Source organism: Eptesicus fuscus, chromosome 10 (genome assembly GCF_027574615.1).
Source record: "Eptesicus fuscus isolate TK198812 chromosome 10, DD_ASM_mEF_20220401, whole genome shotgun sequence".
NCBI lineage: Eukaryota > Metazoa > Chordata > Mammalia > Chiroptera > Vespertilionidae > Eptesicus > Eptesicus fuscus.
In genome coordinates, this window is record NC_072482.1 from 16,392,755 (window position 1) to 16,464,843 (window position 72,089).

The window sequence follows — 72,089 nt, forward strand, 5'->3', positions numbered from 1 at the left end:
CAGGCGAAGCTTGCAGGCCACAGCGCGTTGTCCTTGGCAGTGCCCAGCTCGTGTTGTCATGGAATCTACAGCTGCCTTGCCTGTGCCCTGTTGGGGGACATGGCTGAGATCTAACAACCAGGAAATCTTATCCACAAAAGCAGTGTGTCCCTTGGCAACACATCACACTGGGGCGCTCCTTGGCTCTGGTTTCAAGCATCAGGTCAGAATTCCAAAGGGGTGTTGCCTCCCATCTGGTTGGCATAAATGTCGCTGTTGGCAATGCTTTATCTGTGATTCCTACCCAGCAAGATAAGGTCTTGCCAAACCTACTTGGGCTGGTACTCTTTGGTGATAAATTTCTCTTCTCCCAGGGTGTTACCTATGAAGAGACACAGAATCGGAGAAAGTCAGGACGGGAAGGATCTCAGAGCTTATCTAACGAATACAGATCTGTGGTTGTACTGATGGGAAACTGGAAAGCATCGGAGGAATGACTGAGGCAAGGTGGAGGCTGGGCCTCCCAAGGATTCCACCCTGGAGAGAACCCGCCACACTAGCCCCACAGGAAGCCATTCAGGCACACTGGGTTAGGATCAAGCCAGGCGAAATGCAGACCAGTTCCTGGAGAATTCGTGGTAACAGTGACCTATGGGACTCTTCATAGGAAGACAAGGGCTGAGCAGCAAATTGCAATCAGCTCTGGTCTTTCCTGACCACCTTGGAGGATCTACTAAATCCCTCCTCTAAATGCAGTCACTGGTCTATGTTGGTGTGTTCTGTTTTGCTCTCTCCATCCTAGAGACCCTGGGGACAAAATGGAATCTCTAGAGTTTGGGTAACTCAGTCATTAAAGTGTGGCTTGTGTCTGACAAAACTATACAATTTGCCAAACTATTTGCTCCCAAAGGAAGAGATGAATAAGAAAGAAAGAAAGAGAGAGAGAGAGAGAGAGAGAGAGAGAGAGAGAGAGAGAGAGAGAAGAAAGAAAGAAAGAAAGAAAGAAAGAAAGAAAGAAAGAAAGAAAGAAAGAAAGAAAGATTCCCAGAATGCTCCCAATCTGTTTTGCACCACGTACTTGAATTAACTGGTTTCCTAGCAGGTGAAAATTCCACACCAGCCATGGCTAATTCCTGCTTTGCTTAGAAACAGCCTTCACTGTTTACCAGTGCCCTTGGGCATAAACCCAGGAAACAGAGGTATTGTTTGCTGTTCTGAAACAGAGCTATTATACTCTAACTCCCTAATTTATTTTACTGTACAAATCACAGCAGGAACACTGTAAATTGTTCCTAATTAGAGAAGTTGGATTAAAATGTGTTTCAAACCCCCAAATTCCAGAGTGGATCGCAGGTGTGTCTACTCTCCTAGAAATTTGTCCAGAATTTATTTCTTGGTCCGAGTTCGCCCCCTGAAGTTTGATAAAGGTAAGTGCAGCAAAGCCCTTCTGCCATCTTAACAAAAGGCAAACAGTCTTTCCAATTAAGAATTGGCCCTGACCGGTTTGGCTCAGTAGATAGGAGTGTCAGCCTGCGGACTGAAAGTTCCCAGGTTCGATTCTGGTCAAGGGCATGTACCTTGGTTGCAGGCACATCCCCAGTGGGAGGTGTGCAGGAGGCAGCCGATCAATGTTTCTAACTCTCTATCCCTCTCCTTTCCCCTCTGTAAAAAAATCAATAAAAATATATTTGGAAAATAAAAATTGTTTAGAAGGAAATAGGTTTGGGGCTTTTAGAGAAATCTGCTTCAGTCTGAAAAACTTTCTAGGTGCCATCGAATGACTATTTGTCGGTCCCTTTATTTGTTCTGGAAGCATGAGAAAACTTGAAATTAATCTTTCTAAAATAGCGAGTTACAGATCTGGAAGAGCTTATCTGATAAAAGGCCAGGAAAAGTCTAAACATGATTCCATTCTATTGTGAAACATCCCAACAGTGAGATTTCTTACTCTAAGTGCCTATTATACTCATATATCCAAGACCTTCACGTTTCAAATTAAGATAGGCAAGTCAGGTGCTTTATCTTCCCATTGCCACCCTGAAATCCTCAAAATGCTCTTCTTAGCTCCTGGGACAGCAGGTTCCCCTGACTTCCTACTTCCTTCACAGGCTGCTCCTTCTTGTTCCCCTGTACTGGGTCCTCCTCCTCTCCCTCCCTCCCTCATGATGATGGGGTGCCTGACCCTCTTACTTCTCTCCCTATATCCGCTGTGTGATATCTAGTCCCATGGCTTTAAGCACCATCTCTTTTCTGGAAGCTCAACTGGGGAAGAACCCACTTACAGCTCATTCAGACTTGTTGACAGAAATCATTTCATTGCAGTTGTGAGATTAAGAACCTTGGATTTTTGCTGGCCTTTGGTGAGAGGCTACCTGAGACCCTCATGGTCACCTACACTTCCCTGTCACATAGGATTCTCCAATATGGCCACTTATGTCATTAAGCCTGCAAGAGGAGTCTCTTACTCCAGCCTGCTTTTAACACAGTGAGTTAATCTATGCAGAGCACTCAGAATAGTGCCTGGCACATAGTGAGTACTCTATAAATGTTGGTTCTTCTTCTTTGACTTCTTACCATCATTGTCATCACCATCATACCACCACCACTACCATCATCATCATCACAATTATTGTTAAAAGAAATCAACTCTTGCCTTCAAAACTACAGTGCAAATCTCTAGGAAACTCTGGAAACAAGGAGGAATCAAAGGCCTTGGTTATTCCGGGGCTGGGACTCAGGTGAGCCAATAGGCATGGAAATATGGAAGAAAATGTCACTTCACACAGTGTCTATTCGCCTGCTGTTCTGTATTTCACATACAAGTGGCACTGGCTATATGTGTAAATAACTTCCAGAAAGTACCTCCAATGTACTATGAAAGAAATCCAGGATGTTTTAAGCCTTAAAATTTAAGGTATCTCCCTGGAAGCTGACAACCAAACTCTCCCACATTTTGCTGCTTACATAGAGAAAATTCTGGGACTAATGAACCACATGTATAACCTCATAAAGCTTTCTTAGGATCGCAGGTAATTTTCAAAGCTATTATGGGACTGTCCAAAAGGACTAGGAAGCAAAAGTCCTAAAAGTCCCCAATGACCTTTCATTGGCTTTACAGCCATTGGCCAGTCATGTCACCTGTCTAAGCTTCCATGTCCTCATCTCTGTACTAGGTCTGCCTGCACACCTCACCTCGCTGGATTAGGGGCCAGATGAAAGTGCCTTGCAAACTGGAAAATACTGCATTAAGTATGAAATGGAAGTTTTCATTTTATTTCTGATTAACTTTCAAAGTTAAGTAACTGAACCTAAAAAGCAAAAATAAGCATAAGATCCAACTGGAAAATGTGGGAGGGAAATGACTTTTTTTCTTAGGAAATTTATACCAACAACTTTTTCATAAGAATGTGAACATGGCCCATCAATGTATCTAAGGCAATTTCATGACATTTTCCTACTCTGATTCAGAGGATTGGAAGTGCTATATGAAAGGTGCTATTTTATGAAAAAGGACAGGCAGCTTGTAGCAGTGAGGGACTGGTACAACTGACACAATTTCTGACAAAACCTACTGTTCTATGTTTATATAGCAATCCCTTTGATTCAAACCACATAAGAATCAATCTTTCCATTTCATTGAAGATAAAGAGGGCAGTGACGAAACTACTGGAACCTCCTTCTTTTAGTCCAGACTTTTCGATCAGAAAATTCCATCTACTATTGAGCTAATTTCTTCACTGACATTTAGCTGGAAATGTCAAGTTGCTCCAAAACTTTAATTCTTGATTTTATGATTTCCAGACTTACTCAGTTGATAAAAACTGAGTTAGCATGATGTCATTTGAGGACTCACCAGTATGAGAAAATACATAAGTGCCTAAGAGAGGAAAAAGATGGTTAAAACTCTGGCTACGAAGTTGGAATCAAACATGAGACCAAAATGAAAAGAAGCCGATACAATTCCTTACAACTCTGGACAGTTTTAGGAAGACAGTAGGGAAAGATCTAGAATACAGCCGGTCAACAGGAACAGCATTTCATTAATGCCACAGAAACTGGGGTTTGTCAGACATCTCTCGTTTGACAAGAGAAGCACCATGCTTTTCAGATAATGCTGGGAAATGAGAAAAAGCAGATTTGAGATCACAGAATGTTATTACTGGGAGGAGCCTTAGCGATCTCTTCATGTGTTTTTTGTTTTGTTTTTCATTTTACTGATGAGGAACAAAATCCAAAAAGTAAAGAAGTTTGTCAAAAGCCCTCAGACTGGCTGGTGGCAATAATATTAGGACCCAAGGCTCCTGAATGAGCACATTAAACATTTTGGGAGAGAAGTATCTTCAAATTCAGACACTTGAACTTCATCTGGAGATTGAATTCAAATAATTTTTATTGGAATCTAAATGAGTTGCCTGTTTCCCTACCTTAATAAGGTACTAATGTAATTTTAACATGAAATGGGACTCTTAAGTATGACTTCAGCTTAACTTGTAACGTGGTGTCTCCCTCAGCCTCGATGCTGCATGCTCCCTTCTCCTCCAGCAATACTGCAACTATTTGCAATGCTTAAATACCAATCTTCTGGGAGCTCAGTGTCATTCACAGCAGCCAATAATTGCAACAGCCAATATCTGAGCATAGAAACAAGGAATGTCATAGACAGAGGGGACAGTGCTCTCTCCCCCAAAGCAGATGGTGGTTCCTCCTTTTCCAGGAACACTCTAGGGAGGAGGATATGTCCAACACTAAGGCATAAGCACCTGGTCCATGCCCACTGCTCAGCAGCTGGCACAGAATGAGAGACTCTCTGGTAAGGACACAATTGATGTTAGTTTAACCACACGTCATGGCCTCAGTGATCAATGTCACAGATTTATATACTATCTAATTGAGAAGATACTAGTATTTTGTGATGAAATTAAACGTGATAGTCACTGATCTCCAGGAGTGTCAAATCCCCAATATTATTGTGTCAACCCTGAACACCATTCAGACAAACTCTGGACACACAGCTGGCTGATACTCTCACACTTCTCACATGAATTTTTAAAATGTTGCCATTGAGCCCGGTTAGCATGGCTCAGTAGTTGAGCGTCAACCCATGAACCAGGGGGTCACAGTTCAATTCCCGATCAGAGCGCATGCCTGGGTTGTGGGCCGGAATTCCCAGTGGGGGGTGTGGAGGAGGCAGCCGATCAATGATTCTTTCTCATTATTTCTGTTTCTATCTCTCTCTTCCTTCCTCTCTGAAATCAATTTTATATATATATATATATATATATATATATATATATATATATATATGTTAAAAGTGGCCATTGAGTTTTCTTTATTTGATGTATTCATAGTCTCTTCCTACCTTTTATATCCTTTGGTTTATTGTGACTCACCTTTGTGTTGCACTGGGTTGAAAGACTTTGCAAGTTTGGGTTTGGCAAATAATTCTGATGAGTTTTGCTGCACAAAAGAAAAATGAGTCATTTGGGCATTAATAGTATCCTTTTGGTGACAGTGAACATTTCCTAACTTCTTGATGTCATTAACAATCCTTTATTCTAGCTACATGGTACATTATTATCCTTTTAAGAAATTTGAATTCTTACTTCTTTATTGTCTATTCTGCTTTAATCTATTTGAAAGGCTTAAAACTTATTTCTAAGTGAATTTTTGCTCCTGTATATTCTTGGGATTTCTAACAAACTAAAAAACAGCTCTGAAGGATACATTATCCTTTTTCATGCCCAGGCTTACATTTCATGGTTCACATATTTATCACTAGAAAAACCTATGCTGGAAAAACAATACCTCTAGTAAAAAATGGTCTCCAGTAAAGCTTTGTTTTATTCTGCCTCCTCTTAGTATTCAAATCTCTTTGAGAAAAATTCCTCCTTTGTCATTGAGGCTAAACAGAATTAAAAATTTTTAAACTAAATTATCAAACTCAGGTGAGGCCATGTGTCCCTGGATCCGGGTGAGGCCTCGCGCCCCTGGGTCCGGGTGAGGCCACGTGCCCCTGGGTCTGGGAGAGGCCATGTGTCCCTGGGTCTGGGTGAGGCCACGCACCCCTGGGTCCGGGTGAGGCCGTGTGCCCCTGGATCCGGGTGAGGCCACACGCCCGTGGGTCCAGGTGAGGCCACGCTCCTCTGGCTCCGGGTGAAGCCGGATCCCGGGTCCGGGTGAGGCCGTGTGCCCCTGGATCTGGGAGAGGCTGGGTCCCGGGCCCGGGTGAGGCCGCGCGCCCCTGGGTCTGGGTGAAGCGGGATCCCGGGTCCGGGTGAGGCCGTGTGCCCCTGGATCCGGGTGAGGCTGGGTCCCGGGTTCGGGTGAGGCCGCGCGCACCTAGGTCTGGGTGAAGCTGGATCCTGGGTCCGGGTGAGGCCGTGCGCCCCCTGGGTCTGGGTGAGGCCACACGCCCCTGGGTCTGGTTGAGGCCGTGTGCCCCTGGATCCGGGTGAGGCTGGGTTCCAGGCCCGGGTGAGGCCACGCGCCCCCTGGGTCTGGGTGAGGCCACGTGCCCCTGAGTCCGGGTGAAGCCGTGCCCCTGGGTCCAGCCAAGACCAAACCAGAGGGAGTCGGACCTCCATTACCACCATTTGTCCACCATCCAGAGCTGAGGGGTCAGTGCTGACATGTACACATAAGGAACTGGTGGACATTGAAACTGGGTCTCAAAAGAACTGTTGGTCCAGAAAGAAACTCACTACAGACTGATTCATTTGCCTGTCAACATAACTATTATTGCTCGTCTCACATTCAGTTCTTATAAGTATATCTCTAGGGACACATGATCTCGCTCATCTAGGGGAAATGATGAACAACATAGACTGATGAACAAGAACAGAACCAGAAACAAGGAGGCATCGATCGGACTATCGGGCCTCAGAGGGAGGATAGGGGAGGGTGGGGGGAGGGGGGAGAGATCAACCAAAGGACTTGTGTGCATGCATATGAGCCTATCCAATGGTTAAGTTCAACAGGGGGTTGGGGCATCCGTGGGGAGGGGTGTGGGATGGGAATGGGGGGATGAGGACAAATATGTGACACCTTAATCAATAAAGAAATATAAAAATAATAATAATAATAATAATAATAAAATTGAAAAAAATTATCAAACTGAAATAAAATATTTAAAATAAACAGCATGCACTTACTGGCACAGGTAAAAGTATTAAGACACATTATGTCCTTTACCCACTCGTTAATTTATTCATTAATTTAACATCTCATATTGGTGCTGTTGCTTGAAAGCAGGACCTGAGCCATTGGAAATAGGGATAAATAAACCCCTTCTTTGTGGAGAGGATACCTGTAGAGGTCACTAGAGTCTGACTCTTGGCTCAGAGTTGTAGAATGTGGCTTGGGACAATGGAAGGTCTAAGAAGAGACCCTGAGCCCTCAGCCGGGGGAGGATTTTGAGAGAAACCTCATTGTGAGTCCCCACAGAGTTCTGGTGGCTTGAGGGCTGGTAGTTGCTGAGAACATCATTGGTTTCTGCTTCCATTCCCTTCAGCCAACTATTCAAATGTTCACTGCTTTCAGGATTCTCTACTCACCAACCCTTTGCTCATTGCTCAATGGATGGCCTTGTCTCCTACTTAAAAAACAAAACAAAACCCAGGTCTGAATTGTCCCACATCATGTCCCCAATTTGTACATGTTGCCATGTCTGCACCAGCCTGAAACTTCCTGTGTCAGGGAAGAGCCTGATCCCTCCATCTGCAGTCCAGCCACTCAACCTGACTTCCCAGGAATCTTCTGTCAATTATTCTTCCTCTCTCATTGTTTTCTCTTTGCTGGCTTCTCCCAACATATGGACTTGTTCACATCCTGGCAACTCAGCTCTCCCTGCTCCTCATGGTTCTGTGTCTGCCACCCTCACTCTCTTTTCTCTCCCATGAGAGAATCTTGATAAGAGGATTCATCCCCAGTGTAACTCTTCTACTTCTTCTCATCATTCCTCAACCAGTGTAATCAGAGTTGCTGCGGGTTCATTCAAACTCCCTCAGGAAATTACAAATACTCATCTCTTCTGCTCAATGTACTTTTGTTTTAAAGTGAATAAGTGACATAACCAAAAAACAAAATTCCATTTTATCACTTGGTTTGAAAACACAATTGGAGATAGGGTGCAATCCAGGAGACGAAGACCCCTCACTGACCACTGTGGCCTTCTGAAAAGTGCAACGCTACGTTAGAAACAGGCAGAAAAGACACTGTCAGGCATCTCTGCTTTTGTTTTTGTTTTGTTTTGTTTTGTTTTTTTTGTTTTGTTTTGTATTGGGGTATTTTTCTCTCTTTGCTTTGCAGGATGAAGAGTGTCCTGTCTCACTTTATCAAGGTAAGGTTTCCTGCAATGCAGTTGCATATGCTGTAGCTCCCTCCTTTTCTTAAGAGCAGTGAATTATTTATTAGTTTCACATGTATGGCTCAAGGGATTTCAGTTCTTTAAGACATAAACTCAAAATCACAGAACGTTAGCACTTCTGCTTTGAAGAACTAGTCCAACACTTAGTTTTAACGGTTGAGAAAATAGAAACCAAAAGGTACTAAGTGACTTTCCTAAGATTGTACCACCAGTAACAGAAACACAGGGCACACCATCCCACGTCTAGTCTCCCTCCGTCACCATGTATTTGATCCCCTTGGGTGGTGAGCACACAATGCAATACAAAGATGATGTATTATAGAATTGTACACTTGAAACGTATAAAATGTTAGTAACCACTTATTTTAAATTTAAAAAAATAATAAAAAGAAATAAAAGTTGGGGGAAGAAATACAGTGGAGGTCTGCCGGCCCGTGGGCCCCTGATCCCTAATTTTTAGCAAGGCTCTCCATCTACTACGAAATGCACACTTAGGAAAAATGTTTAATGTCAGAAGCTAATTCACTGTTTGTTATTTCAAAGGTTATTTTGTCCCTTGTAAAAATCTCTAAACATCCACATAGGTTTTCATGCACTTAAGTCAGTAGACTTTTGTCAAACACAGAAATCTCTACTTTAGAAACTTTTCTGAAAGCCCTCAGTGTTTTGCTGAAAGATGAAAGTCAAAATTAACTGCAAAAATACAAAACATGGGTGCAAGTACTTTTGTTTCTAAGTATGCTCTCCTTATGTGAATGGCACCTTTGTGGCGAGCCATGATGTTAGCTTGTAGATGTAAAAGCCAGAAGTGCATGGGACAGTTATACCAGCTTAAGAGAGAAAATTCAGAGACTGCATTTTATATATTAGAAGTTAGTCAAGATTTTTCACCCTTTAGTTTCCTAGAGAGGGGGAAATGGTTTATAGGAAAGCTGAATAGGCAGAGGAAAGGGCCTTACCGACTCTCGCAGTTGGGAGAAAAGTCAGACTAAAGCAAATGACATTGTTCAAAGGTATTTGTTTACAATAGCACCCACAGACCTGGGTCTTTGAATGTCCTGAAGGTTTCCATGCCTTCTCATTCATTCATTCATTCAATTCCTCTCTCACTCAACTCTATAATGAGTATTGACCATGTGCTGGGCACCTGACAGATAACCAGAATATAATGGTGACAGAAACTCAAGGGGTTTACACAAAAGCGGTCTTTCTATGGGGCTGTAGAAAAAGGAAAATGGAAAAGTGGAGCTTCGTGCCTTGAATGCATGGCAGTGTGAGATAATTACCTTTGATGGTTGCTTCAAAGAGCTTAAAGGAGACAACTTGTTGAACAGCAATTGTCGCAGCTGTAAGGGCAACAGAGAAATACTAAGATGCACATATACAACCATACATAGGCAAAGCAAGAACAAAACTGCAGATTGAAACTGTAGTTTAGCAGTAGTATTTCCTGGAAGCTAACAGACTATAAGCATGGGTATCTGATGAAATGATTTATCTTCTTTTACTTCCTCTATTTATTTTATTTATCTGTAAACAAATCTAGAATTAAACAAAGAACAACAGAAGCAAAAGCCATAATAATTCAGATTCTAGACATTAGTAAGTGGAAATAATTGCTAAACTGAAGTTTACCTTTGAAGTTGAAGAGTTTGCTAACCATGTGATTTGTACAATGAGAGAATTATTTAGGCCAATCAAGAACAGCAAATTGCTTTTTTTGTAATTAGCAGTTTTGTGCATGTGCTAATTATAAAATATTATTTAGTTCTTATTAAAACAAAGCCTGTATCTATTAGCTTATTGCCTTTATGGCTCTCAAAAGAATTGCTCAATGCCTGGGAAAAATAATAAAATGAGATTATTGAGTTTTTTCTATTATCTTTTACTTACATTGGTCATCCTTTCTAGGTTATTTAATTTTAAAAGCTATTTACTATTTAAAACTCTGGAAATATAGAAGTAGATATGTCTTTCAGTATATTCTAAGTAAATGGATAAATTAAAGGAAGAAAAGGGAATTTCCCCCTAAGGAAAGTACTTTTGCTCTTTAATGATTGCCAAACCATAATGTAAGTTACAAAAATTTAAAGTAAAAATACTTTTCTTTCTTTCTATAATGTCACATTATAGGTTGTGATTAGTTCCATATAGCTTATCATCAGCAGTGAGTGTTTAGTTCCTTTGTTGCCTGACTGAGCCCACCTTTTGTAAAATTACAGAATTTTATTACAAAACTACCCATAATCTAGCCTCAGTTACAGTATATGAATAAGGGCCTCAGAACTGAAGAGGAAAGGTTAGCTGTCTCAGTTAGGAGATAAAGAGAGAAATTAATACACATACCTTACTATCCAAGAGCATTCCAAAGCATAAGATGAAAAAACCCTAAAAAAAAAATCACATATTTTATTTTTTCCAGAAAAGAAAGCATATGTAATACTATATTCTATTCTATCACCCAACATTGGAGTTGTCTGCCCACTAGACTGAGGGCTCCTCGAAGGCAAAGATACCCTGTGACCTCCACAATGCCTAGCATGCCACAAAGTACTCAAAAAATTTTAATCAAATGTATAAATAAATAAATTGCGTGAAAAAAAAACGTTTTAAATGCATGCAGAGCTTCATTTTCCCCTTTGTGTCATCCTAAACCCAAATCAAATAAATTCCGTTTGCTTCTATATCTTAGCCTTTCTTTAGGGCAGGCATTAAGTGAACATTTGCTGAGCATCTCTGATGGCAGAGGCACTGTGGTCCAACCCTAAGGACAAATGGAGGGAGTTGACCTCTATCAGCACCCTTTCCATCAAGTCCAGCCCTTGGGGAACCCTTGGCAGAGGCTTTCTTGGACTTTGAAAGTTCCTCCTCCCAGTCAGAGCACCCTCCGTGCAGGCACTGCATCACTAAGGTTCTGAGTCATTGTGCAGAGGTGGCCCAGCAAACCATCATTGAACCAGGACTGAAGGCTCTCTTCCAGATTCATCAAAACCTAGGAATTACTCTGTCCACCTACTCCCCAAACACTCTCTGACTGGGTATGTAAAACCCATTCTTTGCAACAGGGGTTGGCAAACGTTTTCTGTAAAGAGCCAGATAGTAAATATTTAGGTTTTAAAGGTCACACAGTCTCTGTTACAACTGCTGAACTCTGCTGGCATAAGGAAAGCAGCCACAGATCATATGTAAACAAAGAGGTGTGGCTCTGTTCCAATAAAACTTTACTTACAAAAACAGCACTAGCTGCAGTTTGCCAGCTTCTGCTCTATCTCACTCGGGGGACTACCTTTGCACCGTTCAGAGTCAACAAGGGCTCTTGATTTAGTTCCCTCTCCCTCTGTGCTTTCACACAGGTCGCCCTAGGGAAAGAGGACTGAGTCAGCAGCAAGAGAGATTAACGTTAGCTCGTGAAGCCTTGCAGATTTAAAGCGCTGGAATGGGCTACTGAAGAAGTTTAATATTCTGCTTCAGTAAAAGAGTAACTGTTGGGAAAATGGAACTTTTTTTTTAATTCACTGTTGCCAGGCAGTTTTGGTTACAGTTCTGCTGGAGGCAGGGAGATAAGATAGCTTCAAGAGTTGTCCTGCCAACCTCAGTTCTCTACAACTATTCCAGTTACCTGATGGCATGATAGGTTATTCTCACCTGGAAGGCATTGAGCAATGCAAAAATAACATGCCACGCCAGATTCTGGCTGTCCACCATTATTCCTATGCCAAAGCCCCAGGTGAGCCCCAGCAGAGGGGTCAGAATGAGGATGCTCTTCCCCATGCGGACGATAGTGGCCTTGTTGTCCTGACTCAGCCTCTCTCCAACCGCGGGCCTCCAGAGCTTCGTAAGAACTAAGAACACCACCACCAGATTCACAGCCACAATAGTCAGCACGGGAACAGCGAGGGCCAAGAGGGGTTTGCTTCTACTGGACCAGTTCAGCCAACACACGTCTTTCCTTTCGTAGCCATTGCTAGGTTGTGTGACCGCAATGGTGATGACAGATATAATGAGAGGACACCCGTAGCCGAGGCAGAACCCGACAGCCAGCATTGAAGGCATGGCCAGGTGATGGAACACGAGGACGATCCGATAAGCCAGCAGGAGGCCGAGCAGGAGCATCCAAAAGAACAAAGAGAGGTAGAAAAAGTGTGTAAAGAACACTGCAGCTACGCAGACCCCAGAAGGGTTGACCGTGGTATCCACAGTGGCAGCAACAATAAACCAAACATCAGCAATCAGGAGGCATAGGGATATGTTGACCATGCAGATATGACGTGTATGCGAGGTTTGGTTTTTCTTGACCTGCTTCCAATACAGGGCCTCGATGATCAGGCATAAGATGAGACTTCCAATGGAGACACCCAGCCCCACAAAGGTGATCCATTTCACAACCGGAATGATGGCAGGGGGGACAAAGGGTGACATCAGCATGGAGAACGAGGTCAGGTGAGTACACCGGCACATCACTGTGTCTGGAGTTTCATTCACTAGGTGGCAGCCTGCCTCATTCCACTGCAAATGACTAAAATCCCAAAACACACAATGAGGCTGGCTCAGGTTTGACTCTATCTTGGAAAAAACCAGGAAGACTTCATTTATGGAATAGTTTTGGATAACAGTGGATATCACAGGCCCGTTGACCTGAGCATTTCCAATTTGGGTAATGGGTAGAATGGTCCCCAAGGTCAATGAGGCCATGCTGATAATAGTTTCTGGAAGGATCCCCTGGAATTGGTCTGACCCAATTAACACACGGCCTCTGATGGGAATGGAGGTATTTGGGGGGAACATTTCAGTCTGATAGTTGTAACCTGTCTTATGTTGGCTTTCAGACACTGGAATCCCTTTCCAGTTAATGAATTCCCGAGAAAAATTCAGAGGCAGAGCTGTTGGAGGTACCAGAACGCTGATGTTTTCCAATGTCTCTAGTAACTGGGAGCTGGCATGCTTTTCTTCCTGCAGTAATACTGTCCAGTTGGTTACTGATGTTGAATTAAGGATGTGGTCAGCTATACTGATGACATCCTGAAATGCAAGAAAGCGAGTCAGTTTGTATTTTGAATAAAAGGGCAAGGGGACTAACAGTAGATAGTCATTAGTACTAAATAAAGGAAAATTGCCCTGAGAATTGGCTCGGTTGATGATCACATTAAAACTCATCAGTGAAATTCAGCTCATTTGTTCTGCAAGTGGAAGGTTTGGGTTAAAAAACGTGGGTCAACAGGATCATGTCAGCTGCAGGGTGATTGCCCCAGGGCACTCATGGGCATGCCAAGGTTTCGGCATGGATGAGAACGAATCCTGCCATTGGGCTGCAGTGGTGTGCTCTTCCTTCCCCTGAGGCGGCAAACATGACTGCATTGCTCCTCAGCTCAAAGAGTGTGACATGACTGTTAACTGCTTCCCATGCTATGCTTGTTTTGCTAACATCAGAAGTTCTAAATTCATGTCATGGATGTTCAAGTTTTAATTCATGTGTATTAATTATTTTTGTTTAATAGAAGAGAGAAATATAAAGTAAAAATCCATAAAAACTGGAGGCAAGCACAAGGAAATATTGAATTGCCGTCGGTTTTAATGGTCAGTCTTAGTTTGAGAAATACCTTTTCCAAATCAGTGCTTGACAATGGCCACTTTGTCCCTCATCATCCTCTGTCTTTCTTAGAACTCTAGTTCCCAGTGTCTATCACTCTGGGCCAGAATTTACCCTAACCGAGCCCTCTGTGGCTTCTGGCCCAGGATCCCATAGCTCGTTTCTTCTGCTGCCTCCAGGATCCTCTGCCTTTGTTTGCCTGCTCTATTTTCCCCTTTAATTAATTTTTATCCTTTTTATGTCATTTAGTTTTAGTTTGTCTCTTGCAAACAACACGTGGTCAAACTTTAAAAATCTGAGCGTCTTTTCTTTGATTCAGGGAGTTTAATTTATTCATATTTAGTGTCATTTCTGACACAATGGTCACCTTATATGAGGTTAAGTATAATTGTGTGATTATGTAACATTATACATTATATAATCCAATTCTACAAAATATTACATACTTAACATAAAATGCATACATCCAAGGATATTTATTTAATAAATATTTATTGAGTACCTGCTACATGTCACTTGTCATTCCTCTAGGATACCTAAAATGTAAGCTGTGTCTATTCTAGTGTGACCAGATTACAGATCTTTTTTTTTTCCTTTTGCTTATTTGAACTTTTTTTAGTGACCAAGTCTTATTTCTGTAATTTTAAGTTAATTTTTATTTATTTTTTTAGAATATATTTTTATTGATTGCAGAAAGGAAGGGAGAGGGAGAGAGAGAGAAACATCAATGATGACAGAGAATCATTGATCGGCTGCCTCCTGCATGCCCCACACTGGGGATCGAGCCCACAACCCAGGCATGTGCCCTTGACCAGAATCAAACCTGAGACTCTTCAGTCCTCAGGCCGACGCTCTCTCCACTGAGCCAAACTGGCTAGGGCTTAAGTTAATTTTTAAAAATCCAAACCAAAGCATGGATTTCCCAGTCAAAAAAAGAGGAAGTTCTTAAAGTATAAATGACTAAAGCCAGAGTTCCTGCCCACAGGAAAGAACGACTGCAGACTGTATTGAAGAGTTGGCACCTGTGTCAACACAGTGGCATCGGGCACAGAGGCTCTTTCCTTTCTCTAAGCCACATGCTGCCTGGACAACCTGCCTAGAGGATGTTCCCTGTTACTTTGAATTCACACAGTTGATCCCATGAGGTCCTTGCACATGGCAGAGGAAGCAGTAAAAATCACACAAAGGCTGTTACATGCTCTTCAGTCTTTTCAACAGTACCCCTCCAACTCAGGCTTTTGTCATCCCTCCTTATGAAGTAGTTTTATTGCAGCATTATTTACTTTAGTGGGCCCTTCAAAACCCTCGTGCATTGTTGGTGGGGTTGCAAATTGGTGCAGCCATTATGGAAAACAGTATGGAGTTTCCTCAAAAACTTAACAACAGAACTACCATATGACCCAGCAATCCCACTTATGGATATATATCTGAAGAAATCCAAAACACTCATTTAAAAGATATATGCATCCCTATGATCACTGCAGCATTATTTACAATAGTCAAGATATGGAAGCAGCCTGTCCAGTGTTGTTTAGTGGTTCAAGTATTGGCACATGGACTGAAGGGTCACAGGTTCTATCCCTCCCCTAGGTCTAGGGGCCTGCAGGAGGCAACCAATCTATGTATCTCTCTCACATTGATGTTTCTCTCTCTGTCTCCCTCTCTCTCTCCTCTTTCTTCCCCCTCTCCAGTCTCTCTAAAACTCAATGGAAAAATATACTTGAGTGAGGATTTTTTTAAATAAATAATTAATAAATAAAAAGATATGAAAGCAACCTAAGTATCCATTGATAGACGGTTGGATACAGAAGATGTGGTACATATAAAATTGAATATTAATTGACCATAAAAAGAATGAAATCTTACCATTTGCAACAACATGGAAGGGCCTAGAGGGTACTATGCTAAGTGAAATAAGTCAGACAGAGAAAGACAAATACCATGTGATTTCCCTTATAGTGCAATCTAAAAAACAAAACAAATGAACAAACACAATAGAAACAAACTCATAGATACAGAGAACAAACTGATGACTGCCACATGGGCGGGGGATAGGGGCTGGGTGAAAAAGGTGAAAGGATTAAGAAGTACAGTTGGCAGTTACAAAATAGTCACAGGAATGTAAAGTACATTATAGGGAATATAGTTAGTAGTCTATAATAATAAAAGGGTAATATGCTAATTAGACCAGACATCTTCCGGACATCATTCCAGACATCTTCCCTGATGAAGCCAGGGCCAGAGGGAAGCCAGCCTGGGTCCAGGTGCTGGAGGGAAGCCGGTGTTGGCAGCCAGGGGAAGGAAGGCCCACTCTTGCCCAAATTTTCGTGCATCGGGCCTCTAGTATTATAATAACTATGTATGGCATTGGGGGTTACTTTGTAAATTATATAAATGTCAAACCACTATGCTGTACACCTGAGAATAATATAATATTGAATATCAACTGTAACTGAATAATTAAAACAAATTTTTAAATAATAATAACCAATAAATTGGCCCTTCAAGCACAGGCAGACCATACCTCCATTGTTGAATTGGACACACTGAAATGGCTCGCCAGTGACAGAGATGAGACATTACCCAGAATTGACACCACTGAAGCCAGATTCCCAGCTGTGGTTGATGGGTTTTGCTGAATGAGGACTGAAAGATTTCGCACCAAGGATGACATGGCTGCCTCAGTGGCATTGCTTGCAATCACACTGAAATTCTAGAAATAAAAATGGTTAAGTTCTACCAAAAAAACAACATTTGCTTGTGTTTCATCAAATTTAAATCAGAATTCTGGGCTACATCACTAACGTGTACGGTGCATTATAATGTAGGATATTATATAACAATGATAACACGATGGCTTTCATTCAGTGCTTTCTGTATTTCAGAGTTGTTACTCTGTGCTAAATGGGATTCGTTGATTTAATTCTTATACCATCCTTTGAGCTAGGTACCATTAAGAACATAGAAACTTGAAGAGATTTATTAAAACGCATTTTCAGATGAATTATTATCCTAATTATACAGACACTGGTGTTCAGTGAGATTCAGTGACTTTCCAAGCTGTACCCAGCTAGGAAGCAGCACTAAATCCTATTAGAATCACTGTACTATACTGAGACATCGTTGTAGGATGGGAAGACAGAGGGACATATAGGGAAATTTGAACACACTTCACCACTGCTTTTGGAATTTTACTTCTTCCTTAAAACTTCCAGATGCTTCCACTACTCTGGGCTAGCTTGGAAGGCAGCCAAGAAGGGATATTCCCTTTCAGTCAAAACAAGTCAATCAAGGAATTCAGATCCTATATGGTTTCCTTTTAGCTCTTTTTGGCTGACAGTGCTGTTCTCTGCCCAAGGTACCTGGGATCTGCCTGCCCTCACCCTCACATCCTCACATAGACATGGTCCATGTCCATATCTGAGGCAAAGAAGGCAAGAGCAAGGATAGATCCCCAGAGGCCATCTGGTCCAATTTTCCTCCCCAGTTTACAGATAAGGAAACTGAGGTCCAAAGAGGGAGAAGTGAACATTCCACAGTCCTTTAAGATATACCTTTCTGAGTTTCCCTACTGCACTAGCAGAATCTCGGGCTAGGACAGAAATTCTGCTCACTATGGAGATCTATCTGCAGAACAGTGTCTGTGAACTAGTCTTGGAGTCCCTCTTTACTGTGACTTGACTTCTAATTCCTCACCATTTGCTTCTATATATCTGCCTTGTCATAAGTACTTGAACTTTCCAAAGACAGCATCATGTGAAGGTCACAGTCTTGGACTGGGAATCAAAGGACCATGTTTATAATTCAACACTATTGCTACCAGAGGGACCAACTGTTAGTCCCTTAGTCTTTCATTTCCTAATCTATAAAAGGAGTTTGATAAACCAGATGACCCTTAGTATCTATTGCAGTTCTATTGCTCTATACGGCTCACCTTTGGCCAATCCCAACTCCTGCCCTGGTTTCTGACATTCTCACTTGTACTAAGTCTATAACTTTGGACTCACACCTTCACTTGGGTCTTTGATTCCCAGGCTTTCTGGACTTCTGAGTCCAGCTTAATTGCTGTTCTGCCATCTATTGCAGACTCCTTCAGCATTTATTCACTCTATTGCAGCACCACTCCACATCAAAACCATCAACTCTGACACTTTCTGACCTTCTCAGCTGCCTCCTAGATTCTGCTACTCATGCCCAAATGCCTTGGGTTTACCAGGGTCTGATGTCACCCTCGTGTTCTGAATATTGACAAATGAAACAATTTGATATATTTTACCCTCCACCTAGCCATGCTCAGTGGTAGGTGCCCACTGTGAAACTCAAAACTAGGGCAAGTCTACAAGGTAGAAACGTTTTACCTTCTTCAGTTCTTCCAGCTGAGAAAGCACACATGTCTCCCTGATGACCTGCCACCCAGAGGGCTGGCACTTGGCTGTGATGTTCCCAGTGTAGCCACTGCTACAGGGAAGAGTATACTCATCATTCTTAAACCCAAATCCAAAGGCAATGCTATTACACTGAACTGGAAGAGAATGGAAACAGAGAGGGAAAATGTCTCTGAATATCCTGGCATTCTCTATGCACCATATAGCTGTGCATTAGAAATCATATTCTTAGAGACAATACCCAGAAATATTCAGGAGTAGGAGAAGCTTGTCTTTGATGCCCAGTTTCAGCCCTATCACCTCCCTTTTCTCCTTCTCCATGCCCTACCCTCTCTGAGTCTGGCCCTTCTCCCTCCAGGTGTCTGACCTTTGCCAACGATCTTACTTTTAGTGGGCTATCAACTAATATGTGTTAGGTGAAAATAAGACAGGGTATGACCATTCCCAGGAAATATTTTTACTCTTTAAGGGAATGCTAGAAAACCAGAAAAATCTTCAAAATGCTATGGAACAAAGCAGTAACAATATGGTTAAAAGATGGGCAGTTGCCATTTTGGGGTGACATATCCTACTTTGTACCCTGTAAAAGCTTCTCACATTGTGACTAGACACTAGTTATTCTTGCAGCTGACCCTTAATAATACAGTCTCCTCGTGATTGGGACTGGGAAAAGGAGACCTTGAATGGATGATCAACAAGAGCTGTGTTTTTGGTTTGTTTTCCCCATTGCTGTGTCCTAAGTGCCTAGACACTTTAAACTCTTAGTAGATATTTATTGAATGAGTGTTGCTGAAGGTGGAACACATTTTGATAGCAGAGATTTAAGATTGAATGTAAAGAAGTAAACGGGGAAAAATATCTGAAGGAAAGAAGTAGTGTGTGTGTGTGTGTGTGTGTGTCTCTGTTTGTTTGTGTGTATGTCTGTGTGAGTGTTAAAGACCTAGATATATTCATTCTTTCCTTGGTTCCTTGAATTATTACTCAGGAATTGCCAACTCCAGAGATATTTCAACATGAATACCAGTAAACTATTGCTGAATCATTCCATCAGAGCCTGCGGTGAAATCAGTCTTCCACAGCATTTACAGTGGAGATCAGATCGTCGATTAGCAAGGATCTGAACTAGTCAGACTGAAATTTTGTTTCAACATAAACAGTTGCCTGTTTCTACTGAAAGTCAGTCTTAGAATAATTCTGTATCAGAAACCTCTCCAATCTACCTCCTAAAGACACGAATGAGCAACTAATTAAAGGACTCACCTAGGCAGAGGGTGGGAATTTAGTGTTACCTTTTCCAAATACTCTCAAAGAGTCATCTTCCAGTGGAAACAGCTTCTGAAGGCCTTCCTCAGCCTTCTCAGCCACCTGTTCAATGGCTGACAGCAGCTCAGAGGTACTGCTGGAGCCAACAACTTCATACCCAGCAAGGATGCTTCCACTTCTTTAATGATTATGTGGGAAAAAAAAATGAGATTAATTTATTCAGTCATTCAGGGCCTAGCATTGGGTCCATGGGAATAAATCAAACAGATTTGGTCCCTGCTTTCATGGAGCTTACATTCTGGCAAAGAAGACAAGACAAATAACCTCTCTATATAAGCATTTATTTAATTTATGTAATATATACTGAGTGGCCAGATTATTATGATCTCTGAATGCATAGTAATCTGGCCACTCAGTATATATATATATATATATATATATTAGAGGCTCGGTGCATGAATTCATGCATGAGTTGGGGGTCCGGCCAGCCTGGCCAGGGGGAGGGGACATGGGCGGTTAGCCGGCCTGCCTGCTGGTCGAACTCCTGGTCGAGGGGAAAATTTGCATATTAGCCTTTTATTGTATAGGATATACACTGAGTGGCCAGATTATTATGCATTCAGAGATCATAATAATTTGGCCACTCAGTGTATATTGTTTTTTGTTAAGTGTTATGTCAGATAGGTACAGTGATAAGAATAGCAGATAGATATGGGGCCCATTTCAATAAGGCTGGTCAGGAAAGCTTTCTCTATGTGGAGGGCCTTTGAAGATAAGGCCTGAATAATGAAAAGAAAAGGCCAGTGATGCAAAGACCACTGGTGTGGTATGCCAGCACATGCAAAGGGCCTGAGACAGGAAAATTTCTATGAGTGTGACAAATTAAAGACTAGGTTTCAGGTCAACAATTGGGAGTGCTTTTCAATGCTTAAAGGTTTCAATGTGGGTTTTAAGAACCTCAAGTGAGAGTAAGTTAAGAGCTGAATAAAATCAATTTAAGTTAGAAGACAAAATAAAAAAAGGAAAGGAAGGAAGAAAGACTAGCATAACTAATGTTCAATGTGTGAGAGGGAGATGAGTAGGAGATGATGTTGGAGAAGTAGCCAGGAACCAGATCATAGAGGTCCTTTGAGTTTGAATGTTATTTTTTATTAGAAGGTTTTATTCTTTATTAAAAGTCAGTGACATGATCAGATATATTGTTTAAGATAATCACTCTGGCTGCTGTAGAAAATAGACAGAAGGGAGGGAAGCAGAAAGGCTGATTAGGAAAGAGGAGATGATAGCAAGAACTAGTTGGGTAGCAGCATGTGAGAGAAGTGGTCAGATTCATGTTGTACTTGAAGACTGAGCCACAGGAATTGCTAATGGAGCAGATTTCAGGTACTGAGAAAGAAACCAGTCAAGCATGATTGCAAGGAATGGACCAATTGTAGTACATGCATACAATGGAGGATTACTGGGCAATAAAAAGAAAGGAAGCACTGATACTCAAAAAAACAAGGATTAATCTCACAGATATTATGCTGAGCAAAAGAAGCCAGGCACACAAATATTACACACTGAGTGATTCCATTTATGTGCAGTTCTAGAATAGGCAAAACTAGCTTTTGCTGATTGAAATACGATCAGTGGTTATTTCTGGTGCGGGTAGAGGTGGGCATGGAGCTTAGTTGGAAGGAGGCACAAGGGAACTTTGAGGGTGATGGAAATGTTTTGTGTTGATAGGTGGTAGCTTGTACAAGCATTTGTCAGAGTTTCTTTTCTTTTCTTTTTTACAGTGACAAATCATTTTATTTTATTTTTTCACATTACCATTTATCCCCCCCATACCCTCATCCACTCCACCATTTGTCAGAGTTTGCTAATCTGTATATTTAAAGTCAGAGCATATCACTGAATGTAAGTTATACCTCAATAAAAAGTTAAAGGATGACTCCAGGGTTTGGGTCTGTCCAACTGGGAAAATGGCATCGCTGTAATTGAGATGGGAGAAGTAGGTTTAAGGTTATGAGGAGCAGAGTTGGAGGACTCCTGTTTTCAACATATTCCGTTTGACATGCCTACTAGAAAATCAAGTGGAGATGGTAATAGGCAATTGGATATTTAGGTCAGACATTTAGGAGAGAGGCCAAAGCTCAAGACACTTAGAAACCATCAACTTACAGATTGTGTTTAAAATTATGAAAACAAGTGAGATTACATGTACTAATTAAGTTAATTCTGCAATAATTTTATGAGGTGAACACTATATTATCATCATTTTGTAATAAGGGAGTTGAGTCCCAAGGAGAATTTGAGTCAGGTAATTATTAATTTATTAATTGATGTATTAGAATCTCTGATATGCCAAATCTCAAATACATTGAATTACCACTCACATGTATAAATAAATCCAAATACCCTTTTATGTAATGTTGGGCATAATATCCTTGCATTGATATGACCCTTTTAATTCTTTACAAAGTGTTTTTCTGCCTATTATTTCATTTGATTTAATTAGGTTAAATCAGTTTCCACAAATATTAACAATCCTGTTCAACAAATAATCAAATGGAGACAGTGAGAAATTAACTCATATAGTAAAGAGAAAAAAATCATTGTATTTTATAGACTTATGGCTATCTTAACTGTGATTTTCTCTACAAATTATTGGAGACAGCTTATAAGATATATATGATGGAATATGTGTTAGAAATATAAAAGGAAAACCAGGACAACAGAAAAGAAAAATATGAATAATGAATATAAAAATTGTTATGATCAGGTTTCAGTTTTGTTTATGAGTTTAATGACAGCAAAGTCAAACAGGAAAATGATTAATTATGTAAACATAGATTTAAGAAAAAAATGGTGTTTTTCCCTAGCATTGGATTATAGAGACATTATAAAGTCATAAGTAACTAAAGGATAATGCCCAGTGCAATATATTTATGGCAAATGAAAATTTCCTCTAGCTATTGTTCAAGTTAACTGTGAAAAAATCATATAAGAAGTCAAGGTTTCTGACCTCTAAGCCACTTCCTCCATTAAGTAGACTACAAATAGCTGGTAATCAATGCACACATGGCTAACTAACCAAATAACTCTGGAATTAAAATATAAACAAAAGAATGATTTACTAAATATCTCTTTGTTTGCTGTAGACAATGACTATGGGGTTTTGAGCTATGGTGTATGCATGATATCTACACAAAAATATACGATTTTACCCAAGGCTCCCTTCTGGCTCCCAATGATACACCATACCCCGCTGAGGTTATAGAAGAAAATCCATCCCTCTACAACCCTCATCCCTACCCCTCACTCCCTCCCATACACACACACAAGATCTTCTGCTTCCTTCTAAATTCTAAATTGGGGTTTCCGATTCTATTCTCTGCTCCATAGCTTTGAGAATACCATCTAATATTTACGTTCCTAAGCTCACTTACATAAGAATATAGGTTTTCTCCTTCAGACTTTGTCCAGATTTTATAAGAATCAGACTATAAAGAGCAGGTCTGACCTATATTCTGTCAAAGACAGTTGGCAAACAGCACTAGGCATTCTTCAGGACTGATGCGTAAATCTAGGGATGGCCTTGATTTGGGCGTTGTGGTACTTACCGAAACTGAGTGACACGAACTGACTCAAAACCTTGAATTCTTTTGTATGCTTCTTTAAGCTTACAAAAAAAATACACAAACAAACAAAGGTAGATATGTTGATTTTTGTCCCCACACAAGGAAAACATTTGAGCAAAACATGGATGCAGACACTAAATAAACTAACAGAAACACTGAGCAAAGGAAAAAGATACAGCAGGAGGTAGTTGCATGTTATAAAAATATAGTTAAAAAGACAATTGAGAATGTACACACATGCACATAATTTATTTTTGACATTGCTCATAAATAATGAAGAATCAACTGCTTAGACTCAAGGATGAATTGGATGCCAGATAATATTATAAATTCAACCAAAATCTATTTTATCCTTCCCCCAAATGAGCCATTTTTATAGATGCTTAAACTGAGCCAAGGATTTGTGCATGTCTTCAGTGAAACCCACACCCGTACCTCATCCTAGCGGAGGCACACTGATCTAGTTTTATGTGACTTCGTTATAAAGTTCAGAATTTTTGCTCAGTAACTCTGTCTAGCCTCTAACAAGAAAGGCTTCTTTATGGAATAAATCCCAGATGCTGACAATTGAGCTTAGATCATAAAAAGTTTCTTTTGACAGATAAAAAAACGGAAAATAACCAAGAAGCTTGGCATAATATTACCCAAGTAAATGAACAAAACTGAACACAAAAGACGTGAAAAGTATTCAATTGCTAAACTCTCCTAAGAAAGAAAATGTTCAAAGTACGTCAGCTGTGGGCAGGCAGAGTGATTAACTACTATGTAATAATCTATTGAAAATGAGTGATTAAGAATAAGTATTAAATAAACATGTTGAATTGGAAACATCTGAACTTACGTTTAGCCAACAATTTCTTATGCCATAAGTAGAAGGTACTTACTTGAATTTCAATTTCAGTGGTATATTTGGAGTATATAGCAGAAGATGAATTCAGAAGGTCTTTTGTAAATCTTTCATTAATTTTGAAAGTGCCCCAAACTTCTATGAGAAACAGAAAAACATATAGATATAAAAATTATTCACTTGATTTTATTATAGCATAGAATTACAGAAGTACAACTTGGAGCCCATTTTTTCAACATTAATCTTTCAATGTATTTTTATGGTGAATGTTCACCTAAAGTAATATAGGAAGCATGCAACCAGAAATTTCAGTCGTGGATTTGGAACATTATGGGGAAAGTACTGATAATCCAGGCAACCTTATAAGTAGGAAAACGCGTGGCCACTCATATGTGATTTAGAAGGCAGTCAGCCCAGCCGGAGGAGGTCCGTTGGTTGAATGTCCTCCTGTGCACCAAAAGGTTGCCGGTTCAATTCTTGGTCAGGGCACATATCTGGGTTGTGGGTTTGATCTCCAGTCAGAGAGCATGTGGAAGGCAACTAACCAATGTTTCCCTCTCACATTGTTTCTCTCTCTCTCTCTCTCTCTCTCTCTCTCTCTCTCTCTCTCTCTCTCTCTCTTTCTTCCCCCTTCCCTCCTCTCTTACCATGTCCTTGGGTGATGATTAAAATAATAATAATAGAGCGGCTGGCGTGTCTCAGTGGCTGAGTGTCAAACTATGAACCAGGAAATCATGGTTTGATTCCCAGTCAGGGCACATTCCTGGGTTGTGGGCTCTATCCCCAGTGGGGGCATGGAGGGTATACAGGAGGCAGCTGATCAATGATTCTCTTTCATCACTGATGTTTCTATCTCTCTCTCCCTCTCCCTTTCTCTCTGAAATCAATAAAAATATATTTTAAGAAAATAATAATGATAAATAAATAGGCAGTCACTTCACACTGAAATATATCCCCATCTAGCTTAAAGATTGCCCTATTAAAATTTTTTTTAAAAAAATCACTATTTGCTAACTCCAACATACCCCTTGCTTATACCTATCTTTTTCTTACCTTGCTTTTCTGCCCTGGGACTGCTTGTTTCCCATCTCTGTCTGGACATAGCTTGTTTATCCTTTGTTCAGGGCCTAGTCAAAGCATCTCCTCTCCAAGGCTTTTTCTGCTCCCCAGATACAGAGTCTTTCCCTCCTCTAAATTCCTACAGGACTTTATCCATAGCTCCCTATACTTCCTGCACCTGCACATATATTTATGAACATGTCTCATGTATGTGTGCCCCCGCTCTACTCTGGGAAGCTTCTTATAAGTGTGATTTCTGTCTGATGATGGATCAGACATGGCCCAAAATGTAGGTTTTCATCAACATTGCTGAAGAAATGACATGGTCTTCCTTGCATCAACATCCTGGCCTCCCCACGTAGCCTGCGAGTTCATTGATCACAAGAGAAATGCTTCATTGTGACCTGCCAGAATTTCCCCCCAATCTGGGCCTAAAGATGGTGCTTAATAAATACATGTCGCCTTAACCTGAATTGCTGCAGTCCTGGGAAAGGGAGCCAGGGATACCCAGGAAACTATTTAATGTCCTCTCTCACTCTTTGCTCAGCTCCACCAAAAGCCAGAGCTTCCGGAAAACTGGACTAGACTTTGGGAAAACTTCTGAAAGTCTTTCAAGCCCCGGAGCCCACATCATTTAGCTCACCTCATCATCCACTGAACATACACCTAAGCCAACAGGAGCTCCCTCAGCTCCCACTGGTTTCCAAAGCTAAATTTTGTTTTGTTTTGGTATTGCATTCAGTACACATATTCATTGGCAATTTCGAGCATTACTTTCAGTAAAATCACTATACATTCCTCCTTGCTCTCATACCTCTAGACTTCGCTTTTCTGAAAATTGATGTTGGCGAAAGAGGTGAAAAGAAGGTAGGGAGAAAAATTGTATTTACTCAAGCAGTTCCCCGACTTGGGATTTCAGTGAATCTTGTTAAATCTCCAAAGAAGCATATATTTGCTGAGCTGAGTTGAGCTGGAGCAAGGTTGAAGTGGTGCCCAAATACCAACTTGCATTCCTGAATTTTCTGCACCAAAGCAGCTCTCTCTGTGTCCAGCCAAACCTAGCGGGGATGTCATCAGTGTCCTTCAATCTCCCTGCAAACACTAGCTCTGCTCGGGGAGACAGAGAAACACGTGGGCAAAGAGCTAGAGTTCCCTCTCTATCACATGCGGGGGTGGGAGAGACCCCGGCCCAGAGCTCCCCCCTGGTATCCTTATGTGCTTACTTGTTCTCTCACAGAAATTGACACTCCTGGTGAGGTTCTTGAGATGACAGTCACAAGTCTGGAGTGGTCCAGTCGTGTGAAGGTAGCATTTCTGGGGATCAAGGCATGCAGGAGGAAACCAGGTATAGCCATCTTCACAGGCACACCGTAGAACCCCATTCTGGTGGCCACAGTCTGCGCACACAAAAACACAGCTTGGTTTCACAGGGCCTGGTTAATGAATCGACTACTGCTGAACTCTGATCCTCGGCTCTGACTTAGAATCTGAAGCAAGTATTTCTCATCAAAAGGCAGAATGATGGAGCCCTGGTGCTGCTGCTACTGCCGGACAGGGCAGCACACTTGGAGAACTCTTGCTTTCAACAAAGCATTTAATTTCTCTGAGACCCACCATTGTGGTCATTAGCGTTGTTTGCCAGATATTGCTTGCTGACTTCCATGATTGCATAACCTGGCCCCTGAGGTTGGGTGGAGGCATGGAACCAGCTCTGACCAATAAGTCATGAACAGAATTAATGTGTGTCATTCCTGAGTTAGAAAATTTAACTGGCAATGCCAAACCCTCTAGTGCTCCTTTTATTTATTTATTTATTTATTTATTTATTTATTTATCAGAATGGTTGTATTTGAGATAGTGTCTGATTCATCAGCCTAGGTCCCCAAGTGACCACCACAGTCTCAGCCCCTTTGCAACCTGCAATGGACATGTAGTATGGAGAAGCAATGACACTTATTCTTGTAAACCACAGATGCTGCAGGGATGATCGTTTCCATAGCATAACCTAACCTATCCCAACTGATATGCCCACCTCCCCCACTTCCAATCTCTGTCCCCAGCGAGCTGGCTTACATGTGGTCGCCTTCGCTCTGATGATCTTCATTGGCCCATGGAGCCATAATGATGGATGCTTCAGAAGCTTCAGCAATTTCTTCAAGTCTCTTTTCTCCTTGGAATCTCTATAGGGCACCTGAAGCAACAGCTCATATTCCTGCACTGGGTGTAAAGACAGGAAGACCGTCAGACCCCTCCCATCTCAGTCTGGGAGGGAAATACTGCAGAAGCAGTGACCAAGGGACTATCAGCAGATTCAGCCTGAAGGTCCTGGATGATGCCACACTGTTTGTCATTGACTTCTGCCCACCCAGACACTGACTAAAAATGAGCATCCAGGACAAGCACACATGTGCCTGACAATGTCCACCCTCCACTTCTGCCAAGCCAGCTGCTCCCGCACTCTCTGACCCACGCCTGCACTGCCCTCCTGACTAGACGCACTTCCTCCAGACACATCCAGAGACAACACATCAAGGCATCAAGACTGAAGGGAGAAGAGGTGAGAAAATCCTAGCCACTCTTCTCTTCACCTCCCCCAGCTCTGGTCTCCTTGAAGTATCTTCTGTATAAAACGACAATCTCACACTTTCTCCTCCAAAGAGCCCTTCCTTCTCCTATAAAAATGTATTTACATCAAATTCAAAAGCAAACCAAACTTTTCTTGAGCCCTTACATATCCTCATTTGTACCTTATCATTTTTTAGGTTTCTTTTCCATTTAAAAAAAGTTTTCAATTAGAGTTGGCATTTAATATTATATTATTTGCAGTTGTGCACTATTGTATGACTTACATAATGACCCCCACCCCAGTAAGTCTTGCACGCAGGTGACACTATATATATAGTTATTACATTGACTATATTTTCTGTTCTGTGCTTTACATCCCCAGACTATTTTATAACTACCAATTTGTACTTCTTAATCCCTTCACCTTTTTCACCCAGCCATTCAACCCCCTTCCCATCAGGCAACCATCAGTTTGTTCTCTGTATCTTTGAGTCTGTTTCTATTTTGTTTGTTCATTCATTTTGTTTTTCAGATTCTACAAAACAGTAAAATCACATGGTATTTGTCTTTCTCTGTTTGACTTATTTCATTCATTATCATACGCTTTAGGTCCACCTTATCATTTCTGAGCAGCACCTTTTGTTTCCATAAGGAGAGACTGGTAAGTGTTTTTGGCTGGGAGAAGAGTCCTATGAGTCTTCTCCGACCAGAAGTGATTTAGGTACAGTCACACGAATTAACACAAAGTACCATGGTATTTCAAGATCCTCCCTGGACCCAAGATTAAGGATGTGGAGGACCTTAGAGAAAGAGAGGCAAAAGGTGAACATCCTTTTATCCTGGTCTCATTTTATTGCCATTGGCAGTAAAATTTCTTAGAAATCTAATAGATTCTCAGGACACCACTGTGCTTTTGCAGGGACAGATGACATGAGGAGCTTTTATGAGACTGTCCCATTTCTTAGGGGGTAGGCAGAAAGGAGATTTATAGTGAAGAAAAGCCGCTGACTCGATTCAAGCTTCTCATAAGGCAATCAAGAGGGTAACAGGAGGCTAGCTGAGGCTGAGGCATATCCCAGGACATTTACAAGAGACCCTTGTCTGCTGAAACTCCCACATCTCACACCATAGAGCCTCAGCTCCATCACTTACTGACCCCATCTCCTTGCAATCCGGAACCTCAGCCCAGGCCTTGGGAGTCACCCCATGTAGGGGGAGCTAGTAGGATTCCATTCCTACAGACCAAGCAGGTAAGAAGTATGGAATGAGAGAGCGGTTGACCTTGGTCACATTGTCAGGGGCTCATTGCACTGGTTCTGGGGCCAGATAGAATGACATAGGGGATCACTATGTAAGTCATACAACTACTATGCCCTACACCTGAAACTCAGGGAATATTAAATGTTAATCTGGAGCCAGATTGACTGGGCCTGAGTCATGACCCCTGCTCCTTAGCACTATACCTTAATTTCACCAAATAAAGATGACCATTGCACCTAATTCAGAAGGTCAGTGTGAGGATTGAAATCATGTAATGCATTTAAAATGATGCCTGGCACATAGTAACAGGTTGATAAATACTAGCTGTATTATTACTGTCAGGGAAAATGTATCCATGGCAGTCCAACTTAAATTTTTATTTCACTTTTTCTAAAGAATCTTAGATTCACATGGTGGTAAGTTCTATGGCACTGTAGCATGTCATTGTTTGGCAAATTTACCAAAGAAAGGCTTGTGAACTGACCCATGAACTTAACAACCATCAGTGTGCATCACTGTTTCCATGAAGAAACACGTTCAGTGCTTAAAACATCAAATTCACAAGTTAAATTTCAGACCACAGACTGAGGGCTGGGCCCATTAATTGCATTGTTGGGATCAAGACAAGGAAGGAAAGGAAGAATATGGAGCAGCAACTTGCCAGCTATGGTGCATGATACTATGCTTCTGTTATACTGTTTAATCCTCACAAATGCTTTGCTAGAAGGGATTACTGTTATTTTCATTTTATAGATTTGGGGTGTTTAATAATGTGCCAATGATCCTACAACCAGTAAGAAACACTTTTGGGATTAGAACCCCATTCTCTTGGCAGCAGTGTCTCACCTGGGTGCTTTTTCTTATTCACTGTGAGTTCTCTTTTTGTTTTGATGCCATCATTTCTCTGTTAAAAAGGAAAAAAAGAAGAATTATGGCAAGGCTTTGTAACATTGTACTTCATAAGGCCTTGTTGGATTTCCCCAATAAACTGAAATCCTGCACCTAAAATCCAAGTCAGGGACAGTGGGGAGATGGCAAGAAAAGATTTCACTGAGGCAAGTATTTAGCACAAACCTGAAGGGCGTAGGGAATTGGAGATCCCTGGAGAAAGAATTTTCCAGGCAGAGGGAACAGCACATGCAAAGGCCCTGAGATAAGAACATGCCCAGCATGTGAAGACAGAGCTAGGAGGCCAGAGTAGCTAAAGGGAGGGGGTGAAGGGAAGAGGGCAGAAAGTGAGGTCAGAGAGCATCTCTGGGGAGGCAGGTTGTATAGATCTTTTTAGGCTATGGCAAGGGCTTAGCTTTTACTTCAGTGAGATCGGAACCCACTGGAGAGTTCTGAACAGAGGAAAGACATGCTCTACTTTATTTTCCAGAAGGCTCAGTCCTGCAGCCATATTGGGAATAGTCAAGCACAGAAGCAAGGAGAGCATTCCAGGAGTTACTCAAATAATACCAGTGAGAGATAGAGAAAGTGTGGATCAACATAGTAGCCAGTGAGGTGGTGAGAAGTGTTTAAATTCTGGATATATTTTAATGATAGAACCAAAACAAACAAAAAAGAGCCAATGGTTTAGATACAGATTATGAGAAGAATCAAGCATAAAAATAAATTTTGTGCCTAAGCAGCTGGAGAGATGGGGATACCACTTGCTGAGATAGAAAATGAGGAATAAGTTTGGTGAGAAAAAAAAAGTCAAGAGTTTAATAGGAGACATTTACGTTGAGGGGCCTATTGGGCACCCAACTGGAGATATCAAGTAGGTAGTATGTATATGAATGTGGAGTTCAAGGGAGAGGCCTGAGATGGAAATATAAATTTGGGAGTCACCAGAGTATAGAGAATGTTAAAACTGTGACCCTAGATAAAAGCATCAGGAAAGTATGTATAGACAGGAATGAGATAGTTCAAGGTTAGCTAATGCCAATCTCTATGCTTGTTCTCTATCAAAGAGGCCATAGGAGTGGATGAGTTGAGCTGGAAGAGATTTCCAATGGTTTAGTCCAAGATCCTCATTCTTCAGTTCAGTCATCTAAGCTCCCAGGCCACACAGCTAATGTTGCTAATGTTGAGACAAGAACCCAGAACTTCTGATTCTGAGTCTATTACATTTCGTGGGTTCAGTTACCTAGAGAGGGATGGATTCTAGAAGTGCCAAAGGAAATAGGGGAGGAGGTAGAGAGGAAAAACAGGACATAAGCCAACTCACCCCAAAGAAGCCATCACTGCCCTCAGTAATTGTGAAGAGGAAGATGAGCCACAAGACCAGGACTCTCATCGTCAGCGGGTCCCTGGTCTGGACATAAACAGCTGGGTCACAGTCTGTGACTAGACAAGGTGTACCAGGCAAGGCTGAGGCACAAAAACAAGTAATTCTAACTAAAAAATTTAATGCACACAATAGTAGACCCTAACTGAATCAATCAAAAGCCCTAAGTGTTTTAATAATTTTTCCACTTCACAGATCCAGCCTGAGATACTGTGATTTCCATTAAAAGGAGTAAATTTCTGTCTTTACAAACTTACGAGAAAATTCCCCGAGAGCTTTCTTCTAGGTGATCAAATTTGACTAAACACGGTTTGGTTTGGTTTTTCTGGGTCAACTTGTATTTTTTCCCTTACAGCAAAAAAATAATTTTGTTGTTTATTGCAAAGTAATACTCAGTGTAAAAAAGAAAAATAGAAAATAAGATAAACAAAAATAAGAATAAAATTCAATTCATAATTCTAAAACCCATAAAAAATACTATTTATGTGTGATACATCTTTACAAATCTGAGATTTCTATAAATATTATTTATAATAATTTTTATTTTATTTTTTGATTATAGTTTGTATTCAACACTTTTCTGTATTAGCTTCAGAGGTACAGCACAGCAGGTAGACATTCATATAGGTTACACTATTTTAAAATCATAACTTCCTTAACTTTACAATTAGGTGTATTTAACATCCAGCCTTTTATATTTCCCTGAGGTTTCCTTTTCATCTCAGTAAAATAAATAAATAAATAAAATCATTAAAATAACCATGGACTCTTAGAACCATTAATAGAAGGATGGAATTTAAGTGTTTAAGGATAAAAAATAATCATGGCCGAAACCGGTTTGGCTCAGTGGATAGAGCGTCAGTCTGCGGACTGGAAGGTCCCAGGTTCGATTCCGGTCAAGGGCATGTACAGTGGTTGCGGGCACATCCCCCGGTTGGGGGGTGTGCAGGAGGCAGCTGGTCAATGTCTCTCTCTCATAGATGTTTCTGGCTCTCTATCCCTCTCCCTTCCTCTCTGTGAAAGATCAATAAAATATATTTTAAAAAAAAGAATTATTATAAAAAATAATCATGAACCAATCTAGTCAATTTCCTTCTTTATAATTAATATAATTTGCAACAAACTGTCAAGTTTATGGTTATTGCACAATAATTTAGACAGAACTTGTCATATAGTCATGGTCACAAAATTAATCACTTATACCCAACTTTATTTCATGTGAATGAAAAAAGTCACAGTAAGTTAGAACTGTTGTGTCCAATATGGTAACCACTAGGCATGTATGGCAATCTAAATTTTAATTTTAATGATAATAAAGTGAAATTAAAAATTCAATTTCTTATTCACACTAGCCACATTTCAAGTGTTCAGTAGCCACATGTGACTAGTGGCTTCCATGTCAGGCAGCATAGACCCAAAACTCTTGCATCATTGCCAAATGTTTTATTAGGCATGAATTATTGTTCAGTTTTTAAAAATTAGGAAGTGCTATCACATGCTGCAACATGGATGAACCTTGAGGACATTCTGTTAAGTAAAATAATCCAATCACAAAAAAGACAAATACTGTTATAATTCCACTCTACAAAGTATCTCAAAAGAGTCAAATTCATAGAAACAGAAAGTAGAATGTTGGTTGCCAGGGCCTTGGAGAAGGGGTAACAGGGAGTTGTGATTCAATGGGTATGAATTTCAGTTTTGACAGATGAAAAAGTTCTAGAAATCTGTTGCACAAAATGTGAATGTACTTAATGCCACTGACCTTACACACTTATAAAATGGTTAAGTTGGTATATTTTATGTGAGTTTTTTAGCATGATTTTTTTTTTAAGTTTTACTGGACATGAAGAATCACTTCCTTGTGGCCTCTCGACATTTCTTTCATATCTCCACAGGAAAAGACAAAAAACTGTGATTGCCAAACTCAATAACCCATCCTTAGAATAAGTGCCTTTTATTGGCAGCACTAAACACAGAGTTGGGCTCTCCCTTCCAGCCCCCATCTTGCTTTCTGGATGCACTTTTTTAAAAATATTTTTTTTATTAATCTCAAAGAGAAAGGGAGAAGGAGAGAGAGATAGAAATATCAATGAGGAGAGAGAATCATTGATTGGCTGCCTCCCGCATGCCCCACACTAGGGATCGGGCCTCCAACCCAGGCATGTATCCTGACTGGTAATTGAGCCGTGACCTCCTGGTTCATAGGTCGACACTCAACTACTGAGCCATGCTGGCCAGCCCTTGGTGCACTTTAAATGTCATACAAACCCTGCCATCCCTGACAGCGCTGCCCCACACCTAGCTCTCTGACCTACAAGAGAAAGACATGAGGGTCATGGTACTGACTTCCAGAGACATGGCCCCATGTCAGCACAGACCTTTTCTGGGGCTTTCTAGGGAAACAGGAGAAGAAGCGGTGGGGCACGTACCATTTTTATATTTACCTTCCCCCTAAGGTGAGCAGCCCTCTCATGCCCCCACCCCTGCTTGCAAGACTCCTCCTAAATCTATTGCTTTAACTACCTTTGGGCAGCAACCTGTGCTCCAGACCTCATTCTTCCAGATCTGCATCCCAAAACCTACCTGCTCTGTGCCCTATTGCCTCTGGCTGTGCTCTCTACTCTCCAAAAGTGGTGGCTATTGGTCTCCAGAGCAGTATTTTTCCAATATTTTTTACCAGGCCCCATAGAAAGAAGTATATATCTATACACACATACATAATAAAATATGTGTGTATATATATATGTACTAGTTGTACCAGTTAATAATGCAGATTTTTTTCAGTAGATGAGTTACACATATGTTGATATATATGTGACTTGATATGTATGCTATTTTGTTGTATTGACAGCAAGCTTCAAAAATTCATATGTCAAATTTTCTGAAAGTGTTAACATCATAGATATTTTTACTCTTAAAAATGTCGAATTTTGTGCCAAAAACAAAGAGCGTTTGTAGGAAGTTTTAATTCATTACTTTATTTTGAAGAAAAGTGTTGCTGAAAGTTATCGTATACTTCAGGAAGCTTATGGTGAACATGCTCCATCTCAAGATACTTGTGAACACTGGTTTAAATGCTTTAAGAGTGATTATTTCTATATGAAAGACAAAGAACATCCAGATCAACTGAAAAAGTTTGAAAACCAACCATTACAAACATTATTGGATGAAATGCGTGTCTAACTCAAGAACAACTTGCAGAAAGATTAAACGTTGCACAGCAAACAATTTCCAATCGTTTACAAGCAATGGGAAAGATTTGAAAGGAAGGAAAATGGGTGCCACATCAACTGAACAAAAGACCAATGGGAAACTGAAAAGTCATCAGTAAAATGTTGCTTTAATGGCACAAAAGAAAGTCTTTTTTGCATCGAATTATGACTGGCTATGAAAAGTGGATTTATTTTGAGAATCCCAAATGCACAATATCATGGGTTGATTCAGGTCAACCATCAACATAGACTGCAAGGCCAAATCGCTTCAGAAAGAAGACAATACTCTGTGTTTGGTGGGATCAGGAAGGTGTGGTGTATTATGAGCTTCTAAAACCAGGTTAAACCATTAATACTGATCACTATTGACAACAAATAATCAATTTGAACCACACTTTGATCGTGAAATGACCAGAATGGGCCAGAAGTCATGGCAAGTAATTTTGCTTCACAAACTTCAAAACCAGTTAAAGACACATTAAAAGATCTTGCCTGGGAAGTATTAACCCACCCGCTGTGTTCACCAGACCTTGCTCCTTCAGATTACCACTTGTTCTGATCAATGGCACATGCACTTTCTGAGCAGCACTTCAAAATATACAAAGAAGTGGAAAATTGGGTCTCTGAATCGTTTGCCTCAAAACAAGAAAAGTTCTATTGGGACGGTATCCACAAATTACCTGAAAGATGGGGAAATGAGTAGCTAGTGATGGACATTACTTTGAATAAAGCACTTTTGATGTTTCTCCTAAAATTATCATGTTTTCTTTGATTACAAAATTCACTATTATTAACCAGTACACCTAGTATGTGTGTGTGTGTGTGTGTGTGTGCGCGTGTATAATAAAATGTGTGTGTATACCTATAATCCTATCTAATAAAGAGGGAATATGCTAATTGACCATCACTCCCTCACAAAATGGCAACACCCACAGCCAATAAGGAGGGGATATGCTAATTGACTGCCATGCCCTCAGAGATGGTGGCACCCACAGCCACAAAATGGCTGCACCCAGTCTCCTCAGCCCCACCAGGGCGGCAGGCGTGTGGCACAGCTTGACCCATCCACAGGCAGGTCCAGGCGCTCTATGCGCCTGCCTCTGGAGTCCCCCAGTCACCTCAGCCCCCCAGCCGCCCAGGGCTGGCCCAAGATGCAGGCAAGCCTCGGATGTTGGCTGCCTAGCCACCCAGGGTTGACCCGAGGTGCAGGCAAGCCTCGGATGGCGGCTGCCCAGCCTCCCAGGGCTGCCCAAGGCTCAGGTAACCAGGGCCAGCTGAGGCTTGTGCTGCCGGCAGTGGCAGCAGCAGAGGTGTGATGGGGGCATCGCCTTCCCCTGATCGCTGGGTTACCTCCCACCCCTGAGGGCTCCTGGACTGAGAGAGGGGGCAGGGAAGGCTGAGGGACCCCCCCCCCTTCAGTGCATGAATTTTCATGCATGGAGCCTCTAGTAATCTATAATAATAAAAGCATAATACGCTAATTAGACTGGACAGCCAAACAACCTTCAGGAGGAAGCTGGGGCTGCGAGGGCCAAAGCAAGCCGCCATGGCTGCAAGGGCTGAGCCCCTTGCACAAATTTTGTGCATCGGGCCTCTAGTCTATAATAATAAAAGCATAATATGCTAATTAGACCAGATGTCCTTCTGGATGTCCTTCCAGATGACCTTCTGGACAAAGCCAGGGCTGTGAGGGAAGCCCGGGTCCCGGGTGCTAGAGGGAAGCTGATGCCAGCAGCCGGGGGAAGGAAGGCCTACTCCTGCATGAATTTTGTGCATTGGGCCTCTAGTATTTACATAAAATAACTGAACAGTTTTATGAAATAGAACTTAATTCTTTCTCTGAAACATGCCCTTGTATATTTTCTTTTTTTTTTTAATTTATTTCTTTTCTTTTTTTACTAAATTGATTTCCCAATACCTTTTTGGGAGTGGAGCCACATTGAAGAGGGAGTGATGCTCTTTCCAGCCCCTCTCCCAGGTTTCCTCCACTCCCAGGGAAAACGTTTACTGTGAATTCCTGGGTACTGTTTGGGCCATGGTCTTAGTACTGGAGCTTTCAAAGAAGGTAACCGTCTCGGTGTGTGTAGGTGGGATCTGTCCCCTTTCTGTGCCAGGGCCTGCTTCCAAATAGGAGGCCTGGCCCTCTGATGACTCTTTCTCTCCATCTCTTACTCTTTGAACAATCTTCTTTCTCCTGCATGCAGTCCAGGCCTGAAGCTGCAAGCCCAGCTCCAGAAGGCCTGGTGATAGCACTGGGCACTGAGAGGAAATTCTCATACTCTCCACCTTTGTTCCCCTTCCTCCCATGCTGGAGGGTGTATTCTGGGCTGTCTCTTCAGACTGGGTAGAAATGGTAAACTTCAATTTACAATCAGCATTTCAGACCAGCGACTCCCAGACACTGCTGTTTAGGCCTATCATGAAGAGCTAAACTATTTATTGATATGCACATGTTTTATTATGTGTGTGCATGTAAATATATATTTATTTCTATGGAGCCTGGTCAAAACTATTTTTAAAGTACTGCTCTAGAGACAAATATCCATCACTTTTGGAAAGCAAAAAGCGTAGGCCATGAGGAAGAGTAGGATGGGCAAGTGGAGGATGGAGAGGAAAAGGAGGGAGGGAAGGAACAGGAGAAGAAGAAAAGAAGGCATTTAGGAGCTCATTAGAAAATACAGGTGCCCCCATCCCACCCTAAACATACTAAATCCTAGACAGCCCAGGCCCAGCCTTATGCATTATTAAAGCTACCCAAGTGATGCTGACCTCTGATAGCTTTGAGAGTTGATTCTAGACTGGTTCTTAGATAGGAAAAAAAAGAAATGGTTCTACACCTAAGTTAACCCTGTGATTTGAATTCTCTTTGGGGGGTTGGGATCTGAGCTTAAACTAATAAAAATTTTTCTTAAATTCCTTGGTGTATACAACTCCCTCTGGGATAGGGTTGGAAGACTAATTTTCTGATAAACAACAAGTAAGTTTTTAGTGTTACACTATTTATGGTCCAGAATTATTTGTTATTTTTCTGAAATTCATATAAAGTATTCAGAACAGCATCTAACAGGTGCTAAGCCCCAACTATTAGCTATTAATATTAGCATTACTAGCATTTCAATCTTACCACTAATATTTTTACAGTTTCTTGTTGGATTGGGTCAGAATTTGGCTTCAATTCGGAGTCAAGTGAACTTATCAAGTAAAAGCTGCTCTGGTATGATGCAAACCCCATGGCATTTTCAGCACTTCCCTTTCAAGCCAGAAGAGTCTTAATTATTAAAAACTAGAGGCCTGGTGCACGAATTCATGCATGGGTGGAGTCCCTCGGCCTGGCTGGTGATAGGGACCAATTGGGCCAATCGGGGCGGGCCAGATGGGGGGAGGGACCGCAGGTGGTTGGCTGTGGGAGTGATCACCAGTGAGCAGCTCCTACATTGAGCATCTGCCCCCTGGTAGTCAGTGTGTCGTCATAGCGACCGGTCATTCGGTGGATCTGTCATAACGGTTGCTCAGGCTTTTATAGCCTATATAATAAAAGGCCAGAGACATCACAACCGAAATGAACAGAGACCAGACCACCTCAGCCCCTCGTGGGCTGGCCCCGCCCCCAAGCAAGTGGTTAGGAGCAATCAGGCAGGCAGGCAAGTGGTTAGGGGTGATCAGGTAGGCAGGCCAGAGGTCAGGGGATATCAGGTAGGCAGATGGCCCCTTGCTGGGCTGGCCCTGCCCCCCACCAAAGAAAGAGGGAGGCCCAGGCCAGCCAAGCCATCGCACCCCACCCTGTCACTTGCAGAGGGAGGCCACCAGTGTCAGGGGAGGGCGGGTAGTGCTGCACAGATGGCAAGCAGTGGCAGTGGCAGGGGTGGGAAGGAAAGCCCGGATAGACCCTGATCTCAGGCCAGGCCCAGAAAGCCTACCCGAGGGGTCCCGGATTGTAAGAGGGTGCAGGCTGGGCTGAGGGACCCCCCACCCCCCCACCCCCCGCCAAGTGCAAGAAATTTTGTGCAACGGGCCTCTAGTATATAGATAACTCTCAAAATCTGTATGTCCTTGCCACAGGTGAGGAGCTGTTGTCATCAGAGTAAGCATGTTTATGTCACACCTCGCTCTGGGGCAGCTCCTCCCCCAGGGCCAGTGGAGCCTGTGTTGACACTGGCTTCCTGGGAAGGCTTGGTCATGGTAGAACACCCCCCACACACACACACACCGCCTACTTCCTTGAATTCATTCAAGTAAATTCACTTCTGATAATCCCTGTCCTTCAGTTTACAGAAAACAATCATTAGAATTCACTATTAAGCCCCTGGAGACGGCTGACCATTGTCTCCCCATTCTTCCAGTTATATATTTATGGTCTCCAAATATCACTTATTTTCGTCAACAGCAGTCTCCTTATCAACAGTGGTGCTTGGTTGGAACTGCCCACACCTACACTTTCCAGCACTTTTAGCAACAATCTAATCTTAGGCACAGTTGAACTCTTGGGTTGCTTCCCTGGCATCAATATTGATGAGATTGTGGTGTGTTTTTTTTCTATAAATAGAATTTCCAGTAGAGTTGTCTCTCTCCTCTCAGTCACAGGCTAATGGAAAGAGCAGGTCTCCAGCTGGGTCTGAACGAAATCATGACTCAAATAGAGCTGATTGTTTTCGAGGCAAGGGACCTGTAAAACCTTGGTTTTATTTTACCTCTTATTTTATGTTTTTGGTAACCTTTGCATTGGGATCTGTCCTTGCATAAAAATCTTTGGGCCATTTGCCTTTAAGAGTGACTTTATGTCTTTTTAAGTAGGCAGATACAGTAGAGAAGACAGGTGGAAATATATATGGGGAACAGAAAAGATAACCAATTTTATATCTGAAAAAGTTTTTGGAAGTTTGGTCAATTTTATGAGCTAGACAAACTTCTTCTGGAAGGACTATAATGTAAAGCTATTTACAACCTTATTGAGTGTCTGCTTAAACATTTGTGCACAGTAAAATTTTAAATACATATTTTATGTTTTAGCATGTGTTAGTATGTTTATATGGTATAAACATAGTAGAAAGAAACCAAAATGAATTCAACCCTAACCCCAAGTCTGTCCCTCATCTGTTAGAACTTGTGAAAGTCAGTTTCCTCCTCTATAAATTAAGGGGAACTCAGATCCATTCACATTCAGATTCTATTATTACACGCCCGTTTCTCCATTTCTCTTTACACATTATTTCTTTCATTGTTCTTTTAATTAGTGTTCATCGGCCATCAAATTTAAATCTGGAAAGATTAAAACTTTTTACTGGGCTTTACTCCTGTTTTCTTCTCAAACTGGTTATTGTAATTCTTTTTTTTTTTCCTGGAGTATTTTTTTTTAATTTTTATTGAATATATTGGGGTAACATTGGTTAATAAAATTATATAGATTTTAGGTGTACAATTCAAAATGCATCATCTGTATACTGTATTATGTATTCACCGCCCAAAGTCAAGTCTCCTTCCATCACCCCTTTACCCTCTCCTACCTCCCCACACCCCTTCTCCTCTGGTAATCACCAGTTACCTGTGTCTATGAGTTGTTTTGTTTTGTTCTGTTTTTGCTTAATGCCTTCACCTTTTTCACCCAGCCTCTGACAACTGTCAGTTCGTCCTCTGTATTTATGAGTCTGTGGTTATATAATTCTTAAACCTCTTTTGGGATAGGCTAAGAATCTACCAAGAATTAAGTCCTTGGGTTGAGAATAGAGGTATAATTTTTAAGAATTCTAGAATTACAAGGCTGGAAAAGACCAAAGGAATTAGCTCAGTCCTTTCCTTATGACACTTTACTCATCTTTAATTTGGTCAGCCACTATACAGTGAGAACCTCCAATTTCCCGGGCACTGTGCCAGGCACATCCTCCTGCAGGGTGTTCCTTCACAGCAGCCCCACCCACTAAGAGAAACCCCAAAGCAGGGACCCAGACCTACTTTTGAAAACAAGTGCTGGTCGCTGGAGTCCTTCCTGTTCCAGGGTCCCTATTTAAACGTTGATGTTTCATTGAATGGCTCTCCCTCAGAGTCCAGTTTGTGACCCTACTACCCCCCCTCAACTGACCTCTTTTGATCCAAAAATTGAGGTACATATTTTAGACGTCTGTGTGTCCTTCGCCACTTATTGGAACTTCAGTTTGAGAGCATTTCTGGGTTAGCCGGCAGCCTAAGCCAGCTGTCTGTTCCCTCCTAACAAGGATTTGGGTTGTGTGTGTTTTTAAAATCTACTTAGGCTGCACTTTGTAGCTTAGAAGAGACCCAGGATGCTACTTTGTTCTTAGCTCATTACCTCGTACTTCTTCTCTTGTCCTAGTAGCTAGTCCATGTCTCACAGACGACGACCAGTCACGACAAGTCCAGCTCAATTCCTTTCTAAGCAGCCTGCCAGCTTCAAGGGCTGGCTCTAGTCCAACCCCCTGTAACTGAAGATTTTCTCCTGTCACTCACAGTTCAGTAGAGCACAAGTTACCACCAAGCCCTGAAAGATAATAAATGGCCTCCAGAGAAGGTACCAAGCTCTTTCTTCCAGCCACGCCTCCAGCTCAGCACCTGGGTGGGCCCAGCCTCCCGGGAACTCCCAGGTCAGGCTCATTTCTCACCTTCCCTACTCCACTTTGCTTACAGAGAGTGGGTAGAGCCCCGAGAATGTGGGCTTCCTTTTGAATTTTTGCTTGAAAAATTATCTGAACAGCAACTCAAAGGTGGTGATAGTTTTATAATAAGAACAAATAAGAATAATTCTTTCTAATTTATAAAATGCTTTTCATATACCTTGGTTCTATTGTTTGGCAATCTTGCAAATTACATGAGAGTTATTTCCTTTTCACACTTGCAGAAAATGAGAAGGATAAACTTAAATTCTATTTCCCTAATTTTCTTTCTCCAAAAAAATCTAGTATTTCTCTTAGACTATGGGTCAGTTCATTTTGTTGCTCAGGGAATGATTTTAATAAAGTCATGATTGTTAATGTAATTTTCATTAAGTTCCTTAAAAATAAGCTCTTTGCTAAAAGAAGAAGGAGGAGAAATGTTTCAAAGCTGGTCTCCTAATAAATTTGAGTGTTATTGTGTGTCTAGGGAAACTCAGCTCTTTTAAGATAAAAACACAATTCATCAGGCCTACTGGAAAGAACCAACAGAACAGGCTTTGTGGGGTCTTCATATGTGAGCACTCGGGTAAATATGTTACAAACTCTTTTTTGGTGGTCTGTTTTAAATAATAGTAAACCAAATATCTGACTTTTTTTGAATCCTCACCTGAGGATATGTTTATTCATTTTAGAGAGAGAGGAAGGGAGTGAGAGAAACATGGATGTGAGAGAGAAACATCAATTGGTTGCCTCTGGTATGCACACCAACCAGGGATCAAACCCAATACCTAGATGTGTAAACTGACCTGAAATCGAACCCATGACCTTTTGGTGTATGAGATGATGCTCCAACCAACTGAGCACCCGGCCAAGGCCAAATACCTGACTTTTCATGCAGTGCTTATACTGATTAAACTTCAATTATTTCAAGTCTACAAAAAACATTCTTTAAGTTTTTCTATGCATGTTAACAGTGTTTTCATCATACTTTCCTACTGTGTAGAGCCAGTTTTTCATTCCTAAATGATTCTATAAGTAGAATGAGTTGTCCGGCATTCCCACCTATCCTGCAAACATTATGTGAACCTATACACAAAATCTTCCAGGCTCACACTATGTACAGATGAAGAGCAAACATGCTATTAAGGCAAATTCATCTTTTGGACTCCTTGAATCTGCCCTCAAATGTTCCTTCTATGCAGCTTCTTCTTGTGCATCCTTAATTCCAGGCAAACTGGTATCTTTCTAGGTTAGAATGAAAGTGCAGCTTTAAAAGGCTTATACATTTTGAGTTGTTTTTTTAAAATATTTTTTTTGGTAATCCTCACCTGGAGATTTTTCCCCCTATTGATCCTTAGTGAGAGTGGAAGGGAGGGGGGAGAGAGAGAGAGAGAGATGCAAGAGACACACACTGATTGGTTGCCTCCCACAAATGGCCCAACTGAGATCAGGGATGGAGCCTGCAACCCTTGATGAGAAATCGAACTCTCAAACTTTCGGTGCTCAGAATCCATGGTCTAACCACACCAGCAGGGCTACATTTTGGTTTTTTATAGACATGTCCAAATTGCCCTCCTAATTTGTACCTGTTTATGCTCCCTGGTAAGGTATAGAAATGCCTATTTAAGTCATTCTAAGTTTTTTTATTAGAATTTTCATTTTTTTTTAAGGACTGCTTCTTAGGAGCTTTTTATATAGTGTGAATATCAGCTCTCTGTCACGGGTTATAAATACTTAGTCATCATTGGTCTTTGGTTTTTTTAAGTTTTTATGTTTGTTCTGCACAAAACTTTAAAATATTTATGAAATCAAATCTGTCTATATGGATTTAAATTTTTTCTATAAAAAGATTATAACAATGTCATCTTATATTTTCTTCTTTAAATTTTTTAAATACATTTAGATTTTCATTTCTTCTAGAGTTATTTCAGGTTTTAGTATGAACTAAGGGTTTACTTTCATTTTCCTCCAAATGAATAACCAGTTTTTCCAATTATGTTTCTTGACTAAATATTCTTTATCAAGATCATCTTGATAAATTTTATCAATTTTAAAGGCCACTTTGTCATATAAAAAAATTCTGACAGATAATTTTTTTAGTTCTATTGCTTTCTGTACCATTTCTCTTGCCAGTTACTAGCTTAGTTGGTATTTTGGCCAAAAACATGTCTAAGAGGTTTATCACTAAGTTTCTTATTAGAAAGGATTAGGGGGGGTGAGAGGGGAATGGGGGACATATGTAATACTGTCAACAATAAAGAAAATTCAACATTAAAAAAAGAGAAAGAATTAGCCTGATTCTCTAAGAGATTGAGCATAGAGAAGTCTTCAAGCAAAATTTGGCTAAAGTACAAACACTAGTGCAAAAGGTTTTCATAGAAAATAAAATCTGCTTAATACAAAGACTCTTTACCCAAAACTTTGAAGGCATGAATCTGTTCCATTGTGACAAGCTGTCCTAACACCACAAATTTATAGTTAATGCCCACTTATCCTTAAACAATAAAGGAACTCAGGTGTTTTTTTTTAATTTTATAAGAAAAATAAACTATCATAAAGATTTCGTTTAAAGTGTTTATTTTAAAAGGCTTTATTTAAACCAAAACCAAAAATCTAGAGTTTCTAAGTCGTGTGGGCCTTTGGAGATTAAAAACTGACATTTGCACTGATGACCCCGAGGCCCATGAGGACCTAATAACCCTCACCAGCAAGATTTAGCTCAATTTTGCAGTTTGAGGGCTACATATCTCATTGCCACTGCTCACCTCTTTGCACTTTATTTATTCAACTGACTATATACAGGGAAGTTACTATACTTTTATGAAATGCCAGGGCACTTTCACACGTATTAATTCTTAAGGATTTTCCTTCTTAGCATGACAGCGCCCAGCTTTCCATCTACCACTGGATAGGAGCCTTTATGAGGTTACCCGTGGCTTGCTGGGAGCGGGTTTGGTAAGATGGCCTTGGCTCCGCACTGGTTTAGTGCACTACAGTGGTGGAACTCAGCAAGGTTAGAACCAGCTGTGCAATTCTACGTTATAGAGGCCAAGCATGTCAAACTTGTGGCCCGCGGGCCACATGCCTCATTTATTTGGCCCACGTTAGCCTTTGAGTTTGACATGCTTGCTATAGACCTTTTGCACTACCCCGCCAGTTCTCTCAATTATTTTCACAGCGATTACAACTGTGTAGCTATCCAGTCCAGAACTGTGAAGACCTTGACATCCCATGAGCACTTTGCTACTCAAGCTCAATCTAAGAGAACACCATGATGTGTCTGGGAATAGGGTTTCCCCTTCTCTGTAGCTATGTGTATTTCCTGTCAAAGAACTAAAAGGGAACAAGGCAAGATATGTTGAAAGTAGCAAACACATGTGTTTAGATTGGGTGGACCATGGTTTTACAAGAAGTGGCCTTTGGTAAAACTGGGAACGCAGTGACAGTTTTCCAGAGGAGGCCACCCTCCACTTCCGGGGCCATTTACCCCTGTGACATGCACCCACCCACTGCTAATGGCCTTGGGTACCCAGCACCCTCTCACTTCTTCCCATTTACACTGGCTCACACCAAAGTGCTAAAATCAGCCACTGAGACACGGGTGTTCATTAATGCATCCACTTATTTTTTCCAGGAGGATATTTGCATTTATTTAATTGTGAAATGAATTACATCAGAGGGTATATGGGTGCAAAAGCATGGTGTTTCCCTTACCCTCACTCAGCACAGAAAGAAACACCTTGTAATGTAGACACTGCCCCTGATTTTTTAAAAATTTGCCATTTTTTTAAGAGAAGCAAGACATACATAATCTATGAAGCATGTCAGTAACAATTTATATCAACTTGTGGTTGTACACAAAATGGGAGTGTTTGTAAGTCAAGCTTCCAAGACTCAACATGTATACATGCCCATTTTAATCTCCATGCTTGTTGCAGATTAATCAACCGAAACAAAAAAAGTGAAATAATTTGCCCAAAGTCATATTATTTGTTAATAGTTGAGTCAAGTATTATGAGGCTATTATTGTAAAGCTGTTTTTAATTTTAGTTACAGTTATAAGTAATTAGTAGTGGTTTTATTATAGCAAAAAAGAGCATAACAAAAGGCTGTGCTAATATTCTGACAAATCATCGTATATATTTTTATCTATTTTTTGTTCTCTGATGTCTGTGATCTCCAGCCTATGTGTGTTGTTATCAGGTTTAGTTTAATTAATGGATATCACTATGGGAAAGCCAAAGTCATCATTTCTCCATACCTCTTCCACCTTGACCTTCTTTCTATACCTCCTTAAGTAACTTCCCATCATTTAGTTTCTGGCATGGGTAAATTACATAGGACATCAGGTATACATAAATAGATTTTTCATGAAAAAAAGAAAAGAAAAATTGTGAATTTTCAAGGCCTGTCAGTTAAAATTACAGTATGCTGCTTCATATTTACTTGGGGGTAATAGCAGGGGAAGTGGTTATAAGGATCAATTTTGGGATTTTTCAGAGTCCAGGAAGGGAGTTAAATTGAGAAATACTTCCCAGATGTATACTGATTCAGTCAAAGCTTAAATAAATCCATCCTAAAGTGAAAATAAACTTAAATCTCTCAAGTGTATTTTTAAACAGATTGCTAAGATTAATATATTTCTAACTAGTGAAATCCTTAAGATTAATATTTTTAACAATTATCTTTAATGGAGCCTTCTTTATTCCAGTTGATCTACCTCCCAGCACATCCAAAGAATAGGGGTGCTATGTTATAATTGAGAAGGCTGCACCTTGAGTCTGAAAACCTGGAGTTTGAGTCTCAAGCCAATATTTCAATTTATGTAGTCACCAAGACACGGAACTCTGTTATCGCTGCTCATTGCTCCTTCCATTCTATGTTCCTTTATTTCACCTCGCTTCAGGAAATGAGATATTGAGAGTCTTCCCCAGAAGATAAAAATAATCTCAAATTAACAGGAAGTACCTGTGATAGTAATACAAGTTCCAAGGAATCAAATCATCGCTATTGGGCTTACCTGGTGATTCTCTCCTCACATCACAGCCCGAGGGAGCCCTTCCTCCAGTGCACTTGTGGCTCAATCACTTCTTAAGCTGTTTGGAGAGACGATCTTAATATCTGAATTACAGCAGCTCTCTGGCATGCATACAGGTCACGGATTCATGACCAACTCCTAGTGCACCAAGGAGCCCAGGACACACCCCCTTCAAGAAGGAAAAGAGAAATACTTTTCTGCTGACTCTCCCTCCCCCTTTGAGTCCATATCAGCCAGGTAAGAGGAAGCAGCTCAGAGCCAAAGACTTGATGATTCCCCCGGCAGGTACAGATGGATTTCTGAAACCACAGAAGGAGCATGCTCTAGGGGAATGAGGAACACTTCTGTCCTCCATCGGTTTTCTACAAAATGCCACTCCGTTGAACTTTCATGTCCAGCCTCTGGATACCAGCGGTCATACCCCATAAAGCAAAAGGAATGCAGCCCTTAGTCCATGATTCCAAAGAGGAGAGGTGGGTAATTCCAATGGGATGAGGGTAGGGGCAGACATTATTATTTTTTTTCCAACTTTCTCATTCAAGGCTGAAGAATGAACTTACTGCTTTCCCAGAAAAAGGAACCCTGGACTTCCTGGTGGGCTAATATGAAGTGGAGGCTGGCAAAAGAGAAGAGCAGTGTGCATGTCTGCCCCTGGGTGAATGTTTCAGTATGTTCTTTGTCCTTAAAAATCCTTGAGCTAACCCTTATTAACTTCTTTAACAAAGGTTTCTTCCTTTCTAAGGAGTCATCAACTTTGAAAATAAACACTCCATGTTTTTTTAACACACCAAGCTTCGAGGTGGCTTACACTTGAAGCCATTCCATATTTTACAAATTACTTGAGGTGTCTTACATGCTAATGCATAAAATAAAATTATATTAGAATAGAAATAAAGGAATACAAACCATAAAAGTTCTATATAAAATAAATAAATTATAAAAAGGGAAAAACTATAAAAGTAGAGAGTCAATTGAGAAAAAAATGCAAATAAAAACCTATGAGTTATCTGTAGTGTTGTGTAAGTTTGACACTAATCTCTAGGGATGGAGCTTCCTAGCAATCAAAGAAAAGAGAAAGCTGATTAGGTACATTGTTCTTATCAGAACAGAGGAAGCATCCATCTTCTCAGGAAAGAGAAAATGGTCCTTGGAGCCCAAAATTCTAATAGAAACACCTTTTTCGTGTGAACTGCTAATAAGATGGGAGCCCATAATTTCAGGTTGAAGACCTTTAGTGCCAACCAGCCTTAAACACCAAGTTATCCTCTTGTGTCCAACACCAGCTGAGCCCCTTGGTCTATATCATAACCCTTCACAATCAGGTCTGCATCTGGTCCAGTGGAAAGTTCTAAAGAGAACAAAGCCTTCTTGACAACCCCTCGTGGTTTAAGGGCATCAGTCATTGCTCCTTTGTCCATCAACCAGCCTGGGCAGAATAGAGTTGATCTCACAATTTAATCAAGTGAACTCCATTCTTCTCATGTGCCTTTTCCACTGGCTTTTGCCTGTTTTCAGGATCCACCAATTGTAAGTGGATATACAAAATATATCCTTTCAATACAAAAGGTCGGTCAAGGGCTTCTTTTCAGCCCTGGGCTGCCCTTTTCCTATTGTCTCTATTAAAATGCAAGTTCATGTAGGAGCACAGAAGTCACGGACAGCTTAGTGGGAGTGTGTTTATAAAATGTGACTAAATAATTTACTACTTACTTAGGGAGAAAAGTGGCTGTGGAACTGGATTGGGCCTGGAGGGAGGAATAAGCCTGTAGTGGGGCAGACAAAATGGCTAATCAGCATAGAGCATAAGGTGATAAAGGCTTGAAATCAGATGGAAGCTCTGGTACTCACCTACAGCTCACTGTGTTGTTAAGCCAGCAATGTCCTAAGGACTGGCCCTCAGAACCAAAGAGGCTCCTACAGTTTCTTATTAGCCCAAAACATTTTAGCAGATTCTAGAAAATAAGGCAACCAAGTAAACATCAATGTTTCCATGAGTATACTGGCTGGAGGTGACAATCTAAATCCAAACAAATGAATGCATTTACTAGTTTGTGAATTCCATATTTAATAGAAGGAGATCATAGTATGCCCAATATTTAGGTTGTTTCACCAATAGGGTATGCTTTTCAATTACTGGTGACTCACCAATAAACTGCTTACTCACCCCTTCTAGTTTCTTCCTAATAATCTCTTAAAGCATGCGATGCTGAATTTCTTAGTACTTCCTGGTTTGGTTTTGGGGCTCCTCAGTCCCTGCCAAGGTGGCTTACGTGCTAATGCATAAAATACAGCAAGGGGAGCAGCATGAGTTTGAGCACCGATGGAAGCATTGCTCCTCTAGTGTGATTATAAAGCTCCTTCTGCCACAAAATCTCACACACACTAACCTATGAAGCAGGAGCACAGTACTCACCTGAGTACACAATGACAGCTAAACCAACGTGTTTCGATCCATCGGGTCTACTTCACATCTCTTTCTCTGGTGATCTTGACATCAGAGCTTCCTTAGCAAGGCAAGGCCCAGCACCCAACAGATGCTACAGAAGAACAGGAAGGAAGACCTGGGGCTGAAGAACTTCATGCCTTCCAGCTTCATCTGTTTGTGTTGGATTCCTGAATGGTCTGGTTGCTTGATTTCCCAGCAATTGAGCAGAGTCACTAGAGTAAACAGAACAAACCTGAGGCCCCAAAGGAAAGAAAATGTAACATAAATATGTTATTGGAACTGGTCCTCTGATTCTTCTCATGTCAACCAAGATTTCCTGAGAGACTACTGGGTGTGAGGCAATATCTGAATTAGACAGATCAGGAGGTGCACCTGGGAGGGGGCATGAACCCACCCAGAGCAGTTGGACCCTGGATGTCAGTGTCTATACTCAGAATTGCTTGGTCTTACAGAAGCGCTGTTCCAGGGGCTGCAAAAACAAATGGATGCCTTGAATGATGTGGTGATTCAAAGCTGTGCTAGGCCCTAAACTGTTTCAAATGTCTTCATCCCATAATTGTGAAATGGTTAAATCCAATAAAAAATATTTCAAGTAAAATTGTTAAGAAACCTGAGAGGAGGAGCAAAGAGGGGAAGAATTGAGTATAAAACATAAATTAGAGTGAGTTTTTCCTAATATAATAAGACAATCAAAACTGATGTAGTCTCTTAACACACAGAACTAGGACTTAAAGGAGTGGATGGGGAATTATTAGACCATTTGAGGGCAAAGCTTGGTCAATGTAACATAGAAACTTTTTTGGGGGGTGGGGATGGCATCGCATAATAATTGCATTGCTATTTACCATTAAAATAAAGGGCATCCAAATGAACAAAGGGAAAGTTCACAAAACTGTAGGAAATTTTATCCATATCAGAGACAAGGGTAACAATGTATAGACATGAGAAGTGGCCTGGAAAACAATTAGGAAAAGATATGAACTATCAAGCACTTAGTATTAGCTCACATTTGCTGAACACTTACTATGTTCCAAGTACTGTCTGAGCAGTTTCCATCTGCTTTTATACTCCTAGCAACCTGTGAGGCAGTTACCATTATCATCCCCATTTTATAGACGAGGAAATCGAGGTACAGGATGGTGAAGTAAATAATGGGCCAGGGCCCCAACACAGTCTGACTTCAGAGTCTGTGTTCCTAACCTATACTGTACTGCTTCTCAAAGACAGATGAGCAATACAAGTAGAAATATCCAACCATTGCAAAATAACCAAAGAAAAGGCAAGACTATGTCTCAAGTACTAACGAGACATAGCATTCTTATCATCTGAGCCTTCCATAATAATTTGGAGAGCCACCAGAACCCTACAGAATTCACATTTCCATTTCATTCAACAAGTAAAGCTTCAAAAGTCACTAAATGAAAGGCCCTGGCTCGATTTAACAGAGCCTGGCAGGATTCCATCCATTGCCTTGAATCAGTTCAGAACGTACATATTTAAACATCAGAGATAATGCAGAGAAGAGGAAGCTATGGTCTACGAGAGTAATGATCTTTTTTATTTTTTTCTATTTTTTTCGTTCCACCTGTCTTTAAAATAAGAATTATACAGCACCACATAGCCCACCTCTCCAAGCTCAGCAAACCCTCCTGGAGTGGCACAAAAGTCACAGCCACAGGCAACTGAACACATACCCCATGTTCATATGATGCACAGAATTCACATGGGGGCAGGGCACCCTCCGTGGAGAAGTTGTCTGATAGACCTCACAAGAATCCTGCTTTTAATAGACAGGTCTAGAGTGCCAGGCCCTTAACAGCGACGACATGCAATTCTGCACAGCTGGCCTAAAGCAGCAGAGAAAAGTAACATGAACAGGCTTCAGGAGAACAGCCCTGGGTCTGCTGGATTAGAGGATAAAATCCAACAGACTAGACCACTTGGTGCCCCACAGTGCATTCTGATGGATGAAAAGCTCTCCCAGAACAAAATAATTCTCATGCTGTCCCTGGGCATTTTTTCTTTGACATTGTGCTGTACTGAACCTCCTCATGGGGACAAACATCTGAAGATGTGGCCTGAGATTAAGACATTCTTCTTACTGAAGTATTGTTTCTTTTTAGCAAAGCGCAAATGAACCCCAGGGCTCCGGGATGTCCTTTAAGCAAAGGGAGACATCTAGTGGCCAAGATTCACAACTGTTTACTAAATTGCTGTGGGGTATAATGGTTTAGTTGCATGGTGTCCTGGGGACTTGGCAGGGAAGGGGCGTGGTCTAAACCAGGTAACTTCTGAGACCCTGAGCTACTTTGCCCATATGTTTGGCAGGGATTCAACTTTCAATGGAATTCATTTATTTATTCATTCAACAAACATTCATATTAAATGTCTACTAGGTGCAAGACACTACTAGGCCCTGGGGACCTCAAAAATCTATAAATACTGCCTTCTAGGATCTTATACATTAATAGAAGACTGGCCCACCGACAATCAGTTCAAATACATTGTGATAAGAGCTAACCACATTATAGTAGAGCAGCCCACTACATACTATAGAAAAGGCACGCAGATGAATCTTTGAGGATGAGAGGAAGAAATGCCTAAACCACAGGTCTCAAACTGGCACCCTGTGCACCCCATCTGGCATGCAGATGTGTTTTTCTTGGCCCATTCAATGTTTTTAAAACTCTGAATTAGTTGCTGACATTTAAACATCAGGGGATTTCATATGAGAATCCAGATTTCAGCTTCTTTTGAAAAAATAGGACGATCTGATGACACAGTTTCCATATTCTTGCCGGGTGATATTTAACTAGAGCTGAGTCTTTGAGTAGAGTCTGCTTACCTTCTGTAACCTTTTTTCATAACAGCCCAAAAGTTACTTATTTCAATGAATTTGGGGTATATTTCATATGAACAGGGTACAAAACTCAAAATTACAAAAATATATTTATTGAAAAATTAGTTTGACTGGGAGTTCAACAGGGAGTTCAACTCACCAACCGCCTGCGGCCCCTCCCCCCAGCTGACCCAGCTGATTGGCCCAATCAAGGACGGCCAGCCAGACCTCACCCATTCATGAATTCATGCACCGGGCCTCTAGTAAAATATAAAGCTATAAAGATACAAGAAATCAAGGGAATTGTTGCTGTTGCATTTCTTAAATAATTTGTTAATTTAATAATAAAGCCTTTCTAAAGTAAGACCATAATCCAGACATCACAAAAAGAAAAAACTTGGCCAAAAGAAATAAAAAGTGGGGAAAAATTCTTCTTGGTAAAAAATACAATGAATGGCATCCAACTATAAATAATTACCGGGAAAAATATTTTTAATTTATATCATTAATTATTTTTTTCCTTAAATATGTAATTAGTTCTTATAAATCAGTAAGAAAAAGACAATTGTTGACATCACTTTCTAGGCTTAAGATGGAGCTGTTCTGCATTGGGTGCCATGTCAGCAAACCAAAGTTTTTTAGGTAACTTTTATGTCCTGTAAATGCTCCACCTGAGCAGAAATGCCGTATATCCAGTCAGCCAATTCCCAAACGCAAGCCAACTCTGGCTCGACACTTATTTCCTTGTTCCTTCTCACCTCAAACCAGGTAGACTATGTGGCCCCAGCCATATCAGATAGCTTGTATTTTTCTCTTCCTTGTTCTTTACTCTTGACCTTATGAAAGCTTCTTGTCTTCCCACCCCATTTTGCAACCCTGAATAGAGACTGTCTGCATCATGAAGTGTTAAATGAAGTTTGCCTTTCATTTTTAACACAACCAAACAGACACATGGACAAAGCAATATGAATAAACAAAATAAGGATAAAGATTGTTCTGAAAGCTACACAAAGCAAAGAAACATCTAGCATAACTTAAAAAATGAAGAATAAAGACTTGATTAAGTATTAGCTTTCACCTCTCAGGTGGGAAAGAATCAAAAGGGTTGATAATACTGTTACAGGTGAGAGAAAACAGTCTCATATATACTAGTCAGTAAGTCTCTATTACATTTTAAAACCTACATATCTTTTGACCCAACAATTCTACTTTCAAGAAATATCACCTACAGATATACTTGTTCGTGTACAAAATGACATCTATACAAATATATCCAATACAGAATTATTTATAAAATGTGAATATGGGAGGCCAGGTAGAAGTCCACCAATAGGTGTGGTGGATATGTCTGTTTAAAATCGTGCATTGGTTATATGTGTAAAACAGAAACCTTTTTGTTTTAAGCAATTGAAATTCTGAAATTGTTACGACCATGTAACTTAGCTTAAATTGACTAATACAGAAATTGATAACAAGAGCAAAAGCTTCCATAAGAGAAATCTGAAAATATATGGCATTTGCTTCTGCTCACCAACTCCACGAGGAGGCGTGGCTGCACCAATGGCAAGAAGCTTCGGATCATGCGCATCGCCACGCATGCCTTTGAGATCATCCACCTGGCCACCCGCGAGAACGCCCTGCAGGTCCTGGTGAATGCCATCAACAGCAGTGGCCCTGGGAGAACTCCACCCGAGTTTGGCAAACTAGAACGGTGAGGAAACCAGCTGTAGAGGTGTCTCCTCTGCGCTGTGCGAATCAGGCTACCTGGCTGCGCCAGAGTGAACACTCAGGAATGGGGAATGCACTGAGAGTTACTCATGTAAGTTCTTCTGGTCCTTAGGGCATTTTACGGTGTTGGCTTGCATGTTAGATACAAGAAACAAAATCCAACGTAAAGAAAGGAAGATTTTGCTAGGGTAGATTCTTTTGGGTATTTCACCTCTCAAGCTTCATTCCTAAACCTAGACCAAGTCATGCCTCCCTCATAGGTTTGCTGTGAAGATTAAATGGTCTTTGGAAAGAGGTGTCATGATTCACAGAACAAGTTTTTATACTAAGAAACAAGGAGAACTGCCCTTCAGAGAAATGTGAAGATCCACATGTACCTCTGGGAAAAGGGGGGCAGTGAATTTCCTTCGGGTATAACACTACCTGTGCAATCCCACCACTAACTCATTGAACCTGTTGACACAGCTTTCCCATGCCATTGTCCCACAACAAACACACCACAAGACTTCCTCCACCCACTCGCCCCCTTTGCTACCTACTCCTTCCTAGGAGACACAAATAGCCTTGAACAAAAATAACTGAAACAGTTCCAATAATTTATTTCACCTCCTGACTTTGCATTTATGGAACACATAGTAGTGCCAGGAATTTGCATGTATTTTCTTGATTAAATTTCACAACCACCACCTCTGATGGGTTTTATTTTTTCTTCTATTTTGCAAATGATAAAACCAAGGCTTTCAAAGTTAACCAGCTCACCCAAGGTCATAAAATCAGTGGAAAAGCTGACTCTGGAAATCAGGTCTGTTCACCTTGGGTTCCTGAGACTTTCATCATTTATCTTTAAAGCATGCTTTGGTGCCTCTCTGTCCACATTCAGAAATCACAAGACCTTAAGTATATGGTTTAAAGCAAACTTTACAAGAAGTCTTGGGGCTTTTCAAAGAGTGAAGCTTGCCCCCCCACCACCATATGCCCAGTGTGTAAAAGTTTCTGGACCTGTGGGTTAAAAGAAATGTCACCTCAGAGGTTTTATTTGGATCTCAGAATATAAATTATTTCTTTAGAATCTTAAAAGGAGTTCAGCATTTGAGAAGGAGGCAATGGAGGCCTTGAGTCTAGGTTCTTTGTAACTCTATTCAAAATCATAAGGCTGAAAAGAAATTATTTTATTTTTTTCATTTTTCATTTTGTCCAGCTTTATTAAGATGTAATGGACATATAACATTGTGCAAGTTTAAGGTCTATTGTGTGATGATTGCTATACATGTATACTGAAATGATTACCACAAAATAATTTGATTTAATTAACTGAACCTGAGAGCCACTGGAGAGGACTAGGAAATTGCAGAGAATTTTCAAATACCAATGGACTAAACTAAGCTAAATACTAGCAATTCCCACCTTCAAGGAACATACAGATTAATAAAGGAGACAACAAACAAATAATAGTGAAACCATCTCAACTAGAATAATAGTAATTTGGGTCTAACAGGACTAGTGATAAGTAGACTCATCCCAGGTGATTCATCAGCCTCCCAGTGACCTGACCTTGCATCAGACGAAACTGAATTTGGGGGATCCCATTTATAATATTACAGCAAATTTTTTCCAACATTAATATAATGGCCAAGTGTTAGTTCAACAGATGCACAATAACTGAGCACCTAAACCGTGTCTGACCACAGGAAATGTATATTAATTGCACCCACTCTGCCAATCAAACCTTACTCACCATTTCTTCTCAGAACACCATTTTGGCTCTCCCATTCCACCATGAAAAGCCCTATATTGTATGGGGTTAAAAATAAGGGCTGAAGAAACTAGTTAGGTTTGAATCCAATTCCGCTAAATCAGCTAATTATATGGAACAAGGTATTTCACCTCTCAAGCTTCATTCATAAACCTAGACCAAGTCATGCCTCCCTCATAGGTTTGCTGTGAAGATTAAATGAGATACTATATGTAGAGTGTTTTGCTAATGACCAGCATATGCTGAATGCTTTTTTAAAATAAAATAAAAAGTAGTTTCCTGGGATGTACATTTCCTTCGTCTCCAGCTCATCAAATCTTAGGAGACTTTAAAGCCTGAATCAAGTTAACTGCCCCATGGCTACTTTCTCCCTGACTATTTCCTATGAGAATGACTTCCCATAAAGAACACCATATGCTTAAGTGTTGTTTATTAGACTTATTTGACTCTGGCAACTCCTGAAAAGGAGGTGGTGGCCTATTGGTGGGTTGAGGTGGATAAGAGGCAGACATGCAAGCACCATGCTCCCAAAAATGGGGCCAGAGAGACCAGAGACTGTATTTCTACCCTATCCTCCTATCCCCTCAATCTACTTTCTAACTGTATAACCTAAGGTAAGGCCAGGCCTTGGTTGCTTTATCCGTAAAATGGGCTGGATCTCATTTTCCCTAGTTGAAGTCAGGGAGCTGAACTCTATGTCCTAATGTAAGACCTCTTCCAGCTCTAGCTCTGAGGTCTCCTGTACACGTGGCCCTGGAAGTGGGAGGGTCAGTCAGGTCTAGCACCCTAAGGCCAGGTGACCTGTATATCTGGCCATTCTAGAGGCCTCCATACCCTCTGAGTGAATGGGACTCATTGTTCTCATTTCCCTCCACACCCTCCAAAATCTGGAATTTGTCTGCAATCAGGCCAGGAGCCAACAGCTACTAGCACCCAGGCTGCCAGCAGGGCAGTGCCCAGGGCTCGTTGATGTCAACACTGATGAGGAATGATTGAAGTTTGGCTCTGCCGGTCCCTTTCTGTGCTATCTTCAGCCAACGGCCCACAGGCTTTCATCTGCTGAGCCGGCAGTGTTAAACAACAACAGTATTCTTCCTTCCTTCCTGGACTCCCACCCCTCCCTCTGGCCACTGTCTCAAAGGAACTAACCAGCAATGACCGGATAGCCCCTGCCATTTAAACTTCTTGTAAATGGTAAGGGTTCTGGGTGAGACAGCCAGATTCTCTGCTTCGTTTAATACTGGCCTGATGACTAATCTCAAGGAGAAATGAGAAACAGACAGAAGAGGGGACTGCAGACATTTTTTGGCTAGAGATGAGGTAGAGATTTTTGATCAAAGAGTCCTGACCCTATCTGTAACCAGGCAAGGACTGTCTGCCTCCAGGTCTTCCCTAGACACTGCAGCAGAAGATCCTTGGTGAGAGAGATCAGTAGCCCAAGGCCAATGCTGTCCCTAACACACAGTGGAAAGGTAGCTGTCCATGGAGGCCATCATCAGGTTGTGTTTTCCCAAGAGCAACTGGCCAGTAAGGGCTGATACCCAGCCCAGTCTCCACTTGCCAAACCATGTGCCACATCTATGAGCATCAGAAAAGGGCTGCCTTTTCTGATGCTCACAAAGGCTCCATAAGGCATAGTGTGGACCCAGTGTGCACTCAAGTGTCTGTGCCTCCTGATGGCCATGCTGGGTAGTTTTGCAAATAGAAGGTCAATAGCATCCTTACAACTAGCTGCTCTACCGCACCCTTATCTCCCAGTGCCATGATTTATCTTTCCTTCTTCCTTCATTCTTCCTTTCCCACCCCCTTCCCCAGTCATTCTCCATTTCTTTCTCCCCTTCCCCCTCCTTTTTGTTTTTTTTTATCCTCTCCCTTTCTCCTCTTCCTCACTCCCAATCTATGGTCATATGCTGGATGGCCAGATTTTTCCTAAATCTTCAATAATACTCTGGAAGGTGGGGGACAGGTAACTGTGGAAGGAAGCCACAGAGAAGAAAGTCTTTGTATTCAGAATACAGCCTTTTTTCTTTCTTTCTTTCTTTCTTTCTTTCTTTCTTTCTTTCTTTCTTTCTTTAACGTGTGGCCTTGGGGTTAATAGCAGGTCATTCTGAGAGATGGCAGAAAACATCAGAAGGGTGGATTAAAGAAACCTTGAGCATAAAGAATTTGAAGAGGTTATTTAGTTCTGCACACAGAAACCAGCAGATACAAATGCTGAGAGCTAGCCTGTACCTGACTTCTAGTTTCCTCTCTAGTTGACTGCTATGATAGGCAGAATTACATTCCCTCCCACCCCAGAGATGTTCACGCCCTAATCCCCAGAACCTGTGAATATATTACTTTTTACATGACCAAAGAAACTTTGCAGATGCAATTAGACTTAAGGTCTGCTTTGTAGTTGACCTTAAAATAGGGAGATTACCATGAATTATCTGGGTGGGCTCAATCTAATCACACAAACTCTTAAAATCAGAGAACATTCTTCAGAAGAGGGAGTGAGAAGAGGACAGGAAGTGAGAAAGATGTGAGGTGTGAGAGGGACAGACACACCAGCCCCCGTCGAATAGCCAAGTCCTACAACTACAAGGAAAGAATTCTGCCAACAACCTAAATAAGTTGGAAGTGGATTCTTCCCCAGAGACTCCAATAAGGATCACAGTTCTGTCAACACCTTGAATTTAACCCAACATGACCTATATCAGACTTCTAACCTACAGAATGTTGAGATAATAAATGGGTGGTGTTGAAAGTCACTAAACTTGTAGTAATTTGTCTTAACAGCCATGAAAAACAAGTGCCAAACAAGCGGTCTTTGGCCGCTAAGAAAGTCAAATAATAACAATCTCTCTTAGATCTCTGCCCCTTTAGGCAAAAATTCTACATATGTGGCCCTGAGAATGTGCTCCTCACAGCTCCCAAGGAGTGAGCTGTGCTTGCAAAGGTAAACTAGCAGACCACACTTTTCAAGCTGTTGTGCTGCTAGTTCATGAAAGTCAAATACAAATCCGTTTGCAAAACTTATAAACCCAAATTGCTAAAGTGTTCTCTAACCAAAAACTGTAACTTTATCTTCAAAAATATTAAAGAGCACTTGGTAGAGGGATGAAAGAGAAAGTCGAAGTCATGAAAAGTGTAGCATGCAAAGTAGAGATGTCAAATAGGAAGCATCCTTTGAAGAATCTCATCTGGGAAGAGAAAGGACCCAGTTAAGGGAGAGTGTTTATACAAGATTAGAGAGATCTGCCCATTTTTATTGGGCATGGCAATTAAGCTGGTTGATAAAGAAAAGGACAATATTATGCATATACTGGTATGCATAACCCATAGACACAGACAATAGGGTGGTGAAGACCTGGGGCAGGGGGTGGGGGCGGGCTGGAGAGGGTCAATGGGGGAAAAAGAGGACGTATGTAATCCTTTCAGTGATAAACGGTTTTTAAAAAGAAAACAAAAGGACAATACAATACAAAACAGAAATAACATTGAATAAGCTCCTGGAAGAGACGTGTGGATGAAGAACACAAAAGGAGGGACCAGCAGTCAACTAGAGGAAGGCTGCCTTTGAACCTGGGGGACAGGGAGACGTGTGGGGTGGGGCATAGCCTTAACTTCTTCTCCTGGGTTGGAAGCCAGTAGTTGGGCAGAGGAAGGCTTTCAGGGAGTAGGAAGGTCTAGGAGGGCAGATGTGGAAGAGACAGCATGACCTGACTGTTGTCATGATGATTGGAATGAGTAAGAACATTCTGTTAGAAGTGGAAAAGGAATTTGTTTAGGCTGCAGCCCCTCACGGTGATTTTCCTCTGCAGAGATAACCAACTCACTTGGAACTTCTTTTGCCCTTTATTTTTTCAATTTCTCTGTTCACTTTAATTAAATTGGCCTTTATTCTTGTAAATAATCAAGGAATATTCTGGGAGGAGGCATGTCACAGCATGCTAAACAGCTATGCTCATCTCTCCCTGCGGATCGAGTTAGCAGCCACCGAGGTCACATCATCACTCTGCTTATGCAAGTGACACAGCTGTCCTCGGGCTGGCAAACTGCAGTAAGTCTGGGATGGCAACCCACAGAGGTTGTTAAGGGTCCCGGTGAAGCGGGCGAAGTTCCTGGTACCGAGGCGCCCGTTCTGCTCTGTGTAACGGTATTGTGGCAGGAAAGCGCTCACAAAAAGGCACCAGATCGTGGGGCTGAGCAAGACACTATCTGTGCTGGTCAGCCTCAGATGAAAAGGGGGTCCTGGAACAATTTGGGCCGGAAGACAACAGGATTCTTTATTTTTTTGGCACAGGAATGAATACATCTTTATCCCAAATGCAAAGCAGGCATTAAGTCCAAGGACAATAAATGGTGAGACCAGCATTCCAGGAACAATCACAGGCTTTCTCTGTGTGCTCAAGTGAAAACAGTCCCACAGGGCTTCAAAGAGACATGTGGGTCTCTTCTTCTCTTCTTAAGTAAACAGAATTAAGAAAGAGCAAGTACTTCCTACAGCTGTGGATGCCCAGAATTTCTCCCTACCCTACCCCAACCCTGACCCCAACCCAGGGTCCCTCATCCTTTCTGGCTGAAAGCAGTGTGTAGACAGTGACCTTGAGGTTGAACTTGCAGTTATTTGGGTGCCCCCTTTGAGAGCAAATACTAAAATAAATATTAAAATAGTCTTCAAAGCATAGTAAACGTTCCTAATCCCCTTGCACGTCGCTGCATTTTTCCTAAACTTTGAAGATAAATATATATTTCTTTGAAACAAACTCTGATATTGATCGTGTATGTTTACAAAATAGGTAAACTTCGGGGAGGGGAAGTCAGTTCATATTGAAAAAGTGTACATTGGGATACTTTGAATTATAAACACCTTAATACATTTTAAAAATTAATTTTTAGTTCTAGAAATAAGTGAATTTGTTCTTTCAGTACAAAGGGGCATACTAGTGAGTATCCCTTTAGTTCAGCTTTCTGAAGGAGAAGCTTTATGCTAAAAACTAGCCTGAAAAAAGTTGGTGCTGGTCAGGATGGGCGCTGGAGTCAGCTGTCCCTTTGTTTTCCACTTCTTGTCAGGCTGGCAGAGTGCCATCCCATAAAAAGTCTTGTCTCTGCAGAGGCCAGCCAGGCTCTTTGTGGAGTCACCTCTTGCCACTTCCCAGAAATCACTCCTGAGTCAGGGAATTGCAAATAAAGTTTGCTCCACAACACATGATCCCCTCCTCCCACACATCCCTCCTTGAGTCTTGCGGTTTACATATTCCCACAAGGTCAAGCCAAGGACATTTGGTCACATGCAGAGTTATGGAAACAGCACATGTAGGGACAACCGTGCAACAAACTTGGAGACTTAAAATTCCTCTAATTCCATGTAGGATTTCACATGGGACTGCTTCCCTTTGACAGGGAGCTGTTCTTTTCCCAGAGCAAGACACTGTGTGACCAGTGCTTCAGGGCAGACAATTCCAGTTCCGTTCCATGAATATTTTTGCCCTGGACCTACCATTTTCTAAACACGCGGGTCACAAAAGAAACTGAACACCAGATATTGGCCTCAAGGACTCCACAATCTTGACAAAAGGCAGAAAATACACACAGCCATGAAATGGTTTGCTGATTGATTCATTCAATAAACACTTTTTAAAGTACTTTGTGCCAGGTACTATACAACACACTGGGAAAATAACAAATAAATAATGCTTGGATCTGTCCTTTAAAAAGCTTGCAGCCTGGCAAATAGAAATAGAGCCATCGGTAAACATAAGCTCTGTAGATAGGGAATATGTCGGGGCTGGTCGTGGTAGGACATTATTAGAGGCAGAAATAGCTTGAACATCCAATAAATGCTTAGGAGTTTAATGCAGAAGAGATGGGCAGATGCAGCCAAGACGAGGGGAAACTACACGGAGAGATAAGATTTGATGTGACTCTTCAACAGTGGTTAGAAATGTGGATAATTAGAGGACAGAGGTGAGGCCTTTCTGGAAAGGAAGACCCATTTAAGAGTATGAGCTGGCTACTTCCCAAAACAGGGAGAGACGGTCACAACTGGAGTGGATCACTGTGCCTGCTTACAGTTCTTTAAAATGCAGCAAAGACTTAAAAAGTATTTAATTGTACTATATGTTTGATGTCAATGCCAGCAGAAAGAAAGAAATTGAGTTCGAGTAAACTTATATTGTGGCTCAGTGGTTGAGCATTGACATATGAACCAGGCAGCCATGGTTCGATTCCTGGTTGAGGCACATGCCTGGGTTGTGGGCTCCATCCCCAGTGGGGAGCATGCAGGAGGCAGCCGATCAATGATTCTCTCTCACACTGATCTCTCTCTCTCTCTCTCTCTCTCTCATCTCTCTCTCTCTCTCTCTCTCTCTCTCTTCCTTCATCTCTGAAATCAATAAAAATATTTTTAAATAACATTAAAATTAAATGAAGCAAAGTATCCAGCCCCACACCAAAGCAATTGGCCACAAAGAAGTAATCATTAAATGATAAAAACATAATGCATATATAATGTATATATAATTCTTCCAGCTCTGTTATTTATTTTCTCTATAGAGAAAGGGGAAAATATCCTCTGGTTCTTTATTTTTTTTTAATATATTTTTGTTGATTTCAAAAAGGAAGGAAGAGGGAAAGAGAGGTAGAAACACCAATGATAAGAGGGAATCATTGATCGGCTGCCTCCTGCATGCCCCCCATTGGGGATCGAGCCTGCAAGCCGGGCATGTTCCCTGACTGGACTGTGACCTCCTGGTTCATAGGTTGAGGCTCAACCACTGAGCAACACCAGCTGGGACCTCCTCTGGTTCTTTTTGGTTAGTTGAATAATCAAATCTACATGAGACAGAGTGGCAAGAGAAAATCAAATGGAGTTTCATGCACACAGAAAGCCCACATACATGAGCAAGTCAGAGATAGAAAGGGAAAATAAAGTATATATGGCATTCTGAGCTAAAGATGAGGTAAGGCACCTTGGGGATTTAGAGGGTCATTGCAGGATGTAAGAAGAGCCTATGTCCAGTAATTAGGAGTTTGCCCCACCAATGTAGATAGGTCCACAAAGATTATCTCTGATAACCTAACTCACGTTCTTCTAGGTAGTTAGGGGAGTAGGTGAGAAGTTTCACCTCTGCCTCCAGAGTCTTGGTTGCCCTTAGCTCAAAATAATTTGCATGCCACATAAGGCACATCTTGGAGTGACTTATTCTGAACCTCTACAGCTCTATATCCTTGGGTCAGTTAATTAACCTCTCTGAGCCTCAGTTGCCTCGTTTGCAATGACAGTGCCCACTAGATAGAATTATTGTGAGGACTAAGTGAGTTCTACATGAGATATGTTAGCATAGTGCCTGACAAATAATATGTGCTCAATAAATAGAAATGATTATTAAATATAGAAAAATTACTAGGGAATATGATAATAATGGTTAACATTTATGGAGTGCTTACTATTCATGGGAGATGGTTATCTTTTAAAATGTTCTTATTGTTCTTCATCTGATCAGAAAGTAATGTATGCTATGGCAGTCACTGCCTATACCAAATTATCTTTTCTATTCAAGGATACTTTATCTTTTTGTTAAACATGTTTTAAAATTGGGATTACATTAAAATATAAAGTGTGAAAATATACACAATGAAAATAATCTTTTCACCCCTGGAATCTCCCCAGTTACCACCACTTTTCTTAGCATATCTTCCCAGAATTTATTGCCTATCGAGCAAATACAAATATAGATTTTCTTTCCATCTTTTTTTTTTTTACCATAAAAAAATTAGCTTATTTTCCATGCTCTTCTATACAACTTGCCTTTATTACTTTATATCTTGGGGATCTTCCCATGTCAGTTCATAGATATGGATGTATCTGTGATACATTTAAACATTGTTCTCCATAGAGCCTTGCCAACTGAACATGTTTCAAACTTTTGTATTTTTGCAGATCTGGTTGGTAAAAAAAAAAAAATTGTATCTTTGTGTAATTTGAATTTCTATTTATCTTACTTGGAATGATGATGAGCCTTATTTTACAAGTTTAAGAGTCCTTTGCATTTTCTATTTTCTAATTGCCTATTCTTTTCCTTTACTCATAATTCTGTTGGTCTTTTTATTACTTTCTAGACGTGTCCTCCCCCCCCGCACATGTTAAGGAAATTAGCCCTTTGTTGAGGATCTGAGTCCCATTCTGCTTCTAAACCCTAATTTTGTTCAGCTATTGGACTACTTCAAACATCCTGGTACAGGTTTACCATAAAAAACTTAGAAAACAGAAGACGAAAAAATAATCAACATAATCCCACACAGGAGATCTCAATGTTGATTCAAGAAGAAAACTTTCCTTGAGCTATTTCTTTAAGGACATGAGAGCTGCAGGAAAAGTACAAAAGAGAACATTTACTGAGTATCTACTACATGTATTGCATTCACATAATCACATTTACAGTCCTCACAACAGCTCTACCAAGCAATCTCCATTGTATAGCTAAGAGACTTGAAGCTCAGACAAGTTCAAAACCCAGACCAGCTGTCCCAGGACTAGTAAGAGGTAGACAAGGGTTCCAACTTGGATCTGTCAGACCTTGGAGTCCCTTCCCTCCTATAGCTCCCATTGCTTTGCTGCCACCTGTAGGCTGTTACATCCTGGAGGAGCCATAACAACTGAATAACAGCCACCAGACTGAGAGGTTAACAACCATAATAAAGGTGACAAAGACCTCTTTGTTGTTTTGAACACCACTAGATTCATTCACTCCCAGTCCCGGAATATTCACAGGTCTGGAACGGGCACATTCATCAGGAAGCGAGGCTCAGCTGGCTGCCACTGGCTCCTGGCCATGTGTAGACAACCCCTGGTCGTTTGTCAATGTTCCCCAGGGGTGCCTGCTTCATGTTAAAATCCTGGCGGTGTGCCTCATTCCACTGTATAATTGCCCGGGTCATCGCAAGGCTGACTAAATCCTCTTGATGCTCCTGCTAATTCCACGGGCCCTGCAGGCTAGAAGGGCCCAGAAACAGAGTGGGGCACACCCAAAAGTGCCATCCAAAGGCTGGAGGCTCCTCCGGTTTTTGGACATGAGTAAACACTTCATTGTCAAATTGTCAACATGCAAATACAGACAGGGCTTTCTTCAGGGCTAGGACAGGATGCCAGAACTAAAATGGGCATTGGAGCTTCCCTAATACCGTTTTCCAGCTGTGCTCTGAGGAGCCTGTGATGGTGGAGGAGGTTCCCATGGGGGCACTTGAGGGGATGAGGTAACGGTGAACAGGTGAGGGTCTTGGTTTCACAACCCAAGTTCAACCACATCAGCCATGCTTGTATTACAAGTTGTATTGTACTCCCAATACAACTGCATTAGATGTACTGGGGAAAGGGCTGCCAGCTAAAACAAGTCTGAGAACCACTTCATTTTACTGGTGTGGAAACAGAGGCTCAGAAAGGGTTGGATGTAGCCGGATCATATGGGAAGTTAGTGGTAGGATTCAGATTACCAAAGTTCTCGCCACTATTTGGGCTCCATCACCACACCCAGCTCTCCTGTTTCCTTTGTTCCAGACACTTATTCTTATATACAGTAATTGGCAGCCAGCTATTCCTCAGACCTATGAATCAACTCAGACCGAATTCTCAAAAGCCCCTCTGTGCAACCAGCTCTCAGTGAGTGCTCGTGGCTTTTCCCCGCTCTGTCCCACTCACAGCACAGCCTCCTCAGTGCAGTGCTGGGCTGAGCCTCATTGGAGCCCGAGGCAGAGGATACATGTGTGCACCTTTGTATGCTTATCAAAATATCCTCCCAGATTCTGACCCAAGTGGAAACGTTAGTGAAAGCGCTAATTAAATTAAAAACCTATCTATATATTATCTATGTCCAACTTGTTTGCTCACCATTATGACCCCCTCATACGCTGACCCAGGGGCTACAATAGCACTGCAGCCCCAAGAACCAAGGGCTGATTGGAAAGCAGCTGTCCCTCCGCACAACAACACAGGGTCATAAGCCAACAGCCACAGCTTGTTGTTATGTAAAATTTTTACATTCTACTCATCGTGGCCTTTTACATACATTTTAATATTTTTTTATTTTTTAAAAAACCCTCTGGATTACTGGGTTTTCCTGGCACTCCTTAAATGTTGTGCCTCACTCGCCTGACCCTCCTCCCAGTGCTACTGCTCATTGTAGTCTGACAGCTCCTCTCATCACAGGACTTTCCAGACCCCTGTCTACTCATTTATAGACCCCAAAGATTCAATAGCCCGTATAGCCAGCCAGTATTTTGCCTCTATGTCATTCTTTTTAAAATATATATATTTTTTAATTGATTACAGAGAAAGAAAGGGAGAGAGAGAGAGATAGAAACATCAATGATGAAAGAGAATCATTGATCAGCTGTCTCCTGCACGCCCCCTACTGGGGATTGAGCCCACAACCTAGGCATGTGCCCCTGACCAGGAATCGAACTTTGACGTCCAAGTTCATGGGTCGATGCTCAACCATGGAGTCACACTAGCCGGGCTCTTGTATCATTCTTTAAAATCCTGAAGGCCCATATTATTTTATTTTTTTTCTCAGCCCTTTTTCCACACCCAGCTCCAAATTAGGAGTTCTCCCTCAAATCATAATTCCTCTTGGAAAGTGATATGTTCTTACTCCTTCTAGCAATTTCTCCTCCTGTGGGTGCTGAGTCGGAGCCTTTTCCTTTAAGGCTGGGTCAGACATGCAGATTCCAGAAAACTGCATGGTGGGCAGAGATGATTTGGAGCTCCCACTTTAATTTGTATCCCTAAGATTTCTTCAGTCTTTGCAAGTCTTTGTTTAGACAAAAATAATGTGGATTTGGGACTGCCTTATTATGGACTTCTCAGGCACCTTCCTTCTGTCACAGCTCTTGCTTTTGACTAGGTCAACACTGACTCCCTAAGGGAGTAGGTGGTATGTGAACAAATGTGGATTAATGACAACTAGTTATACAACTTCCCCAGCTTTGTGACGCACAGTACAGGTGCAAAAACACCCGGTTGAAGAGGGACAAGAATGTTGTTTTGTTCTGTTCCTTCCTTCTGTAATATCTCAGGAGTGTAGTTAGCAACTTGCTTAGCCACTTGTTTACCCAAATCAGTCCAAAGAGCTGGATGTGGTTGGTTGTGGCTGGCTCTCTCACCCCACAGCCTTACCAGCCTCCTCTCAGTCCTGCAGGAAGGAGGCTTAACACATGAGCCCCCTCCACCCCTAAGCTTCCCACTCATTTCTCATTCTCCCACTGCAGTGACTCTGCCCTTTTCTGTTTATGTGCCCCTCGTCTTGCTCCCATTCCTAAATCCAGAAAGTCCCTTCTGAATTCTATTTCTCTCTCTCTCTCTCTCTCTCTCTCTCTCTCTCTTCTCTCTCTCTCTCTCTCTCTCTCTCTCTCTCTCTCTGTCCTCATTAAGGAAGCTAGAGGGATCAGGTCACTGGGGAGCCCTTTTGGATGCTCAAAAGCTACCCTTTTGTTCTATGGTTATAATCTGAGACTGCTGTGTAAATCCCACTGAAAATCTGCAGTGAGATTTATATCTGAATCAAATGAAGATAACTTGGAATTCCATTTCAATGTATTTATTACCTTTTTAGCCATACCTACTGCATTATGTTTTTAGTGTTTGCTCTAGAAATTACAATAGACAGTCTTAATATTGCACAGGCAATTTAGAGTTCATATTGTACTTCTTCATGTAAAATATAGACACCCACATCATTTATGATATAGTCTAATATGTATTACTTGTACATACATTAAAAGTCCATATCATGATATTATAAATTTTGCTTTTTCTTACATATAGATGATGTTTATCTGCTTCTTTACACATCAATTCATTTTGAATTATATACCAGACATTATGAAAAATACTTTATAGAAATTTTGGATTTTGTTATGTTCCTCTGAAAAGTATTGATGTTTTTTAACTCTATTTTTTGTCCATGCATGATTGAGAAATCAGAGATTTAGCCAAAGTTTAGAAAGAATTTGGGGCTTTCCCTCCTTAATTCTTTCCTTTTTAGGATTTTTATTTCACTTTCCAGCAGTTTGGATTGCCCTGAATTCTGACTTTTGGTTTTTCAAGCCAATAAGATACTGTTTTCCACTGGCTTTATTCACCAACAAAGCCACAGATTGGAGCTCACCCTTAGGCTGAAAGCTATATATTAAAAAAAAAAAAAAAAAAGGATGTGTGGAAGATGTGCGTGAAATTTTTCAGTGTCCATGATCCAGGGATCAATTCTGTTCCAGCATTTTCAAGCTTTTGTTCACTCTCTAATCCCTTCATGTAACTGTGTGTTTTTTAAATATGTTTTGTCCTAAGTTCATAGTTTTTGCTACTTGACCAAACTTGAACTCTCTCAACTCTATTGGTTTGATATTTCTTCTAATGTCAAGATGGCCGGGGTAGGTAGGAGTGGGGGGCAATTTGAAGTTTTATTAACAACCTGGTGATATTTTCAGCTTTGTAAGTATTTTTGGAGTGCCTTCTACACTCTGGGCACTGTAACAGTTGCTGAGAATACAAAGATAAATAAAGTCCACCAGCCCTGCCTTAGAAACAGTTTACACTTTCATTTAGTAAAGAAATAAAAAAAATCCTTCCTTCTGGCCTGCAAAATGTGGCCACTTTATTGGCTTCAGCTAGAAAAAGTAAGGAGTTAAATTCATTGCCACATCTGACAGGGATGGGTGCAAAGAAACACAGTTCTCTGCCAGATATACCCTTGCTTGTGCTATTTCACTTTCCCTCCATACCAGCCCAATACTCTCACTGATGTTCTGTTCTTCACCCTCTTAACGATGAGAAAAATGAGGCTCTCAACAGTTCAGTGCAACTTGTCCGAAGTCACATTGCCAGTCAAAGAGAGGAATTGGCTCTAAACTCTGGTTTCTTTTCATTTCCATTAACCAAACTTGGAAATATCTGGTATCCACCTCACCCTTCCTATCTGGCTCTGAGCACATCAGGAAACTTAAATTTCCTTGTCTGTAAAGATAAGAACTCAACCACACCCTTCCATGATAGACCAGATGACCTAAGGACCCTTGCAACACTTCAGGTCCAGACTGCAAATACTAAGGATGAATCACCTGCAGGGTCTTCGGTTTTCACTTAGGAATCTCTGAGTTTCAGGCAACCTGCACACATAACCCTGGGTACGTTCTTCTCTGAACTCCTGTTTTTCTAACCCTTCCTCAGCACATCTTACAGAATCCGTTCTAGTGTGTGTGTGACTTTTCAGTCTCTCTGCAATGATTGCAGCACCTTAGATGCAGCAATGGTGTCTAATAATAATAATAAATATAATTATAATAATAAACAATAACAATGCCTTCACCTAAAGCATGTCTTTTATTTTTCAAGCTGAAAATAACTTGTATTTTCAGTCATTATTTCATGTGATCTTCACAACACTTTGGAGTCATCCATCATTTTCCTTCTCCTTCTCCGAATGAAATACTAATTACATTTTTTAAATATCTTTTTTTTAACCAGAACATTTTTCTATTTTAGGAATGCAATTTTTATATGCCAAGGGACACAAAATCCCTAAGAGATTCTCAGTCCTTCAATGTCAGGATTGTTTCTTATTTTCTATGATCCCAATCATCTAGCCCTGTATTTATAACATAATCAGCACTTGACAGAAATAATAATAATAAACCCACTACTTATTAAGTTTTAATACAATATCTCACTTTATAAATGGTGTGTAAGTAAATGTTGAAAACTCCAGGCTTAAATTCCAACCCTGCCACTTACCAGGGTCATGAGTTTGGCCAAATGACTTACCCTCATTAGGGTTCAGTTTCCTCATATGTAAAACTTGAAGAATAATCCAGAGTTGTGAGAAGTGAGGTTACATTTTGAGAAAAACCTAGTTCAGTAGTCCTCCCTTGTCCACAGTTTCTCTTTCTGCACTTTTAGTTACCTGTGGTCAACTGTGGTCCAAAAATATTAAATGGAAAATTTTAGAAATAAACAATTCATAAAGTTTTAAACTGCATCGAAGTAGCATGATGAAATTTGGAGTTGTTCTGCTCCATCCCACGTAGGACATGAATCATCCCTTTGTCCACCATATCTACCATGTAGGTATCCTATGTAATAAAAGCCTAATATGCAAATTGTCCCCTTGACCAAAAGTTTGACCACTGACTATGACGTGTGCTGATCACCAGGGGGCAGTGCAGAACATGGCGGTATCAGCTATGCAGCACTGGCAGTGGGCAGCAGTGGAGGTACTGCTGGCCCCAATAGTCCCCAATGAGAGCAGGACCATGGCAGGATGGTGGAGCAGATGAGTGAGTAGCGCGCCAGGCTAAGGTGGGTGCGAGCAGGGCTCCCAGGTGCTGAGGGAACTGGGCGGGGCCCAATCACCCCCCCTATCGCCCCGCACACGGGCATCCAGTGGTGGCAGCAGGGGATGGGGCCGCCGTCCAGCTCGCAGGTGCTGAGGGAGCCAGGCAGGGGCAGGATGACTGAGGCGGAGGGGGATACATGGGGGCCCGAGGGCCCAGGTGCTGCCCAGGGCCCAAAGGTCAGCTGGGACCTGCCCTTCCACACCAGATGCTCGTGCTTCTATCGCTGGCCAGGCCTAGGGACTGCACCCGTGCATGAATTTCATGCACTGGGCCTCTAGTAGTACAGTAAAACATTTTGAGAGAGAACAGGGGAGAGAGATCATAACTTGTATTACAGTATATTGTTATAATTGGTTTTTCTTCATTATTGTTATTAAATCTCTTACAGTGCCTAATTTATAAATTAAACTTTCTCATAGATGTGTACGTATAGGAAAAAACATAATATATACAAGGTTCAATACTATCTGCGGTTTCAGGCATCTACTGGGGGTCTTGGACTGTGTCCTCTGCAGATAAGGGAGACTACTCTACAGTGTCTGGTCCAGTGTGCTCTCCAAAATACTAATTGATTAGTGTTTAAGTGAGGAGAATGGCATTTTTACCTATTTTTTAAGATGTAAGAACTAGAACCCCATCTGGTACTCGTGTTCAAGAAACACAAAAATTGGCAGTGACAAAGATTTCCCCCAGCTTCCTCTCCAGTGCCTTTCAATTAGACTGGCTGCCCTAATCCTAAATCACACGGTAGATACTTAACAAACAATAATATTCATAGTTACTGCCATTCATGAAGACCCTGCTCCCTGCTGGGCACTGTCAGTTCCAATTCTCACATTATTCAAACATTAACAACTCTGTTAGATAATTATTATACCTAATTTACAGATGAAAACCAAATATAAGGCTATTTTGAAAAGTTAGCCAGCTCACTCAAGGGTTCACAGTCAGTAAATGGCAGGTCTAGGATTTGAACCCACATTCCAACACTCATGCTTTTTTCGTTGATTCTTTGTCCTTTATGCTATCTTTCCAAAGGGGAAAAAATGCCATGAAAATATGACAAATTATTGAAAAAAAATTGCACTGTACAAAATCACTTGATGCAATGTATTCAGGGCATAAAAATCCCCTCATTTATTTTCTGCCTAATTGCTACAGTTCGCAAGTAGTTTATCAGACAGGGCTGGCTTTGTCTACCTCTGAGGCACAGAGCAGAGGGAGGACTTGGAAAGACAGTTCAGCCCAGCAGGGATGGATGAGGTGGGTCCTGGGTAACAAATCCACCAAGAATGCCATAGCCTCATGGACTCCAATGCTGTTTTCAGGAGGAACACGCTGCACTGAGTTGTTTGGATGTAAACATGTGTTTCTCCTCTATAGAACCAGACTCCTCTAACAAGCTGTTTCAGAGATATAAGCTGAACCAGTCTGTTTGCTTGTAAGACTCAACTCCACGCTGATGTATTTTGGTTGTTCTTGGCTCTACAAGCAAATGGCCATAAGGGAGTGATTGCTGAGGCTTCCTCAACTTGGCAACCAAAGCTCCTGGGTGTTTACTGGGCATGTTCAATCCTGACAGCTACTCTCAGCTCTCAGGAGAGACAAAGGCAAAGAGGCAAGGAAGGGGACCAGGTGGTGGGCAAAGAAGAAAACCTGGGTCAAGCCAAAGATGGATAAGGTATTGTCAAATGACCCTGAAAATACATAAATAAGACAAATGAGATCTATTCTGAACTTTCATGGGACTTAACCCCTTTACTGATTCAGGTGTTTTGCTAGAGCTTTAGTTGTAAGCTCTTCCCATGTAGAAACTTCGATAAATACATGTGAGCAGCCATGTGTAAATGCTTTCTGGCTATTTCCTTATAGGCCTTGTTGACCATGGAGATGCAATGGGCATAAGGGTGGAAAGTAGCAATGCATTTACAGACCCATGAACCAAGAGGCCAATTGCCACGGTGAAAAAAGCAAGAGGACAGTGCCTCATCTAAGCACTGACTTCACAAACAGGGGCAGAGTCCTTAGGTTGCCCATGGCAGCAAAACCAGGCTGAGAAACTAAATTCCAGGAGAGCCGGGTTCTAATGAGCTCTTCCATTACCCAGCTTTGCAACTTTGTGAATTCAGTTTCCAAAAGTCTGGGTTTGGGGGCTCCTGATACAGAAAACAGGGAGGCAGCACAACATGATGAAAAGTGCATGAAATTTGAACTCAAAAGGCCTGTGGGAAGCTAGTTAACCTCAGAGCTGACTCAATGCAAAATGTTATTTTTCGGCTATCATTTGTGGAGCATCTCTAGGCTCTGGGAATGTGGCAAAGAGCAAAACACATCAAATCCCTGCTCTTGTGGACCTTACCTTTTAGAAGGGGAAATAGTAGTAGATGATAAGAAGCTAAACAAATATGTAGACAAGGAATATAATGTCAGCTAGTAGCAAGCTCTGTGAAGAAATAAATAAATAAAGCAGGAAAGCAAAAGGGAGGGGACTTGCCATTTTAGTTGAAAGTGGTGGGGGCGGGGGGGTTGAGCAAAAAAAAAAAAAAGGAAGAGAACTCATGGACATGGACCACAGAGTGGTAATAGCAGGGCGGGAGGAGCGAGAAGGTGGAAGAAGGCATAGAGAGGACAAATGGTGATGGGGAAAATAAAGTAAAATAATAAAAATTAAAGAAAGTTATTGTGAGAAAGTTAAAAGAGAATGGCAAACTACCACAGCACTGTGGAGTTTTTTATTGTTGTTGTTGTTGTTGCTTGAATGGCTAAAAGGACTACTTCCCATAAGATAAAGAGAGTCTTCAGGCTATTCCACGACTGGGAAATAAAGCTCAGCGTGCCAACTCTGCCATTTCATATTCCCTGGTTTCTTTCAGCGCTGCCTTCTCAGGTTATT

At 41.3% G+C, this 72,089-nt stretch overlaps 1 protein-coding gene across 2 annotated transcripts; it reads right to left on the reverse strand.

The window, feature by feature from the left end:
- Positions 1–3,782: 3,782 nt before the first annotated feature.
- On the reverse strand, positions 3,783–31,232 carry ADGRF1 (adhesion G protein-coupled receptor F1). Of its 2 annotated transcripts, none has more exons than XM_008153306.3 (14): positions 31,149–31,232; positions 29,783–29,840; positions 27,185–27,328; positions 26,335–26,508; positions 24,090–24,190; positions 23,188–23,246; positions 19,606–19,757; positions 18,290–18,453; positions 16,456–16,644; positions 11,990–13,363; positions 10,691–10,732; positions 9,631–9,690; positions 5,370–5,436; positions 3,783–3,856 (listed from the first exon to the last, which is right to left on the reverse strand). In XM_008153306.3, exons 1-14 carry the CDS (start codon positions 31,215–31,217, stop codon positions 3,783–3,785), a joined length of 2,727 nt encoding a protein of 908 aa, XP_008151528.2. In that variant the 5' UTR covers positions 31,218–31,232. The 2 variants fall into 2 exon arrangements, with proteins under 2 accessions (XP_008151528.2, XP_054578462.1); XM_054722487.1 differs by lacking the exons at positions 3,783–3,856; positions 5,370–5,436 and adding exons at positions 9,003–9,152; positions 21,493–21,555 and having other exon boundaries at positions 31,149–31,217.
- Positions 31,233–72,089: the final 40,857 nt, after the last annotated feature.

Coding starts and splice junctions, on each gene's coding strand:
- ADGRF1 (XM_054722487.1), bottom strand. CDS start 31,217: ATGAGAGTCCTGGTCTTGTGGCTCATCTTCCTCTTCACAATTACTGAG. Junction 27,329..29,782: donor GAATAAGAAAAAGCACCCAG/GTGAGACACTGC, acceptor CTTTACACCCAG/TGCAGGAATATGAGCTGTTG. Junction 13,364..16,455: donor TGTCCAATTCAACAATGGAG/GTATGGTCTGCC, acceptor CTTGCATTTCAG/GATGTCATCAGTATAGCTGA.